Source organism: Pogona vitticeps, chromosome 4 (genome assembly GCF_051106095.1).
Source record: "Pogona vitticeps strain Pit_001003342236 chromosome 4, PviZW2.1, whole genome shotgun sequence".
In the NCBI taxonomy this organism is placed as follows: domain Eukaryota; kingdom Metazoa; phylum Chordata; class Lepidosauria; order Squamata; family Agamidae; genus Pogona; species Pogona vitticeps.
Window position 1 is genome coordinate 83,797,245 of NC_135786.1, and position 72,089 is coordinate 83,869,333.

A 72,089-nucleotide genomic window follows, 5' to 3' on the forward strand; every position below is an offset into this window, starting at 1 on the left:
CTCTAGAACTGTGCTCACTCAACCAACTATGCTGTGCCCCATGCTGTTGGTACAGTTCCCACCCACCACAAGCTATCTGCTGCTCCAATCTTCCAGTGCTGCCCAGGGTATTTGGGTCTTTTTGAGGAGAAAGGTGGGGTACAAACGAAAAGAACTAAACTAAACTAAACATTTGCTTACTTTCCAGTTTGACCTGTCCCCCGTTTCCTTAAAGCTGCTGGCATTTCCTGCTGGCATTCCCACTGTTCAGTGTTCAATTGGAATGCCCATTACAGTCATTTCTTATTAGCTAGGCACTGCTGATTGTTTGGCACAATCACTGAGAAGATGTCAGAGGACACAGGAAATCCTTTAAAAATATTTTGCCTGTGTGTGGTTTTTTGAAGAGGAAAATGATGATTATGTAGTATTCATAAAGCCTGTAATAGAGTTCAGGATAACAGAACATTCCAAATGTTTAAAGTTCTGAATTCTAAATCCAAAGGGCTATAATCCTGAATCCCTAAATTGGTGCTAGTTTGCATAGTTAGTGGAAACCTCAGATTGCATAAGACAGTATTCTCTACCCATGAACTATATCCATACAACCAGGAACTCTGATATTTTAAAAAGTTTTTCTGGTCATATGAAGAACCCACAGAGACTAAAGACACCTCTCTTCTTTAGATTTAGTTCTCAACACCACTTAAGATGTGGGGGACAGCGGTAACCTATTTCCTGTACTTAGGGGTTAACATCCCCTGCTCCGTATGTCCTAAAAACAAAATGTCAGTGACAAAAAGTCAGAAGAGAATGGACAGGGGGCAGGAACCTCAGGATTTGCACTTTCTCTTTGTAGGCAAGTACGGATGGACGTCTGAAGTCAAAATAAGTATAACTTTTGTATCGAAATAATACTGCAACCGTTTTCAACATAATTTCTGCTGAAAAATTAGAAATTACTATATCTTAATGGCACTGACTGTAAGCCCAACTTTCATTAAAATAAACTTTATACTACTTTCCATTTAATTTCAGGTCTATGTGACCATTCTTTCTGCTCTATTTCCTTTCCATCATTATTTTTCTGTCATAGTTTTAACAATGATTATTATTATTTTTGTAATTGTGAGGGACTCTGGATCACCTGTATCCCTTAGCAACCCTATTTTAACATGTCATTGAACTTCTAAAAAAAGGGTAAGCTTTTAAAATTCATTGCAGAAGCTCTTTTACCTAGATGTTTAATATTATAATAGTAATGCAGATTTAACTCCCTCCAACCCACCCTCAGTTTCATGGCACTTTCTCTTTTCTGAGAGAATATTAGTAGCATTAGTAATGTTTGTGGGTAGGCAACTTTCATGTTAAAACTGTTCCTATTTTGACAAATCTTGGCTCTAATCTCCCTCCAATACTGTTTCTGATAATGACATTACCTCATAAGGTTGTTAATCAGGTCCTGTTTAAAGGTACAAGGGTATGCTGGACAAAAGGTGTGTGGATATGTGGATTGGAGGGGCCTACACATCTGTGGCCTATGCAATGGATTGCCAACCTGTAGAATGACTTGCCTAATGAATGGCTTCAAGGAAATCTTTGGTTTGTTGCTTAAATAGTTCAACTGACTGTTTTCTGTGGGTAAAAAAGTTGAGGATAGAATGAGCAAAAAGACAGATACATGGCCGCTGTGGCAACAAGGCTCTGGCTGAGCTGGAAGACAATAGAACAATAAGGGGAAAAGCCTTTGACTGTGTGGACTGCCAAACTATGGCAAGTCCATAAATAAATGAGAGTGCCTGACCACCATATCTATCTCCTGAGAAACCTATATGTGGGATAGGAAGCAACAGTTAGAACTGGATATGGAACAACTGATTGGTTCAAAATTGGGAAGGGAGTACGACAAGGCTGTATATTGTCCCACAGCTTATTTAACTTATATGCAGAATACATCATGCAGAAGGCTGGACTGGAGGAATCCCAAACCGGAATTAAGATTGCCGAAAGAAATATCAACAACCTCTGATATGCAGATGATACCACTCTGATGGCAGAAAGTGAGGAGGAATTTAAGAACCTTGTAATGAGGATGAAAGAGGAGAGTGCAAAAAACGGCCTGAAACTCAATATCAAAAAAAAAAAAAAAAAAAAAAAAAAACTAAGATCATGGACACTGGTCCCATTACCTCCTGGGAAATAGAAGGGGAAGATATGGAGGCAGTGACAGATTTTACTTTCTTGGGCTCCATGATCACTGCAGATGGAGACAGCAGACATGAAATTAAAAGACGCCTGCTTCTTGGGAGGAAAGCGATGACAAACCCTGACAGCATCTTAAAAAGCAGAGACATCACCTTGCCAACAAAAGTCCGGATAGTCAAAGCTATGGTTTTCCCTGTCATGATGTATGGAAGTGAGAGCTGGACCATAAAGAAAGCAAACCTCCGAAGAATTGATGCCTTTGAATTGTGGTGCTGGAGGAGGCTCTTGAGAGTCCCCTGGACTGTAAGGAGAACAAACCTATCAATTCTAAAGGAAATCAACCCTGAGTGCTCACTGGAAGGACAGATCCTGAAGCTGAGGATCCAGTACTTTGGCCATCTCATGAGAAGAGAAAATTCCTTGGAAAAGACCTTGGTGTTAGGAAAGTGTGAAGGCAAGAGGAGAAGGGGACGACAGAGGATGAAATGGCTGGACAGTGTCACCGAAGCAACCAAGTTGAATTTGACACAACTACGGGAAGCAGTGGAAGATAGGAGGGCCTGGTGTGCTGTGGTCCGTGGAGTTGGACATGACTAAACGACGACAACGTCCAGAGTGTACCATGATAAGATGTTATGATTACATCATGGGTTGCTGGACAAAGGGGTGACTTAATCTCTGGAGGAAATAAAGTTGGGAGTGCAATACACCTTTTCTCCCAACTTTCCATCTACCAATATAGAACTGAATTTTAGGGGTGAAGGTAAAGAAGTCAATCCAAAGGTAGGAAAATTAGAGATGTCAGAAGAGGAGGAAGAAAAAGAAATTGTGGCATGGGAGAAAGAACCTCTGAGTGACATTCATTCATATCCACATTATTTTCTGTTCACTTTTTATCCTCATGTAATGTTTAATTTTGAAGATTGTGTCTGCTCCGGGGCCTTTGGGTCTTAGTTTAGTTGATTTTGAAAGAAGCTTCCATTTTCACAATGGGTAAGATTCTTCCTTCCGGGAGATTCTACATTTTCCTTATTGTCTTCTTTTGTATATTCCATACACATCCACACCCACCAGTGACTTCATTATTTTACATTTTTCCTTCTCATTTATCCACCTGGATTCTCCTGGACTGATTCCTCTGCACATTCCCCTGTGTCTTCAGAAGCCCGTTCCTTGGAATAGGTAGCAATATGTCTTTGTTTCTCAGTCTTTACATCAAAGACTGCTAGACAGCTGGGAACAGAGTGAGCGTCAGCTATAGGGCTGGCAGAAGAGCAGGACTAATAGGGTGTTTTATAAAAGGCTAATGCTGGCTGATTTTACATTTGTTGTTGTTTAGTCGTTAAGTCATGTCTGACTCTTTGTGACCCCATGGACCAGAGCATGCCAGGCCCTCCTGTCTTCCACTGCTTTAATCTAGTTCGTTTTAGACTTTTAACTTCATCATGCATTGTGTTAGAAATCCATTGATTTGCCTTTGATTTCTTTTATATTGTGTTCTGACTAGTAGGGTCAAAAGTTCAGATCTCCAGTTCACAAAGTGGCACCAGACAAGGGAAAATCCCAGAAGGTGGCTCTTTTTTTTAAATCAGTTAACCACTTCTCACCCAAACACAGAGCAACTAACAGGTCTGTTTTTCACCAAGTGTGAATAGTTGTGAGCAGAAAAGGGTGTCCTGTGTAGACCATCTTGACCATTGCCATTTGTGTTGTCAACATTGAGGCTGCCCTTTGTTATGTAATGCTTGCCAACCTTTTTCCTATTGGCAGTGTGGGCACAACATTGTGCAGCAATATTGGGTCATTTCACTGCATTTTGAATCATGGGTACAGAAGCACAAAATGTGTGGCTTTCCAACCTCTGGCTATCCAACTGGCTATTCAAACCTCCAGTGGAAAAGAGTGCACTATGTTCTAAGACAGTCCATTAAATTTTCAAATAGCTGTTACCATCAGAAATGTCGAATGTTTTGCTGAAATTATCTTTCTTCTAACTTGAATCCGTTAGCTTGTGGCTTCTGGAGTCACAGAAAAGAAGCTTGTTCCAACTTCCCACTTGACAGCCTTTAACATATTTGTCTCTCATATCACTTATCAGAGTTTTGCAGCTGAAACATACCCAACTCACTCAACTGTTCCTCACAGGATTAGGTAATAGCTCCTTTGCCACTTTTATTGCCCTTTTCTGGATATGTTCTAGCTTGCTGATACCTTTCTTAATGAAACTATGGGGCTCAGTACTGGACATAATATTCCAAGTGAGGCTTTATCAAAACTGAATGGAGTGGTACTCCTCTTGATATGAAACTATAGCTAGTACCCTGTTCACAATAATGCAGTGTGACTATATGCATGTGGAACACAAAGCATAGTTACGGGACAGCTGAGTGTTATACGGTACATTTATTCAGTGCAACTGAACTAGCCACAGTATCTGTAGTGCAGCACTGCTCATGAAACCTTTAGCTGTATATGGGTTTACATGGCTCCGCTAATATAGGGGCCCCTTGTGCAATGCTCATTTTAGCGTTGAATTCTGCCAACAAGACATGAGCCTATGCTTCTGTTGATGCAGCCTTGAACTTCGTTAACTGTTGAGTTATGTCTAACTTGTGACCTATTAAGCCATCTAGAACATTTTAACACATGCTACTGCCAATCCAAGGGTCATTTATCCTGTATTTATTCCTTCTTTTCCTGCTAAAATTTTACATCCCCCCCCCTTTGAAACTTATTTTATTTGTTTCAGCCCAGTTCTCAATTGGCTACAGTTGAATCTTAATCTCTATTCTGAAGTATTAGCTGTCTCTCCTCATTTGGTACCCTTTCCAGAGGTGATAAAGGTCTTTTGCACTCCCTCATCCAAGCCATGTATAAAAATGTTGAAATACACCAGACCTGCAGAATCCTGACACTTCCCGCTTGTCAGTTCTTTCCACGATTTTGAGGTACCATTATCGAACATTCTTTGCCTACAACCTATTGACTATCTAGAAATCCACCTAACAATAGCCTAAAGTGATAAAAACAAAAATCTGATTAGCATTCCTGCTTCACTAAAAGAGAAGACCCTAGTTTTGTCCAAAGACAGAAATTTTATCTTTCATACAAATGCTGAAAATTATGACCTAATGCCTCACATTTGGTATATTGGTCTTGTGCCAGAGCCAGCATTTCTTTAGGGAAATATAAAATCCCCAAGGTTTTGCCTCATCACACCAAAACGGTCAGTCTTGGCATACAGTCTCACCGGTGGTGATGCTTCTTCGCATCTCTAAAATTTAGTTCTTTTAAAAGTGAGCAAAGATTTTGAAAAATGCAGGCAGATGAACATGAGAATTTTGCCAGCTATGAAAAGAAATGTTCATCTTAAATAGACAGACTAGTAAATGGAATCAGAAGTTTTATGTGGTGGAGATGGAATGGAGAAACTGTCAGAATATATTAGATTTTTGTGTAGCTGTCATGTGTTTTCAGTGCAAAAACAGTCAATGCCTAGAGGCCTGTGCAGAGAAATGCAAGTTTAAAAAGACTCCCTGTGTTTAAATTTGAGATATAATCCTGACCCCATAATGTCCTTCCTGAACAAGTCAATGGAACAGACTTGAATTAATAGCAAAGTTTTTCTCCTGCCCCCACCCAGGATGAAGATTGCAGTTTAAAAGCCATTCTCCTAGCAAGAATATCTCCTGTCCATTGACATCAATGGACCTTGTACAATAGCAAATTAAATGATGCTATGTGCCAACAGCAGCAACAACAACACCTCCCTTCCCCAGAATTCTGCCTGAGGGATTCTGGGTGAGTTCTGGGAGGAAAGGTCTGTAAAATCTGAAGTCCCGCCCCTAGTTGCAGTTCCTGGTACAATAGCACAATCTCTTGAATAACAGCTGTATCGCTGTCATCCAGATAAGATGGTAGAAATGTTAAATGAGATCTGCTTGTGCAGAATTTGTTGAGAGCTGCTCACACAATCTCATGATCCATAGACTGCATTATTGTCATGTCACATCAAGGCCTGTCATTCCCTGAGTCTTGATAAAAACTCTCATTGTTTACATAAATTGCAGCTCTTGTTACATACTTTCAAGTTGCTTCTTATTTACAGCAACCCTAACAGGGTTTCTCAGGTATGTGAGATGTTCAACGAGTGATTTACCCAGTGAATGTCCATAGCCAAAGAAGGATTTGAATCCAGGTCTCCTGAGTCCTAGTTCATTGCACCATGCTGGCTCTCACAGATTACAGCACTTCATGGTACAGCATATGTACTATTATTATTAAATGACTATAAACCTAAATATCTGTTGTTAAAATCAGTGTGCTAGTGAATATAACACAGTGTGCTAATGACTATATTGCATATTTTTATGCAAAATTGGAATGGTAATGCTTCCTTCAACTATTGTGTCAACTTCTTTGGATTTATTGCTTGACATGAGGGCATAACAACCTGCTTTATGGAGAGGATCCACATCTACAATTCCACTTGAGGGCAAACTTGTTCCTTCTGCTACATCATGTCACAAGCACAGTACTGGGCTACACATAAGATTTATTTGTCTGGGAAATGGTACATTGCCTTTTGGGGGAGGGACAACAGTTAATCTCTTATCAAAGATGAGAGAGAGAGAGAGAGAGATTTGGTACATTCAAATATAGTGCATCTTTCTATTACACCAAGTATATGATTTATTTGGAGGTCAAATATTTGATATGCTACTTATAGCTCCATTCTTCTAACAAAATCTTGAGCCAAACCAATCAACTATTAATTCTTATCATGAATGAAACAAGCTGCATGCTAAATGAATGATGTGCTGAAGTATGTCACAGTATTTAAAAAACTGAAACTTTACAATGTTTTCTGTTCCACAGAAATAAGTGGTACTAGTCACAATTTCCAGCATATTAGAAAGCATCCTATTAAAAGGTATGCAAGGCAAAAAAAAAAAAAGGCAAAACTTACCAAACCATAGCTAGGGTCATTAATGGATTGTATTAATGGAGACATTCTTGTTTACTATTATTGGAAAAAGACATCACTAGAATGATGTAAAATAGCAAAGCACCAGCCCCTCTGATCAACTCCCTTTTTAAAGCTAAGGAGAGTGGATTTAGCCAGTCTTCTTTGGAGGCTGGATACAAATTCTAGGGGAAGGGAAGCTTGCCTCTGTTGTCTTCAGAAAACTCTTCCCCCACTTTTTTTGGCCTATCCCACATTGTTAGCTTCTATGAGGTGAACCTAATGTGATTTGTGTCACTTATTTATCATGTGGCAAGTTTAGAGTGGTTCTGGAGGAACTGAAAGCTGAACACACTGTCAAGCACTGAGGCATCTTAACAGAGATGAGTTGCTTCTTCGTTAACCCCTCATTTCTAAAGATCCTATGAAGAATATGGAGAAGTGAACACTTGGGTCCTTGAAACAGAATCCCATATACTATAAGATGATAGGAACCATAGTAAGTAGAAGTTACCGGGGCCTCCTGAGTAAATCTGAAAGCTTCCCTCCAGTGAGAAGCCCAGGAAAGTTAATGAATTGTTCTGCCATGTTGAATGAGAGTGCAGTTTGCCATGAGAATAAAAGGTGGAAGCATGGATTTGTAGCTTTTACCTTAAATTGTAAGGTCCTACCCTGTAGGGGTTCAGTTTATAGTTTAAAGTCTGCTTCTCAGTGTAAACTACCAGTAAGTGGTAAAGAAGTGTGAAGTTTTTATTCACCCCACACCTTTCTTCTGACTTCGCCCTCGGATATGTGGGAAATGCGACTTAGCAGAGTTAGAGTTAGTGCACAGAATGAAGAATGTAGATGCAAGAGTTTAAAATAGTGCCATTAAATGGGAAAAGTGGGAAAAGACAGTTGGCATTTGGTGGCATCTCTTTTCTGACTGCCAAAGAATATCTACTTTTTGATTAAATCAATCTTGTAACAACAGTTTTGTGAAACTTATCTACTAGAGACTACTTTAAGGTGACTAGAAATTCTAGAGGTGAGCCATGGTTCCTTCAAGCCCACCAATGGTCTCTTACTGTACCCATGCATGTCGGGATATGCCTGTCTTTGCAAATACTTGAACTTTCAAAGCCAGTTCAGTTCATCTTTAGACCAACACTCTTTATACTTAATTACAAAGAGAAACCTATCCTGCTTCTACAAATCATATCCCCATGTACCCTAATTTAAAATAATTGCCTACATCTCTTTTGTTCCAAAGGGAAAACACAGAGCAGGAGAACTGCTGACTTGCTTTAATTTCCTTTAATTATTTTATTATGTTATCTTTTGCTTCGAGGTTTTCCCCCCTTCTTTAAGCAACATTGCAAATGAGTGGAAACAATCCTGTACAATTCCTTTGCACCTAACTCTTTTGCCCTAAGAAGAGTGGCCCTTTATTTACCCCTCCCCCCCATAACCATTTCTCACTGGGTAGTAAATGGAAATAGAATTGTTATTGGGGCTTTTTATTTTTATTTATTTATAGCACAGAAAGGGTCTATTTGGTCGAGGACTGCTCACAAGTCAGGGTGAAAGGCTATCAAAGTCTTTGACAAGAAAGGATAGATGCATTTGACTAGATGCATTTGACTCAAAGGAGTTATTACTGTGATGTTGAGTCATACAACAAATAGATGGAGATAAAGTTATTGTATTATATGTGACAGCATTTATTGAAACAAGTGGGTAGCCATGGCTAACCTTATTTCAGTGCTGTTCTCCTCTGTCACAAATCATCTAATAAAGTCCATCTGTTTTTTCTATGTCCAACAGGCTCTTTGCTTAAATCCCTCTAGAAACACAGAGCATACTTTTTGGTATAGCATTACTCACAGCTAAACATTTTATGTAATAATGTTTGAAAGACATTATAGCTCTTGGCAGAAGAGTGGTTTGAGGAGACAAGGAATGGGGATTGGGATGATAATATTGCCCACTAAGACCCAATAAAGTTAAATGGACAACAGAAGAGGTACTTGAAGGATAGAAGAGGCCATGTAGGAGAACACTGCCTACCACATCCAGATCAACTGTACATTTTTTTGCAAACCGTACTTGACTGTAATAAGTATTATTGTACCTAACTCAGAAAGGATGAGTGAAGCTGAGGAGTACCTCTTGTCTCTTAGCAAACAAACTATCAGATTTAAAATGGAAAGAAACTCTATAGTTAAGAGTATGAACCATTAGAATATTTTGTGAATACAGTCACAGTCATAGAATATTTTGTGAAAGGCTGCGAAACTATTTGGAAAGGGTTGTTATGCTGGAGGAACAAGAATATGGCTTCATTGCTGAGAAGATAAGGCTGCTCCTTCCCAGGCACAGCTGAATAACTGGGAAGGCCATGGATGTGAATTTTGATTTGATGCACATCCAAACATAAGCCCCATGGGATCTAATCTATTACAGGTGGAGAAAATCTACCTCCAGCTAGGCATCTGAATGTAAATATAATCCATCTGTACTGCTTTGCTTTCAGTGGCGCATTAGCATTATCCAGATTTACATCCAAATGCATGCTTCCATTCACATTCTGTCTCAATACTTCTCCATAGCTATATGCTATCAAAGTTCTACCTCTGTCACAGAGTTTGAAAACAACGTGTTAGATTTAACACCCTCATGTTAACGTCATTACGTTTTTGGCAGGAAAGCCACCAAGAAATGTAATGCTCTAGAAACCACATTTTGAGAATAACATTTCACTCATTAAAAGGGTTAGTGATGCTATGCCTGTTGCAAGTGGGCCCATATTTGCCACAATGCCCCTTCTCAGAGGGAAAGGCAAATATACCACCTTTTGTGTCCAGTACTTCAGTATTTTGAAACAGAATTTCAACACCAGCAATCATTATGTTAGACTGCACAGGGAAGTCATTGAAATCCATAAACACCAGCAGAGCTTCAACAAAAAAGAGGAAAGTCTAAAACTTAATAAGGCCTGGCTCCCAGCACTGGAAAATACAGCCTGCAAAAGGTCAATGAACTCCACCTAGGCACACGGACCAGGGATCATTGCACACAAAAGACCAGCTAAAGACACCCATCAATCACAGTGACAGATAATCTCTTCCCCCTTATCACATCAATACATCAACAACAAAAACACGCTGATCACCATCATCACCCTATCTCCTGAAAAGGACAAAAGCTGTTCCTACATCTATAAATACTCAACCACCCAACAAACAGCAACAGAGCATGAACAGAGTTCCTACTCCTGTTCCTCTGAAGATGCCGGCCACAGAGACTGGCGAAACGTCAGGAAGAATAACCTTCAGAACATGGCCAAAGAGCCTGAAAAAACCCACAACAACCATCAGATCCCGGCCGTGAAAGCCTTTGAGAATACAATATTCAGAAGCTTTAATCAGAACAGTATTTCAGTGGGCTTCTAGAAATTGCAGTCTATGAAGATAATTAGCCCTAGCATTGAGCTAATTATCCAGGTCTTCATTAATGACTCCTAGTCCTCCTTCTTTAGCATAGCTGTACTACAAGAAGCTTTGATTGAAAAGATACTCTTGATCGGTGGGGCGGGGCCCTTCTAATCTCCCCCAAGCTCTATTTCTGCTGAATAGCTCCTCTGGTTCCAGTGACAAATTTCTGTTGCAAGCACTTTGATGGGACAGTTACTCAACTGAAATTTACAACTAGGTTCTTGTGTCCCAGGGATAATTTTTGAGAAATGACTAGATTGTAGGATTACATTGTTAGGGACTGAAATTTTGAAGTTTGCATTTGGAGCAAAACTACTATCTTTGGAAACTGAAAGTGGGATGGTTTGCTTCATTCTTCCCATTAATATCACTGTGGACATTTCCATAGAGATAGCTGTCTATCAGCTTTGTTCCAGGAATGACTATCTGGTATATCACTACTTAGATACATGAACAACTCTCCTATTTTTGCTGTTTGAGTTCAGGTTCCCTGCCCCACCAATAGCAGTGATGGCAGAGAAGGGAGTGCTGACCATGGTGGGGGTTCCATGAGCAACAATTTGCCCTCCAGATTGTGCCATTCAAAGGTAATAACTTCATTCAGACATTCAGTAAAAGAGCTCAGCTCAACCCCTGAGCAGAGATAGCAGGCCAGTCCTTCCGTCTCCATCCGAGCACTTCTGTGTAGATGTGGGAAGCCCCTGTACAAGGTTGTTAGCTACATTCCTGTTTCATTGAGTGCAAACACTCCTGGCAGGAGTGGCGGCTCCCAGCGGGTGGGGTGACTCCTCATTCTGCCTTTTTGCTTAGAGTTAGAGCATCAGATCAAAGGGTTCCTCTGGCCAATCCTAGTGGCGATTAGGTAACTAGTATTCTATCTGAATTCTCACAACATTCTATTTAATCGTGTTAAGTTAATAAAAAGAGTTCTCAAGGCATTGCCTCAGGCTCTGCTGGCTCGGATATCTGCTTGTCCACTTCTTTGCGCTTTCTCTAAAGGCTAGTTGCCTTCCCTTTGTTCCATGATCACCCACATGTAGAGAGCTAAATCTGGATATGAAAGCAGTCTCTACCTGCGGAGCATCTCCAGACAACCAGTGTGACCAAGCATGCAAAGAGGGGTGTATGTCAGTTGTGACACTCACAACTGGGAACCCTGATTTTTCAGGGTTTTTTAAAGTGCAGGAACAGTCCCTATGAATAGAGACTATTATCCTCTGCAGATTGAGCACTGCAGAAGCAAAAGCTAAAATAAAAAGATTAGGGCTGTCCTGTTCCCTCTGCTCATGAGTTAGAGATTGACTCTTTTATTGAATTTCTGAGTATTCCTATGGTAGGAATATATACATGAGACGGCTTTCTGTAGGAACTGTTATTTTGTAGTGCTGGCTGCCACCTTCTCCTGCCAGTGGCAGAAATAGATATTGATGCCAGGTCTGCTGAAGACTGACCACAAAATGTGGTTTTTCAAAAAATGAGATGGAGAAGAAAGGAATGCGGTTCATAAACATTGCATACCATAAAAATATGTATTCTACACCAGACGTCTTCAGCAGCATCATTAACTATGATTCCTGTAGTGGAAAACCTAAAGACAGATACAGATGCAAAGAAAAATCAAGCTGTATAGAAATATTGACGACTTGCCTTCTTATGTTCTTTATTTATTTATCTATTTAACCATTCTTAAGTCATCCTCCAGAATTAATGGATACTACAACACTGTACGAATATAATCAAAATAAAATATATTCTATGTTGTCATTAAAATGAAAGAAAAGAAAAGACAGCATATTACAATAGAATGGGGAAGTAGCAACCAGTTAAAATTCCAGCACAATCAAACATTTTGAAGTGACACCAAAACAAATGGGACAAGATCTTTATCACCACTGCCCTTGCTTATTTTACTTGCCCCCTCCCAGTTGCTCATCCTCTGGTTCTGCAGCTGTATCTACTATACTGGTAATAATAATCACTGAATTTAAGTACACTAATAACTGAAAATATGCCCAGAAGACAATCTAAAACTAATAATGATGGCTTTAACAAGCATATTGGGAATTATTTCAAAGTAAGAATACTGAAAAAAAGCTGATGGTACAGAAACTCACAGAGGAACATAATAGTGTTAAATGGTTAAAGAGACATCCGGAAGCCCTGAAAACAGTTTTTTGAACTTGAGGGAACTCAGTATGTGTCTTCTGTGTGGTGGTAAAAGTACTACTGGCTGTTGCTTCATGAATGACAACTGAGATCCCACTAATATGTAGTACAGGGCAAAGCTTTTAGGGACATGGTAGATCTCTGTTAAGGACCTCCATTATGTTCCCCTGTCAGTCACACTGTTTGCTGGGAGTTGCCTTACTGCGTCATGGAAAGCACAGTATTGCTACCCATTGGATTCTACAAGGGGAGCCTCTCTGTAAACTACTCTCTCATGGAGCTATGAGGTGAGTCCCAGGAAGCAGTATGACCGAAGGGGTGTTTCCTTATCCTTCCCAGACAAAGCATGGGTAGGAAAGTAGTAGGAAAATTTCCCATTTACCTTCTTCCTTCTCCTCTCCCAGTTCCAGAAGTCTGCCTGAGTGACTTTTGGGACAAGGAGTTCTGGAGTTATGAAAATATCATCCCTAGTAGGTATCTCTTCTTGCTGAATGATCATCCCTCTTGTTGCTGAACTGGAATGAATCACCTGGATATCACATAGATGCAACAAGAGGATCCATGTAATGTGTTACAGAAAGAAGAAACGAAGAGCAGACCTGCATAATTTAACTATGCCTCTTGTGAAGAAACATAATTGTGGGTTGCTAACAGTGACCAACATAAATTTCACACAACTCTGAGAGGCAGTGGAAGATAGGAGGGCCTGTCATGCTCTGGTCCATGGGGTCATGAAGAGTTGGACACAACTAAATGACTAAACGACGACAAACAGTCACCAAATTCAAACATAATGACCAATTACAGGGCAAACTGTAAACCAGCCAACTAGGAATTTCAAACAATTTCAAACTATAGTTTGATATGTTACCTTGGCAGATCCTTAGGGACCAGCTTATAGTTGACATGGATTCGAGAAATCAGCATTGTGTTCGCTTTGCAAACATTGGGAGAGGTCTCTGAATGAACAGTGAGTATATTCCAACTATTTATCAAGTTGACTAAAACACCCTCCAGTTAACCAGAAGCTAGTTTGAAGTGGACCTCAACAATCTATCTCATTATCGGACACTTGGATTTGGGGTGCGGTTTTAATTCAACCATGCTTTGTAGCATCCTTTTTAGAATTAACTTTTAAAACTATAGTTCATGCATGCTTTACTTGGTACTGTTTATGGGTGAGAAAAAACATGCATCCATCCTTATTCATTGTGCGTGTGTATTTATGTATGCACACATATTGCCGATAAGAACATTTAATATCCATTTCACTAATACTAGCCACAGAGACCTAGTTCCAACAGCACCATTTACAACAAAATTGAGATGACCAGACATGTCATTTCCCCTCCGGATATTAAAATGTCCCTTTCCTTAATACAGAGGAAGCCACTCCTCAACTTAACTCCAGCTTCAGATGGATGTTGAAATTGTGCCCTCCAACCATTACAGATAGTGCTCCAGTCGAAACTTCACTTTGCTTATCAGAAGGAAATCCAAAAGAACATTTTCAAAATGAAGCAACCTTTCCAAGTTCCTGAGCATATCTAATTTTAAATTTCTAGGCATGAGATATGAGTTATTGGATATCCCAGTGAGAGTCACAGTATGGCACTAAAAAAAAGTGACACAGGATAGCCCCATTCACAAAACAAGCTGTTTCTCCGTGATAAACTTTGAAAGGCAGTTAGTCTTCTCCAGTGTTAGTGCATGTTTAATTTTAAAGCCCCATTCCAATGATGTCACCCTAAGAAGGAAATGTAATCAGGACTGTATTTTGGCAAACTGTGGACATTACTTTGGTGCTTAATTTATCTGCAAACTTAAGTACTGGAGACTTCATTCACTTTTTCTGTGAAACTAATTCTTCCAAAATTATACTACAAAAACTCAGGTTTAGGATTCATTTTGTTTTAAGCAGTTAATTTATCAGTCTAAGCTGCTTGGCTGAAATCAATGAGGCTGTTGTATATTTTTCACAAACTACACAGGCAACATCACAAGCATCTTCTTTTCCTGATCAGAAAGTGTAATCAAACACAGGATTTTGTTAAGTGTAAAGCTTTGGGCATCTGTTTACTAACGGTGCCCAAACTGCCTCTTCTTTTCATTAAGATAATTTATTCTCTGACGAGAGTAGGTATGATTAACCCAACATTTAATAACATCAATTTTGTCTGTTAAAAATATGTATTGCTTCCCATGACCAAAGGAGGCCAAAAACAATTTACAAAGGAATGAAATAATTTCTCTTTGGAAATATACTTGGACAAAGGACAGTCATCTTCAAGTATCAAAAATCTTCCTTGATCCATATTTGAGGCTTCTCCATCCATGTGGCTCTGTGTGTTTTTTTTTTTTGTTTTGTTTTTTTTTTTTGTCAAATTAATATCAGAAGGCACATAAAATCATCCCAGTAATTTACTTGTTAGTTTAAAATTCCAGATTCCCACTGATGGTTGACCAACCACCACACAACTGCCTTCTGTATATTACAATTAACCATTAGAAAAGAGAGTTCCTTCAGCATTGATCATATGACAGCAGGAGCCTTTACTAGGAAATTAACTTGCTTTTAAAAATATATATATTATTACTCTTCAGGACATAAATACATTTTTCCTTTGCAAGACAGGTTTCTCATCCAACAAACAGTCATTGAATCTCTGGAACACGAACATATTTCCCCTTCAGTGATGGAATATCTACGTATAACACACTGGCTGAAGTCCTGCTTCACAGATATGCAAAAAACCATAACTTTTGTAGGTGAGGTGCCTCAACTTAAGAAATCTCATTAGCATAATATGTTGCCCTCTAAGCTCATTCCTGATGAGGGTTTCAGAAGGAGGTCTCTTTTTTTACCTCTTTTTGGAAATGCCAGGGATTGAACTTCCGATAATCTGCATATATACCATGACCTTTATCACAGAGCTGTAGTAATTCCCATTCAGTTGTTGGTTTAAAACAGTTTATCTCTGTTCAAAGATCTTGTTCAGAGCAGGACCTCTTTACCACTTGCAACTGAATTTTTCCCATCCTTTTCTGAGACTGGCTATCTCAACAGGTCAAAACAACTTGACTAGCCACCTCCAGCTTCCCCTTTCCCCTTGTTGCTCTGTAGCTTTGTTCACAAAATGTTTATGTGTGTCATTAATCTCATTCCATTGTGTAGTTAAGCACATGTGCACAGTAAGTGCAAAGGCCTGTCTGTTTTAAAAGACGAAAATGTAACCCCTATGAAATATTGGTTCAGCCCAAAGTCATGGAATTAAGAAAGAGTGAGGCTGTGAGTAAGGGATTTGAATAAGAAACAGAAGGAGAGCTGAAGAGAGCAGAGCTGCTGTTGTCACATAGACAGCTAACGCCATTGCCAACTTGGTTTAGGCATAACTCCTATATGTTTTTCTTGGACGGTGAATCCACATAGTGAATTCATGTTGCCGAGGACTTGGGTAGACAAATTGTAGCATTTTATTTTTGTTATAATTGTTCATGTTGTCTGTTACACAACTGGATAAGAGGAGACTCAAGTGTGAAATTGTGTTTGCAAGGTTCGTCAATAGATATGCAAGTAAATAAATAGCCCCATAAAACTCAACAGTGTTTCACAAACAACCCATCCAGTGCTTCTCCACACAATGTATGACAAAGAAACCGTTCTGTGCAAATGTCAGTCTTACCGTTTGCAGAAAAATCCATTTTACAAATGAGAACACTGTCATTGGGAATGGTAGGGGGAAAAATCTTGCTACCTACAAGTGAGATGAAATTTTTCTTTTTCTTTTTATGTTTCTCATTCTTGCAAAGATTTACAGTGGGGTCTTGACTTGAGAACTTAATCTGTATTGGAAGGCAGTTCTCAAGTCAAAACGTTCTCAGGTCAAATCTGCATTTCCCATAGGAATGCATTGAGAACCATTTGATCCGTATCTGCTCTTTTCCGTCCATAGAAACTAATGGGAAGCTGCTATTCCGCCTTCAACCACTAGAGGGGGATATTTTGTTTCTTTTTTTCTTAGGTCAAGAAAGGTTCAGTGAAGGCAGGGAAAATACAGTCCAGGCAGTACAGTACCAGGCAGTCCGAAGACTGTCTCCCAATCCACTCTCTAAACACTGGGAGGAGTGAGGAAGCAGGCAGGCACCCTTTTCACTGGCCAACAGTTAACTGAAAGTTCAAATTTTGCACTTTCCCTGCCTCCCACGTGGGTTTTTTTCAGTTCTTAACTCAAATCTAAGTATGTAAGTCAAGTCAATATTTTCCTATGAGAGTGGTTCTTAAGTCAAAATGTTCTTAACTCGAGCCGTTCTTAAGTCAAGACCCCACTGTACACCGATACTAAATATTGCATATAATTGTGCCATTATTGGTTTAGCTGGTTCGTCAGTGAACAAGGAGCACTGTTATAAGCAGAGATGGGGACTAATATAAAAAGGGATTAGTTTTTTAAATTAAAATAGCAAATTTGTTAAATATTCATCCCTTCATATTCGTGTGTTCCAGAGAACCCCATGAATATGAAGGGACAAATATTTACCCATTTTTATTTGTCCTTCTTATTAAAAAAAACACCCCAAAATCATTCTACCTACTGGCCACTGATCAACTGATTGGCAGCCAACAGGCAGCCAAACCCCCCCAGCCACCCTCCCCATCAGCATACCCCCACCCCCTTCCTCTCCCTACCTTAGCCCCACCCCCACTGACACCGAAGGCAGGCTAAGGGAATTCAGGCTGCCTTTTGCAAAGATGGCAGCTGCAGCTTTCCTACCCTAAATGAAGCCACAGCCGGCATCTTTGCAAAGGGCAGCCAGTCTCCCTTTTTACATGCCATGGCTGGGATGCCAGGTGGAGACCTTGGCAGAGGCTATTAAGGTAAGAGGATGTCGATGGGGGTGGGGTGGGGATAAGGTAGGGAGAGGAAGGGGTGGGGGTAGGCTGTGGAGGTTGCTGGCTATGGGGGGATGGTGGCTGCCTATCAGCAGTCAATTAGATGATTAGTGACCAGTAGGCAGAATGTTGTTCTTGGTTTTTAATAGGAAGGGGGTGTCGTCTGGGGTGAGGTGTTTTTTTAATAACCCTCCACAAATCAACAGATAACTTCGCTATTCATCATTTAATGGGGGCAACTTTGTGCTTCGTGAGTCATCAACTTTTGATGACTCATGAAGCGGGACGACTCGCCATAATGGTGAGTCATCCCCATCTCTAGTTATAAGCTTCATTAGGCAAGCAAAGCAGGTGGGGAAGCAGAACTCACCAGTATTGGCCATCTGTGACTGGAATTGTTGACTTGCTTCTTAATAATAGAAAACCTGATCACAATGTTATACTTGCCTAGCAAAGTAAGATGTGCTGTGGGATCCCACCCAAGCTTCTAGAAGGAAGTCTGCTTCCTTAGCCCCCACCGAAACCTCAAGAGGTGAGCAGAGCTGAATTGTGCCAAGGCTTACGTAATATGTAGTGAAGCACCTTATATAGTTCTTGCTGCACCAGCAACCAATCTCAGGTGTGCCAAGCACCTAAGCCCCCCATAATATGAGCACCACAATGCATGAGAAGCAGCTATCTTTAATTGAGAGGAACTTTGTATTTTCTAAATGTTCCCCATCGACAGAACTTAGATTTTGAAGGGGAAAAAAGGTGCTTTCCTTTGCTCAGTGGCTGAAAATGTAGGTTGTGAGTTGCTGAGTGCCTCGTTTGAAAGGCACACAAAGAGAAATGGATTCTAGGCAGCCTCCTCACCATCCCCTTCCCTGAGCACTATAGCACCATTCCACTCCATTAGAAGATACCATTTGGTGGCAGAGAAGAACAACAAGAGTGGAACAGCCTCCATTCAGATGCAAGGCATACAAACTCAACCTCCTCCATTTGCTCTGTCCTCAGGGGGTCCATCATCTGTCACCTCCCGTTTGGCAAGCTCTTTACTAAGTACCGTTGCACAGTTGGAAAGGAAAAGTGGAACTGCCAGTGAGGGAAACGGCAGCTGTACCTTAAAGAAAGGAGCGCTCTGTCCCCTCTATATTTAATGTTCACACCTTTCATTTTGGAAGAGAATTTCTCTCTTCCTCTCTCCCCTCCCTTTTGTCAGCTATGCAAGCAATGAAGCAGAGAAAAAGGTGTAGGAGGGGGGAAATCCTTTCCTTACAAGGCTGTGACTAAGAGTGGGGAAGGTTTAGGTAGTTTTCATTTCTTTTGACATTTATGCTTAAATAATATATAAGGTTAGTGTATGTTGCCCTGAAGGGGAGAAGAAGCGTGAGACCTATGCCACCATTGTGCAGGCTCAGATGCCATCAAATAGGTTTCTCCTTGTAAATGGCTGTTGTTCTCATTAAGTGGTTCTGTTTCTATGGAAATCTTCCTATTCTTTCCATGAAATAGTGGTAATATTGTCCACAACCCACAGGGGGAAAAAGCAAAAAAGGAACAGGAACCTTTTATTGCTATTTTGTGACTGATTGTTGGTTCAGCCTTTTAGATTTCAATTAGGGATATACATTGTGCTCCAGACTTGGTCTGTGCTGAGTAAGGTTGCACAGATTGGTTCCCAAGCCATGTTGTGCCTCTTCGCTGACACTCCAGCCTGATCTTTCTTCTGGTCTGTGATGGTATTTGTACATTTCTGGATCTTTGTCTAAAACCCACTCCCGCAAATGGAAAAGCTGAAAGGACTGTGGCTTGGGACTGAGAATGGAACCACATAACATCCTCAATTTCAAGGATGTGGTAAGACTAGCACACTAATTCTGATCTAGACACCCAAAGTCCATACAAGATGAATTCAGGTATTTGTCCACAGTGACAAACATTGGCCCTTATACTTATAACTAAAATATTATAAAATGTTAATTAGGTAGATATATCAAGAATATTACAGAAATTGTGATAAATGGCTGGCATAGTATAAGCTAGGAAGCACTCAGTGGCATCTAGGTGACAAGCTACACAAACACATTTGATCACCCATCCTAATCATGTTAAATAACTCTTTACCCACTTACCCATTCTTGTTGTGCTATAAATTGTTCAAGACCTTGATGTATTTCTTAAATTTTTATCTTGCCATTCCACAGGACATCATGAGGGTTGGCACCTCCCCACGTTGCCTTCACAACAGGATTGCGATTTGAGTGAGTAATTAATTCAACTTAGAGAAAGAGACTGAGTCAAGGTTGTTTACTGAATTTAATGATGGAGCAAAGATTAACAGTTTGCTTGAACCATATTCAGATGTACAAAAAGAGGTAAACTCAACAAACAAGAAAGGGGGCATGATAGCCCCTACATTTTCATCATTGCTCGCCTCACTTGAAAACAATAACGCCAAATAAAAGAGTCTCTTCTACATGTGGAAGCCTGAAAAATCCAAGTTTTGTCTCACATGGAGATCTTCCATGTTTAAAAGAGACTCTCCTGCTCAGAATCTGCACTTTTCATACAAGCAAAGAGTGTGTAGAGGAGGCCGAGCTAATGTGCTCCCTTCCTCACATATAAATTTAACCCCTTTTTGAACACCTTAACAGACCTTGTCCAGTTGAACGCTCTAGACACTGTACCACGTTGGCTCTCTTTCTCCTGTAGAGAGAGTAAAGAGGTGAAAACAAATACCATGAGAATATTAAAATGACCCCTGACATTGAATATTATGTAGCAAATTATCTTTATGTTGTATTATGATAATCTCCAAGGATTTTCTTTCCATATTAAATTTAGTAACCTCCAGGGCAAACCAATTTTATACATTTGAATGAGGAGGGTGCCAAAGAAACGGGGTCCTCATTGTGAAATCCGGTTATCCTTTCAACTTTACATACATAATAAATCCCGAAGGAGAGGTCTTTTTCATTCTGAAAGCTAGTGTAACACGACGTGCCGGCTGTCCCAGTAAATGGTGTAAAAGTATATCTTGCTCAGTTTATTTTAGAACTTTAATTCACACTGAGCTCAGCGCTTCATTTTGTCCCAGTGGGCAGGCTTTATTTTTAAACCTCTTTCTCACACTTATTAATATAATTCCCTCCACACCAGGAAGCCAGCCTTGGGGAAGCCCGGTTCTTTTGCAAATAATTTTGTCATTTACAGTTCTTAAAACAAGTTTTGAATTACAATCGGCAGCTAAGGAGCTTAGGGTTTGTACACTTTAAAAGAAATAAACACATGTAAAATATTGTATTAACAGAAGAGTGAAACTGTTAAATATTAGCAGATCTAGATTTTCTGGGGGATGTAACAGTGGTATTAAGGATTCCATTATGCAAAGATTTGTCTGCATTCTCACAGAAAAGATTATAATATAAAAGGCTGCACACAGGAAAATGTCACACATGGCAAGATCAACTTCTGTTTTTGTTTTGCTACCTTGGGCTTTATATTTTAACCTATGGTATTGTTCCCCAATATTCTGTGTATTTAAGACCAGCAGCCCACACTAGGCATGGGTACTGTCTTTGGACAAATGTGTAAAAATGGACCGAATTAGAGGTATTTGTGCAACAACTGCAAGGCAGAGCAAGGAACCATTTTTTCATCTCAAGGCAGAGGAAAACCACCATGGATCCTTTCACAGGGTTAAAAAGAGTGTTAGAAATTTGAATTAAGTACAGTGGGGTCTTGACTTGAGAACTTAATCCGTATTGGAAGGTGGTTCTCAAGTCAAAAAGTTCTCAGGTCAAATCTGCATTTCCCATTGGAATGCATTGAAAACCATTTGATCCGTATCTGCTCTTTTCCGTCCATAGAAACTAATGGGAAGCTGCTATTCTGCCTTCGACCACTAGAGGGGGATATTTTGTTTCTTTTTTTTCTTAGGTCAAGAAAGGTTCAGGGAAGGCAGGGAAAATACAGTCCAGGCAGTACCAGACAGTCCGAAGACTGTCTCCCAATCTGCTCTCTAAATGCTGGGAGGAGTGAGGAAGCAGACAGGCACCTTTTTCACTGGCAACAGTTAACTGAAAGTTCAGATTTTGCACTTTCCCTGCCTCCCACGTGGTTTTTTTTCAGTTCTTAACTCAAATCTAAGTATGTAAGTCAAGTCAATATTTTCCTATGAGAGCGGTTCTTAAGTCAAAATGTTCTTAACTTGAGCCGTTCTTAAGTCAAGACCCCACTGTAAAGGGGAAATGAAAAGTATTAGAGTAGACTGAGATGATGGCCACAAAGGAGAAGGTGAATGGCAGCTAAGCTCTTCACCCCAATGGAGCTCAGGATCTCCCTTGGGCACTCAGATTACAAAGGCGCTAGGAAGGCTTTGGCTGAGGCCACTGTGTTCCATATATGTCTTTGCAGCTGCTCACCACCAGCCATTTTGCAGGTGGCTGGTGGTCAGCTGCAAGCAAAGTGAAAGACTTGCGTCACTATTTGGACAGCTTTTTTGTTGTTATTTTCCTCTATCAGTTTTTGTTCTATCTTTGATCAGGCAGAGAGAGGGCAGACTGGTGGGGGGGGTGTTCAGGTGGGCAGGTGAAGTGGTAGGCTGTCAGTGGGCCATTGGGTTGGCACAGGGCATTGGACTGGCATGTGTGTGTAATTGGGCCAGCAAGTGAGGGAGCAGGTAAACAAGAATGAGTTTTTCTGCTCTTATCAGGGGCACTCACACATGTGGAACTGATCCCAATGGATTGATCCCACATCCATCTCCAAATAGACATACTTCTGACAGATGAGTGGAAATACTCACTTGCTTGGCACAGCAGTCTGTGTATGCATGTACCTCGTGTGTACACCTAAATTGGAGTTGGTTTTCTTTTAGCAGAACCCAATACATGTGTAGTTTTCATTGTCAGTAAGATCAGGCTCTTTGTGGAGAAGAAATCCTTAGATCACCCCGCAGGGTTGCTAGGATATTCGGGCTAAGGCTCCTCTTATTTCTTCAATAATAAGCTAAGTTCACAGATGGAAAACAAGTTTTAATATTCAGAATATAAAGCTAGGGACAGACAGATTTGTCAAGACTACTCTTTTTCCATGTCCAGGTTCATCCCACGCCAGCTCATCAGTTCTTTTTTGAAACAGTTACATGTTAGAAAGTGAAGCCTAACTGGAATCCTCTACCTTTCCTCCTCTTGCCCCAACTAATTGTCCCTCTCAAGTGACATGACCCAATTTTTCCTTGTGCAAAAAACTGGGAACCTGGAAAGTCCTTTGAATAATAAATATCCATTGTTTTAAGAAGGACCTGGATGTTGCACAGTCTTGTCTGAGGTGGTCATCCATAAAGAAGGAAGCTGTTGCATTGAATCTCACCTATTTCACTTCTAAGGGACGTGGTGGCGCTGCGGGCTAAACCGCAGAAGTCTGTGCTGCAGGGTCAGAAGACCAGGCAGTTGTAAGATCGAATCCACGCGACGGAGTGAGCGCCCGTCGCTTGTCCCAGCTCCCGCCAACCTAGCGGTTTGAAAGCATGCAAATGCAAGTAGATAAATAGGGACCACTTCGGTGGGAAGGTAACAGCATTCCTTGTCTAAGTCGCACTGGCCATGTGACCACGGAAGATTGTCTTCGGACAAAACGCTGGCTCTATGGCTTGGAAACGGGGATGAGCACCGCCCCCTAGGGTCGAACACAACTGGACAAAAATTGTCAAGGGAAACCTTTACCTTTTTTATTTCACGTCTACATTCCTGTTATAACAACATAGTGGGTCTTATCTGCAAATGGTGCCCGAAGTCCTGTGGTATATTCTGTGGCTCCCCCAGATCTGAATATGTGAAACTTTTAAAGACTTCAGCTCAGCACCATAGCTGCCTAATTTTGTACATGCAAAAGTTAATGGGTTAATGAATTTGTGCTACAAGCAAAGCTTATAGTGTTGCTATAAAGCTGACTTTACATGAACAGTGCGTACACTCTTCATACATCTGGAGAATACAGTGGGCTAAGACTAGACCACAGAAGATTATTTCAGAGTTGTTCTGTGACTGGCCAGTCAATATATCTTCCCTGACAATGCACATCTCAGGAGTTCAGTCTATTTGGAACTGCTGAGCAAACTTCTCTCCTTACTTCCCTCAGTCAATAACAGAGTCCTTCTATTTAAACACACCTCTATTTCCCTTGTGTATCATCTATCACAGTGAGGCAAGCTGGCTTGAAAAGTGTTGTGCCCCATTTTTTTTAATGTATGACCTTCAGTACTTGTTTACTACCGCATGGCAGCGTGTTGGATCCCACCTCCTTTATTTCCTGCCTTCTGCTGTAATTGCTTTCCCTTGTTCACAAGCTAGTAAATAATATATGTTCACATTAGAGTGTTTGTCCCTTTGGGAGGAACTTCCATTCACCTCATTTTTTTTTTACCGCTTTCAAAAATGCTACTGTGTGTGACACTATGTGATAAAGAGAGTAAACAAGCAGATTTCAGCTTGAGCAATCATCACTTCTCAAAGCTGTAGTTGCTGTGTACTCTTGCTTTACAGAAAACAAGATGATCTCCATGTGTACCACTTGATAATTACAGTGTATAATTACATTCTCTCATTCAGGATATTATCAAGCACATTGCAGTTAAAGCTTACATGCATTCTACATGTTGGAAAGTTGAAGTCCATGGGGGCTAAGGGCATGTTTACATTGTTAGTTATCCAGACATAACAACCTGCTGTCCAAAGATAACTTTTTTCAGCCCGTTGTTACTTGCACATTCAAAAACCGAAGGTGAGTTGAACAAGTAATCCCAGGCAAGATCAGTATAGACTCATTTTTGGGGGAGGTCTGTGGTTTGCATACAATGGCCAGCAGGATTGCTACTTCCAGAGGTTGAAAGGCACAGCACATGGCAGAGCACTCCGACTTGTAAATCATGAAAGAAAGTAAGAAACAGGATGTAGCTGAAGCATCTGCCATTGTCTATTCAAACATCTTAGGATAAAGGCAACTGTGAAACCGATTGAGTGTACAAGGCTTAAATGTGATAGAAAATAACACAAAGTAGTGTTCATTTAGTCTCTTGAGCTTGGAGACTTTTGATGAAACATTACCGGGGGTTTTAATATAACTTTGAAGTCAAATGTACTAGGATAAATGACTCTTCAATCCTAGCCATTTTATTTGATCTCTTCCTGGGACAGAATGTTATATTTACAGCATGTGGGTCTCATTGTCTTCATGGTCACCATCATCATCATTACCAGTTATCACACCGCCATTACTATGTCTCATTGTTAGGCCAAATTTTTCCCCCAGCTTTATTTACAACTGCTTTCCTAACAGTTTGCAAAGCTTTGAATCCCCACTTGACCCTGGAAACTCATTGAGGGAGTGGAATTGACAAAGCCGCTCCTTAAACATCTCACTTACCTTGAAGGCCCTATTAGTGATCTCTATAAATCAGTTCTGACTTGATGGCACAGAACACACAAAAGATGCATAACTGAATGGATTTTGGTTGTGTTACCAACCAAAGGACGTGGTTTCAGTTATTCCCAGATTTCTGCTTGTGAACTCCTATTAGTGATGTTCACTCCAACCAACAATTGAACTTGCACTACAGGTTTCTTTAAAACTTTTTGTGGAGCAGGTTAACTGTTTAGCTAATTTTTCGGGAGGAGCTTCATCTTGGTGAAGCTAGCAGCTCTCGGGAATAGCTCCCGGGAAAAGCTAGAACCACTTCGGTCTGGGACCCTCCCAGAAACGGGGGAACCAAGGAAGAGTCAGGAGAGACCCTTCTGCAGCAGTTGGTGAGCCACAGAAGTTAGAAGATTGGGCAGCAACTCAATTTTTCTTTCTTCTGGAAATTCACATCAGCACAGACGAAGACGGGCACCATTTTTGGCAACTAACCAAAGACAGCTCCGTTTGCCGAGAATAAGAAAACAGAAGCACAGCAAAAGTATACATCAAAGTAAGTGGAAGCCCTTGTTCTATGAAAAACCTCATTAAATAAAGAACAAGTGATTGTGTGCAAATTTATGACCAAATGAGATAAGGAGCGGCATTTCTAGCATACCAGCTTTTACTCAAGCTGAAGGTCGAGTCATTTCTAAAGGAACAGCCAGGCAGAAATAGCTCGTGTCTCCATTAAAGGAGGAAAAATAACTCTTGAAGAATCAACTGACAGGCTTTGAAAAAATAAATTCTGTTGCAAGCTGTTCACTTTGGACCCTTTTCCTCTTTGGATATATATTTTTAGACTGTGTGGGACTCTGCTTTCCGTGGATAATATATCTGCCGGAACCTTGATTGCTGGACCTCCCTTTTCGGGGGAGGAGAAGGAAGCCTCTGGAAGTAAAAGGGAGAAGAACAGACTGTGAGCTGTGAACTGGGGGCTATGTGGTTTGAACTGAACTGGGATCTTGACAAATGACATTCTAATAATAGAGTCTTGCCGGGTGAAGGTTAAAACAAACTTGGAGAAGAGAAAAGAAAGGAAAAGAAGAAGCAACCGGCCTGAAAGTTATCAGAGACGTGGAAAAGGACTGGACTACAAAGACACTTGAGAGATTCATGTTTTAGATTCCATCTCTTACTTGAATGTACCTGCTATCTTATTGCTAATATTGTATAGTTGCAAGGTGAAATATTAGAAATATTGGATGTGTATTGGGGTAAAGGGGAGAGGGAATTTTAAGTGAAAATAGTGGAAACAGAAAATGGAACCTCCCCCTGAGAAAATTACAGATCGGTGGCTAGACTGGAAAACCTCTTTTCAGATGTCACTGTTGCAAAAATTCATGCAGGTAAATTATTATATTGACCAGATGGAAGACGTGATTGGAGGCTCTAGGGGAGGGAAGGTAGTGGAGGATAAATTACACCAAAAAGAGATCTCAGAACCGGCTGTATTGATGAAGATATCAGATAATATACAAGGGATGGAGGGCCACCCAGTAAGCGATGTAGCGATAGCAGATAAGAAAATTGAGGTTGAAAAGCAAACTTTGAATGATATTGTTCCCCCTTTTAAAATATGGAAGAAAAAAGAGTCGCAGAAACAAAACAAGCACAGGGAGGAAAGGGGAGAGGAGAGCAGAATTTATATTATTTTGGGTCTGTTGAGTGTACTCTCAAGAAAAAAGGAGGGTGAAAGAGGGGATATATTTCACAATTGGCCTTGGTGTTCTGATGCTGTGGGAATAACATAGATTTAAGCTGTATTGCACATGTAAGTTGAAAGCTAAAGAGGTTAATACATAGACAAAATAGTCAAAAGAAGAAGAAAAAGAAGAAGATGAACTTTTATTGGAGCATGAATAGATTAGATGTTTATATACTTGATATGAAAGATTGAATGATTATGCATTTGATGTTTTCTTATTCTCAAAACCCTTTTTCCATCCCCCCCACTGCCCTTTGCCTTTTGTATTCCTTCCCCATTACCCAATAGTTTTGAAAATAAAATTAAAAAAAACTGTTTAGCTAATTTTTCCTTGTTTATTCAGTGTCCTGCCATCTCAGTGGTGAGAAAAATATTTGAACTCCTTTTTATTATTATTATTCTGGGCTTGCCTATATTGATACTGGATTGAATCCAGGCTTGATCATACTTAAGTTTGATTAAAATAAATCCCACTGATTTCAGCATTTCTACTCTCTATATAAATAAGTCTGGATAAAATTCTCTATACTTCTATCTATCTTATTCTATAGTACACTGTTTGCTTGAACAGTCAGTATGCCAGAGGTGGGCAAGGACTGGAGTCATGAACGTCTTGCGTCCATGGATTGTACTTTGCTCGTCCCTGAAATACATGAGGTGTATCTTTGTATACCTTGCTGGATCTCAGGGCATGATTATTAAAGAATCATTAGGCAAGATAAGCCCAAGACTCCCCCCTATCCATGGCGCTGCAGTGGAAGAAGACAGTGATAAGATGGGGGAATACTATGCTCAATAATACAATGAGGGAGAAGGATATTGCAATTGTTATAGATCAAAACCTGAATAGGAGCCAACAGTGCAATGTGGCTGGAAAAAAGGCAAATGCAATTTTAGGATGCATTGACAGAAGTATAGTCTCCAAATCCCACCCGGAACCAGTTCCTCTCTATTCGGCACTGGTCAGGCCTCATCTTGAGTACTGTGTCCAGTTCTCAACACTGCACTTTAAGAAGGAAGCCAACAAACTGGAGCAAGTTCAGAGGAAAGCAACAAGGATGATCAGAGGACTGGAAACCAAGCCCTATGGGGAAAGACTGGAAGAAATGGGCATGTTTAGCCTTGAGAAAGGAAGACTAGGGGAAGAATTGATGGCACTTTTCAAGTACCTGAAAGATTATTATACAGAGGTGGGGCAGGATTGTTGAAATTTTGATCTCAAAATGTATCAAATATAAATGTTGCATAGTGAAAGTAAAATGGCTGATTTTACCTGAGTCATGTACTGAGTGTATTCAGATGTAGGTACTATGGTTTAAGACTTGATGTTGTACAGCTGTTGTACATGATGCAACTTTATGTAAGTAGAAAATGAGGTAATATATTTTCTGATTGGTCCCAAGAATGTATAAAAGTCATGGGTAAAGAGGAAATTTTATCTGCTGTAAGTCAGATCACATTTTTATGCTATGTATTGTACCATGTCATGTTATGCTGCCAGATGAATGTCTATTCTCTCTGTATATATGTTAATAGACTAAGTTGGTATTTTACTCTCTCAGTGTTATAGTGTCTATTCAACCTGATATCTCCTAAATCTGCTTATGTCCTGAGAATGCATATTTAACCAAAACAAGGATCTGTTCTCAATCATCTCAGAGAGCAGGAATGTAACAATGGGCTCGAGCTACAGAAAGCCCAATTTTGGCTGAATATCAGGAAAAACATCTTTACTTTTAGAACAGTACAACAATGGAACTGATTACCTGGATGCATGCTGGTGGCATGCAAGAGAAAATTAGACAATAGAGATGGGGTATTCGTATTTGTATGTGAATAACCCTGAACAGCTGGAGTTAACCCTGCATGCGTTCACCACTGCCGCCAGACCCACTCTTTCTTCCAATTGCTCCAGAGCATTCAGTTGGCTAGCCACTCCTGGCAGAAGGATGAAAGATGAGTCTCCCTGCAAGGCTGACTAGTAGCTAGCCGACCAAGTGCTCCAGAGTGATTGGAAGGAAGACCTGAGCCAGCGGCAGTGGCAGACACATAAGTGGACGGTCCAGCCCCAGGGGCTGGACCCTCATTAACTCCAGCTGTGTGGGGTATTCATATTAATATACGAATACGGATAACCCCATCTCTGTTGGACAACCATCTGTTAGATCTGCTTTCATTTGGATTCCTGCATTGAACACGAGTTGTACGATGGCTTTATAGGCCCCTTACAACTCAATTATTCTATGATTCTATTATTCTATATTATTTCAGTTCACACATAGTCTGCACTTCATTTTGTGTCTGCTGAGTGTCTGGAGTTGCAGCTGCTTTACAGACTCAGATGCATATAAAGCCGACAGCTGCTATGTTGTTCTTCTGTGTCCGAGATGCATCAGGATAGCTGAGGCCAAATAATTTGGGTTATGACTTTACAGAAGTGGCTTTGGATAGAAATGCATAAACAAGCAGTAATATTTATGGCAAATTGTCACCAGAACATATACTGTAGCCTTTCCTTTCTGAAATGCTGACATTCCAGCCCTATGATCAGAGGCAATAAGTCCAAGGATAAAGAAAGTCACTTGGTAGTGTGCACAAAATATTTTCTGCAGTGTAAGATTCTTCACAACTATACATGCTACCTGCTGCTTGGTGAGTAAGAAAACTAGCTATTGCTCAGTGAGGTAGAATGAAAAAGAGAAAGGAGTGCATCGACATGTTAACAGATTATGGTCTCTTCACACTCCAAGTCCACATTTGAGTGATCTGCTGTATCTTGTCCAAAACTGCTATTCTTTAAACAGGTCTGTGCTGGCTGTACAATTTTTTTAATGGTTGATCTTAAGGCAGCTTAACTATATTGCAAAACCTCAGAGTTGTTCAAACACCAGGCTTGTTCCCTAGCATCCATCCCACGTCTGGTTCCATGTCTGGCAAGCCGCCTGCAGGTAAATAGATGTTCAGTATAGAGCTTGCATAATCTGTCACCACTAATTATGACTAATTGACAAGGTGCTTGGGCTCATCTCAATTGTACAAACAGACATGTGACCAGAAATGCAACAGAGATATAGTCCAGAACTTTGTCAATTAGCTTCAAGTAGCCACAGCAAATTACACAGATCTTACATGAATACCAATAGGATTCTGGCTAATGAAGTATGCACATCAAAGCCTCACTTGGCAGCTAAGGTGGGCACATGGTGATCTACTAGGAAACATCCAGATTTAGAAAAGTGAAAAGACAGTCATTGCAGATACATATTTTCAACTATAAAAAATGCCAATTTTTTGTGAAAAGATGATTTTTTTCTATTCATGCATGGCTAAATGTAATGTCCTGAGTTTGATGATATCAACACATCATGAACACATTGAGTTAGTGGTTCACAATAATAGTCAATGCCATGAACTATGAGTTAGCGGTTCGTAATACAGTGGCGTCTCGACTTACGGTTGGCTCCACTTATGAACTTTTCGAGATCCGTACTTCTCCGGCCGCAAATTTTCACTTCGACTTGTGGCCGGAGAATCGACCTATGGACCAGAAGAGGGAGGCAGGGAAAGCACCAAATTAAATTTGGCCCTTTCCCCGCCTCCCCCTTCCAGCCCATAGGCTGCGGATCTGCCTCCGGATGCCTTCCAGGACTTCTCCGCCACCATGGGAGGCATCTCGGAGGTCCCCCCCCCGCTGATAGTGCTTCTATCACACAACACACTGCCTATAGCGAATCATTTTAGTGGCAGAACATTTTCCCCTCACTTGGAGACATCTACCATTTTTGTTCTGGTAGCATTTCCTTAGTGGTATGGTGTATGCATACAATCCTATCAATACTTTTTCAAAGCAAATTCAATGGGGAAGTGGCTGCCATTACTACCTCACAGCAGCCCTTTACTTTGTTATTTTATGTTTTGTTGTTGTTGTTGTAAACTGCCCAGAGCGGTCATGGCTGCCAGATGGGCGGTATATAAATCAAATCAAATAAATAAATAAATAAACTTCCATCAACAGGTTTAAAGTACAAGCTTTCTACCTACTGTCTGGCAAGCAGCACAGCACTTCAAATGAGAGGAATTGAACCAGCGATGTTAAAACACATTGGGACATTCATCCAGGTACTATATATCCCATGACCACAAACACAACAAGAAAGGGATGAAAAGTCTTGTTACCAGAGGGGGGACTCGTGTGACAAGGAGCCTAACAGTTCCTCAGTGATCTTGCCCAGAAATAGAACAAGAACTCTTTAATCAAGAAATGAAACAAAACGAATGGCAGCATTTCCCCACCTTTCATGGTGCTTATTAAATAAAACAGGAGTCTTTGTAAACACTTGTGAGGGGTTTCTTGTGGGTGGTTTGCATAGTTGGGATTATTTCATTTCCAGTTAAAGGAATGCCTTTGTTCTAACAAGGCTTCTGAAGGTAGTTTTGACATTTTAAAAAGTGATGAGAAGAGACCCCCATTGATTAAAGCTGTCAGATGGCACCCTAATGGTATATATGCAGTCTTTCCAGCCTCTTACCCATGAGTATATATACTTTGTATAACTTTGAGGAACACTTCTACTTAGACTCGGGTTTTTCCCCTCTTATTAACACTAGACTGACTGCCATGGAAACATCGTGCCTAAGAAGTCGAGGTACTTTTAATTATTTGCAGTTTTCAAAGACTACATGTCTCCATGTATCTCTTCTACCTGAAGATTAAAGGTACACTGGAGTGCTCCTTCAGTTCAAGCGACTCACACAGAAAAATGTTCTACCATTACAAGCCTCAGAATTCTAGGGCTTTTTTTTAGAAAATGCACCTCTTGAACTAATCACTTGAAATGTTGTTAGGGATCTACCCAACAAAGTCAAGAATTGTGCTCCATTTCAAAGTGGTCTGAGAAAAACTGCTATTTGAAAGCATGCTGAAAAACTGACCTATTAACCCTTTTTGCTACAGTTTTCAGAAAGGCAGGCCATATGTTTCTGTCAAATCTGGGTGGAAACTTGTGGCGTATTTCATCTGGGCGTTTGAAGAAAGCCAATTGTTAATTGGCTTTGGTGACATTCTGAGCATTAGTTTACCATTCCCCCACCCCAGTAAAGCCTAGAGCAGCAACTGCTGGCCAAGTTATGTCGTCAATGCTCTGAGACAAGAATGCTGCTCGGACTCTAGTGTTTTCAGAGGATTTCTATGGGTGTGTCCACATTACACAGTTATATGAAGCTTGGTCAGCAACTTCATTTGGGCTGGTGCATGACGGGGTCTCTGGCAGTGAATTCTACTTCCCTCAGCAAATTAGAAGGAAAAGGAATATATCAGATGGACAAAAGGACTACAGCCTGAGAAAAATTATATAAGGGCTAAGAAAACACCAGTGGAGACTCAAAGGTGGAACAGAATGCCCTTATTAGCATGTTTGAAGCAAAGGTAACTTTGTGATTGTTGCTACTGGAACTATCCCTAGAAAATGAAGCTGTGCTGATGAAGCTATAGATGCCTACTATTCTATTGTCCAAAGTGGAAACAGGAATTGTTACCTTTTGAATCCAGTTCTCTTGTGGCCATTCATAGGAAATGAGGGTATAACAAATACTACAAATATCCCTTAAATTTTTTATTTTTTTAATATTTTATTTTTAAACTACTAGGAATTGGGTAGGGAATACAAAAGGCAAAAGGAAGCGGAAGGGAGGGGGAAAAGATTTTAAGGATAGGAGAACACAGAGTATACAATCATCCAATGTATTCATATTAAGTATACAAGCATCCAATTTATTCATATTTCAATAAAAAAAAAACAACTTTCTACTTTTTTAAAAAACTATTTGATTACCCTCTAGCTATCAACTTACATTTATGTTTTAGTTTAGTTACTCCAACACTATCAGGAAACTGAGACCATTTGTAAAATACGTCCCCTCTTTCAATTTCCTTTTGTCTTGGACATACATTCAGCACGCCTGAAAAAGTATCAGTTTCTGTCACTTCCCATATTTTCTCAGTATGCTTCTCTTGTTTCTGTGGCTCTGTTTTCTTCCAGTTTTTGGAAGAGAAGGATGAATCCAGGACAGTAATCCAATTTTTAACATCACATTTTCTGACTGTTGTAGCTAAATAGCTCACTGGGTAACTCTTTATCCCATCTATGTTACCTGGTATCGCACTCAATAAAAGCAGTTCTGGAGTTAATACAGTTTCATTTAACTGTTGTTTAACATTTGATAACTTCTCTTTCATCAAATCTTCCATCTGGCCGAGACGCTCATTTACCTGCTGAAATCCTGTTATTATTATCAATTGCGTGGTAACCTGCCATTCTTTATCTGACAAAGTCCCCAACATTTGATATTTTAATTTTTTGAGGCCACTTCCATCTTTCCAATGAGTATGGCCTGTATAAATAATACTCTTTAGTTTCCACTATTTTATTAGCAAACTAAACCCACCATCATAAACCTCCCCTAGGTACTTTCTCCCATCCTTACCCAGATATTATAGTTATAGATCAACTTTTAGCCCAACAATTTAAATTACAACCATGGCAGTATTATCAGAGTCCCACACAGTCCAGCCAAAAAAAGAAATCCAGACTAAACAGCAGACACAGGAAGTTAGTCTCTCCAGTAGATATCCTTATAATCTGTCAAAATCCAGTCCTGGTTTTCCTAGCTCCTCAGTCTATTCAGTTGTGTCATCTCGCTGATTATTCACAGTCTGTTTGTTTTGCTTCCAAAACTTCATTCATCCTTGTAAAACCCAGCAAGGTGCTGTTATCAGAGTCCCACATAGTCTAGGGAGAAATGTCCAGGCTAAACAGCATTCACAAAAGTTCAGTCTCTTAAAGCCTGTCCAGTGGTATTTTCCTCTGGGATTTTTCCAGAAACACAAGTTTTGTTTTTGAAGAAGCAGGCTGGTAAGCAAAACTCGCCACTCCTTATCTTCTTTCAGCCAAGTATTTTCACTCTAATTTCTTTTTCAGCTTAATGGGATTGTTCATAAATCAAAGGCTTCGACTTACTTTGTTATTGTATATTTTCAACCGTATTTCTTGTTCTCCTCTCCTCAGGGGGTGGGGTAGAGTTACTCACAGCTCTGTGCCAAAATGGCTCCTGCATCTGATCTGTGCTCAGGTGAATTTTCAGAGGAAAGAAATATCAGGTTGCTGCCCAATCTTCTTCCTTCTGTTGCTCACCAACTGCTACGGAGAGACCTCTCCTGGTCTCCCCTTCGATCCCCCATTTCTAGAGGGACCCCAGACCGGGCAGTTCCAGCTTTTCCCGGGAGCTATTCCCAGGAGCTGCTGACAGCACCATGATGAAGCTCCACCCAAATGTCCCTTGAATTTGAGGATAAATGGCATCTTAACATATTGAACTATCCTCTCAAAAAAGTGGGGGGGAGGGAACAACCTCTGAAAGGTTTTCACCATTGGAACACAGCAAAAAGGACAACAAAATTGTCTATCAGCACCATTATGCACAAATAATTGTGGTAGTGATCTTACATTTGTAACCATGTATTTTGTGCAAGTTACAATGTTCTCTGCAGAAAACACTGGCTTTTATGCAAAAAAAGTCTGCAAATATTTTTGCAAAAAGCGTGGAAGCACCATTTTTGCAAAAAGAGCTGAAGGTGAAATCTTACCCACTGAGAGAAAACTTTGGAAATTTGTCATTCCTGCCTGTGAGACTGAAGCCAGCAAGGCTATATTGCTATGGGTGGCTGCAAGTTCTCCAATACGCTCTTCACATTAAATGTTTTCCTTTAGCTACCTGTCAGTGTGATTGTTGGAAATCATTAGGGTTAGTACAAAGATTTCTGCCTTTGGATGCCTTCAGAACTTGCCTCCAGCTTTGGTTAGACAGGCATGCTACTGTTCATACCTGTAAAGACATTGAGGAACAATGAGTGCAGATAGTATAATCATGGATAGGTAGTTTGACCTAGAAATCCTGGGGCCACTGGTTAAAGTGAACCTCCCTGTAGGGGTATTAAAAAATACCAACTTTGTGGCAAAAGAATGCTCTCATATGGCTGGAAGTAAGTATGGTTACACACAAAGACAATGTGCTCTTGGAGTTATGTGTTCTGTCCTGCTTCTCTCAATCAAAATATAACAGTACTTGAAGCAACTGAATTTATCTGCTACCTTTTTTTACAGGTGCTGCAATGCAGAACACATTGCCTTCAGAGCATTCCGACCTGGGGATTGCCAAAAGTGTCAATGACTTGGCAAGGCTGGCCTTCTCCAGACTCTGCTGTGTGGAGAGATGTGATGGCATTGTGACTTAGAAAGTAATCCTTGAATTGCAAATACTGCATGTTGTGTGTGTGTAATTGGTGCATGGGCATGTGAATGAGGGATTCGGAGAGGCACTCAATGATTAATACACATTGAGAACATATGACCAAGAAAAATCTGCCTGCCAACATTTGCAGGTCATTCACTCCAGATGTTTGTATCGCTCTTCCCATTTCTGTAGGACTGACATCTTTGACAATTTGAGCTGTGTGGAACACCCTGGAGCAGCCATATGGCTCCCTGGGGGACCCTCATTTGAAGGGGGGCACAAGCAGGAAACAAGTCTTCACACACCACCTTATAAGGTTCATTGTGTGACTTATACAGTCCCAGCTTGGCCTATATTTCTTTCATATTGTCTTTATGCTGTGGCCAAAAAGATAACAAAAACAAAAAAAGGCTGAGAATGGCTGCATTAGAGGCCCAAATGCTCTCTAGCATGTTTGTCCTCCACCCCACCATTGCATTCCCTAGACATTCCTTTTAATGGCTTCTTTTTAAAAAAATGTACTCAAAAAGTCCCCTACAGGGTGTGTGGGATAGATTTTGCCATGTCTTATACTCAGCTTTTTTTTTTTTAAAGACACTAGAGGGCACATAGGATCTTTTTAAGTTTGAAGAAATAAGCACTTTTTTCCAAAAATTATTTTGTTGGATGGAAGGAAGGAAGCAGAGATGGATGGGCAGACCGCTGGATCTTGGCCACCCCTAATCTAGTACAACGTGCTGTTATGAGCACCTTTGAAATTCTGGGTACCTGAATTTCTCCAAGGCTCAGAAGAGAGTGATGAATTGCTGTGTAAGCCTTCTTATGGAAGTATGGTTCCAGTCAGCACCTCCATAAAGGCAGTATGAGGAACTTTGTGAAGTGCTCGCTGCCTTTCTTTTAGCACAAGCCATGTCCTGTTTTGGGGTTAAATTGTATGTTTCTGTCAGATTATTCCTCTGGGGTCCCTAGAATAACAGCTCATGAGCCTCTGTGGCTTTCTGGCATTGAAACATTGTGTGGAAACCTTAGAAACAAGGCAACAACACCAGACCACGTATGGTGGCTAGGGAATAATTTCATTAACACTATTCAACACAAATCATTTCTCAGTTAACCCTTGTTCATTCTAGGCTTCTCTCTTACTCCAGCCCTGCAAACATGCCTAGAAGCAAAGGAAACAATGGCTGACAAATGATATATGATAGTTATTACAAAAGGATGGGTCAAGTGAGACCAGATTTTGACTGTCTTTGTTTTATACCATCCAGCTTGTGTCATTTATTTCCACCTCAGATTTGGAGAAACATTGTTACAAGAGCTGCTGAGAATAATATAGTTAACATTCAGGATGTTAATTGTTTAGTTGCAATTTATTATACAGTTCCTTGTTGTCAATGATTATTGTTAGTCTCTTTCTTCTGTCTGAGCGATAAATACCTTTTGTAGTAAAAAGTTCCTAGAGTTTCTGGATGAGAGAGATTATCTAGATCCATTTCAGTCTTGCCCCAGACCCATGCATGGGACAGAAACTGTTTTGGTTGTCTTGATGGATGACCTACGCAATTAACTATACAAGGGTATGTCTCACTGTTGGTTCTGCTGGACCTCTCAGTGGCTTTCAGTACCATCAAGCATGGTATCCTTTTAGCCCATCTCTCTGGGACGGGGCTTAGAGGCAATGTTTTATAGTGGCTCCAGCCTTTCCAGGAGGAGAGAACTCAGAAGGTGGTTCTGGGCAATTTCTGTTCAACACTCTAGCCACTGGCCTTTGGGGTTTCTCAGGGTTTGGGGTTTCTCAGGGTTTTGTTCCCCGTGTTGTTTAATATAAATAGGAAACTGCTAAGAGAGCTTGTCTGGAGATTTTGGGCTTGGTGTCCCCAGTATGCAGATAATGCTCAACTCTATTTCTCTTTTCCACAGGATGATGGTGAATAAATTGAAACTTAATCCAGACAAGACTGGTCAGTGCTCTTGGCCAGCAGATGAGGGAACAGCAATTCAGCCTCTCCTGGATGGGGCAAGACTTGCTATAAAAACACAGCAACTTGAGTGTGCTCCTGGATTCCTCTTGAAGCCTGGATGAGCAGATACCAACAGTGGCCGGGAGTATATTAGCACAGTTCAAATTAGTGCACGAGTTACACCTTTTCCTTGAGATATATGATCTGGCCATGCCTTAGTTACTTCTATTGTGGATTCTTATAATATACTCTACAGCACTGGTTCTTAACCTTGGGTTACTCAGGAGTTTTGGACTGCAACTCCCAGAAGCCTTCACCACCAACTGTGCTGGCTGTTGTTTCTGGGGGCTGCAGTTCAAAAACATCTGAGTAACAAAGGTTAAGAACCACTGCTCTACAGCAGTGGTCCCCAACCTTGGGCCTCCAGATGTTCTTGGACTACAACTCCCAGAAGCCTTCAGCACCACCTCTGCTGGCCAGGATTTCTGGGAGTTGAAGTCCAAGAACATCTGGAGGCCCAAGGTTGGAGATCACTGCTCTACAGGATGCTGAATTTGGAAAGTGTTCAGAAACTTGAGTGGTCCACAATGCTGTGGCCAGATTGTGGTTATAGGGAACATATGGTTCCCTTGTTACATCAGCTCCACTTGCTACCCGTCTGTTTCTAGGCCAAATTAAAAGTGTTGGCTTTGAACTATAGAGCCCTAAATGATTTGGGTCCAAGCTATCTGGAAGAATTCATCTCCCTGCCTAAGTCTACTTGAGTTTTAAGAACACCAGTCCTGCCACCCTCAGAGATACATTTGTAAAACATGTTCAACTTTCAGGAATGTTAACTGCTGGATAGCTCAGTAGCTTAGGTCTTTGGTTGAAGACCCAGAGGTCGGGAGTTCAATTCTCCACTGTGCCTCCTTGACAGGGGCTGGACGCGATGACCCATTGGGGCCCTTCCAGCTCTACAGTTCCAAGATTATTATAGCACAGTAATTTTGCTTGGAGAACTGCTAATTGTTTGCAATGACTTTAGATAAACTATTGTTGAGGCCTCAATTTTAAAAGCCTTATCATTTTCAGGGCTACTTTTTCTATACCCCTCTTAGTTCTTTTAACACACTCTATTCACAAAACTACACTATCTGTAAAGATTATTTTTCATAAGTGGAAATATTTGGGCATCTGGGTCTCTCACACTGCCTTAAAAAGAATGGGCCATCCCTTATTCTTTCAGTCTATCTAAGCAGTGTCTCTGGAGTTCCTATGACTACCCCATGTCTGGCCTCCTTCTCAGGCTCTCTGTGAGCTACCTTCAAGACTGTACAGAGCAGTGGTTCCCAAGCTTGGGTCCCCATATGGTCGTAGACCACAGCTCACAGAAATCCTGGCCAGCACAGTTAATGGTGAAGGCTTCTAGGAGTTTTAGTCCAAGAACATCTGGGGACCCAAGGTTTAGAATCACTAGTGTAAAGGGTGGTGAAGATGCACTAAGAAGGGATGGAGAATGTTCCTCTTCTTTTTCCCACCTGTTCCATCCATCATGAATTATTTCACTCCCCAACACCCCTAATAGGGAAATTCTTGCTCTGTAATACCAGTGCCAAAAACAAAAGTTGAGATGTTTATAATAAAGCACACATTCTACCTGCTCAAGCCTCAGTGTAATAACTGATAGTAGCTGTAGCAAATTATTGACTGGATGATATGTTTCTTTAGAGTGACTTACTGGATGCTGATTGACTTAATCACATTGAACAGTTAGAACAGTGTTTCCAAAAGGAAAAAAAAAAGGTGGGTTAAATGGCAGTCATTTTAAAATGCAAAATAGAAGGATTTAATTATCATAAGAGTTTCAGAGTCTAAGCTGACTTTTAGGCAGGTAAAGCTCTCAGCAATGAGGCTCTGTCCATTCTTCATTTCAGGATAATTTATATTTATGATTTCAGTTGAAGAGGGCAGCTAAGAATGAATTGAGATGTTTTATCTTAATTGTCCTGCAATCAGTGTTTGGACATGTGTACATGCACAGCTTTTTGGTGACCTGTAAAGGAAAGTTAATTGTATAAGATCAGTGATATTTGTTTTAGAAATAGTTGATGATGATCAAGATGGCACTCATTCGAAACCCCATTCAGTGCCTTTGGCTCATGTCACGTTGATCTGTTAATTATTTTAAATAAAGAGGTCTTTTCACTACAAGTTGCATTATCATTCTTGTCTTCTTCAAGAGTGAACAAAGTTTTGTTAGCAAATTCAAGATCTAAAGGCTCGTTAACTGGATTAAGGCCTATTTTATAGACCAGGGATTTCACATTGTTGTCTCCAAACTGAAATGTGCACTAGAATGGGCAAGTATGTCAACCTTGAGTCCTTTACGATATCATACCAGGTGCTTTGAAACATTTTTGATTGCTGCTTTTAAACTACTGTTGGGGGAAAAAAGCAAAGATGCTACTATTAACTAGCAGCACAATTCTGTTACTATTTATCAAAGATTTATTTTTCCATGTAGTCTCAGGATGACTCAAAAGCTTGCAAATTTTGTGAATTTATAGTTGATTGTCATAAAGGCATTGCTGAGCTATGGGTTATTAGGTTTGACATTGTTCATAATTCTTAGTTAGCAAACAAAGAGATCTGTACATATTATTTAAATCAAGTAGGATATTGTCTGTCTTGCTCCAGGATAGAATGACGGTAAGTCTGACCTCAGGGGAAAAAAGTGAGAGTGTGGGAATATTCTTTCTGATAAGGCGTTGGCATGCATCCTTTACTTTGTTCAATTCCTTCAGACTGGCCTTTTGTTTAAATTTCCTTCCATGGAATGTGTCAAAACCATGCCAGATGCACAAACATTTAAAATATGATCTGGGTGATCCAATGTCCGTGGCCATCGGAAAAATGGACTACACTGGTTGTGGCTTTGAGTCACATGTTAGGATGTTCATATACATTTTGGGGAGATGAGAAATGCATTTTGTTAACTTATTGAAATGAACTTTTAATTTCTCCAGAAAGGAAATGGGGGAAAAAGAGAGACTTGGAAACAAATTGAGTATGCATGTGTAAATTCTATTGCATAACTCACTGCAGCAAATTGCTGCTAATTAATGAGATACCAACTGCATTAGAAGGCACATCCAACTGCACAACAGCATACACCTATGAATGTGACCAGCAGTTTGTTTATTCATTCATGCACTCATCTTTAATTGCCACATGTTGAGTGAGTGCAACGTGGTTGTCCTCATGCTAGGAATAGCAACACTTACTGAGTGAGGCCTGAGCAGATGGCAAGGAATTTCATTCAGTACATTTTTACCATGCCATGTCCACTCAAATGTCACACCTGACTTCTATTCTCACCAAACAGTATGGTCAGAAGCCACACTGGGGCATCCTTGGGACTACTAAAGGTAGCACCAAACTCTGGATGAATATAATAATAATAATAATAATAATAATAATAATAATAATAATAATAATAATAATAATAATAATAATAATAATAATAATAATAATAATAATAATAATAATAATAATAATAATAATAATAATAATAATAATGATGATGATGATGATGATGATGATGATGATGATGATGATGATGATGATGATGATGATGATGATGATGACGACGACGACGACGACAATGATAATAATGATAATAATGATAATGATAATGATAATGATAATGATAATAATGATGATAATAATGATAATGATAATGATAATGATAATAATAATAATAATAATAATAATAATAATAATAATAATAATAATAATAATAATAATAATAATAATAATAATAATAATAATAATAATAATAATAATAATAATAATAATAATAATAATAAACCTAGAACTACAGAGCTGGAAGGGACCCTATGGATCATCAAGTCCAGACCCTGTTAAGGAGGCCTAGTGGGGATTCAAACTCCCAACCTCTGGCTCTGCAGACAGATGCCTAAGCCGCTGAGCTATTCAGCAGTTCAGATAACTTAAATGGTCCTTAGACACAAAACATTTATGAATTGTTCCAAAGGACCTCACTTTCTCACTGTACATTCAAAAGAATACAGCACATTCAAAGGAAGGAATTATTAATACAATGAAACAATCCATGCATTATTTTATTTCCAGGGAGAATTTCCATTTGATTTATACAATATTATTATTTTTGAATGCACTTGGAAGGGCTATTGTTAAAGCAACGAGTATTTGTTAATAAAAGCAAATGTCAATGTATTCTCCTCATACCTCTTCCACTTCCCACTAGAAACTCCTAGACTTCAGAAATTAGTTATACACTCTGAGCCTAGGCAGAAAAGGAAGGGGGGGGAACACTATTAAAAGGGTCATATTTCAAATTCCTTTTCTCATGGTTCTCATTAAAAGGTCAGCAGTATTTATTAGTTAGTTTTCAATCATCTGTGATAATACGTTTTTTTCCAGAAGTAGAGAAGATTAGGAACCAATAGTTTCACTCCCATCCAAAATGAGAATTTGTTTTGTTTTGTGCTAAGGTCCTATTCCTACCACTCCAACACATAGCATTGGTGCCATGACTTTGAATGGCTGCTTGAGGTCTGGGGAGCTTGGCCCCCTGCAATTTGGGATGAAGTGTTCCCCACTTGTACTGCTAGCTGCAAAATATCTGTATCCATGTCTGCATGGCCTTGGTCTTTGCCTATCAGAAATGCAGTGGGTATCTTCCAATTGAAGATGACTAGCCATTTTTTGAAATGGGACCAGAACTGGTTTTCTCTGACGTGGTCCACCAAACCAGTCCTTATACATGTAATAGTTCCTGTATTTCAGGTGCAGTGGCTGTCATGAATTTCATGATTCCAACGTATGTGTTGTATGTCAAGGATGTTAGCTGTGGAGAAACCGTCCATGAACAAATGAATGGGAAGAGGTGGAAATCATGCTACCAGTCCATTTCCAGGCCCAGTTCAAAGTGTTGGTCATTACCTATAATAAGGTAGCTTGGGTCCAGGCTACCTGAAGGACAGTAGCTCTGTTACTGGTCAAACCTGGGTTCTAAGATTCTCTGGCAAGGAATCAGGCACAGATGCAACAGCTGAACCAAAGGCCTGATTTTACTTGAATAGCAGCAAAGAAAAGATCAGCTGGGTCAGCAGAGAAGACCCCGAAAATATAGTGTGCATAAGTTTTATATGATACAAAGAGTCATGAAATGCTACAATTCTATTGGTCATTTGTACCCTAAGTTCAGATCCAGTCCCTCCTTGGGTAGTGATGCCAACTGTGCTTATCTATTGCTTCCCTATAGATATGCATATTATGTGCCCATGTGTCCTTGGCCTATGCCCAAGATGCACCTGAATGTCTGGAGGAAAGAGTACAGTGGTGCCCCGTTTGACGATTACCCTGCTCCATGACAAAATCGCTTCACGATGAGGTTTTTGTGATCGCTATTGCGATGATTGAATCGGGAAAATCCATTTTACAACGATCAGTTCCCTGCTTCGGGAACCGATTTTTCACATTATGACGATCAAAAACAGCTGATTGTTGGGTTTCAAAATGGCCACCCACTGTTTTCCGGACCTATTTCCGGAAGACAGTGACCGAAAATGGCTTCCCCTATGGAGGATCTTCGCTGGACGATGAGGTATTTTGCCCATTGGAATGCATTGAACCGGTTTTCAATGCATTTCAATGGTTTTTTCCTTTCGCTTGAAGATGATATCGCTTAACAGCGATTGTAACGGAACGGATTATTGTCATCAAGCGGGGCACCACTGTATCCATTTTCCTAATCTGTTGGTATGTTTATGTGTAGCCTTCCTGAGCCTTGATATATGGCCTTCACTCTCCAGCTCCCTGGTGTGAATGTTTTGGCCAGTGATCGCTGGTTTCCTCTTGCCTGAATTCCAGGACCAGGCCATCTGGCAGATCAAAAGGAGGATGGGGAAAATGAAAGTGTTACAATGACATTCTATACTACGTGTGAATGTCCTGGGCCTAATGGTTGTTGTGGGTTTTTGGGCTCTTTGGCCATGCTACTCCTGTCCTCTGAAGATGCTGGCCACAGAGACTGGTGAAACATTAGGAAGAACAAACTTCAGAACACTGCCAAAGAGCCCGAAAAACCCACAACAACCATTCAATCCCGGCCATGAAAGCCCTCGCGAATATATTTTCCTGGGCCTAGTTTCTCTGAGGCCTGTGTTTTCTTTGCTAAGGATTATACTATAATCTAGTTTGATTCAGCTCTGGTATCATCTCCCTATATGTGCCTTCTCAGCAATTAAGATCAGCAGAGGAGACCCTCCTCTCAGTCCCATTGCCAGCACAAGCAGAGCTGATGGGGATATGGGAGAGGGCCTTCTCTGTGGCAGCTCCCAGGCTATGGAACGCTCTCCCTTGGGAGATCAGGATGGTTCCTTCCCTCTTATCCTCTTGAAAAAAGCTAAAGACCCATTTCTTTAGGCAGGCTTTTAATGGCTTTTAACAATTACAACTGAATCCCTGAACTCCATTTCAGTAAATAATTTTATTTTTTTCCATGTTTTAATATTGTAATATTTTAATTTGATTTTTCAATCATATATTGTTTAATTTATCTTTTAATATTTAACTCATTGTGTTTTTAAATTGTGTGAATTGTAATGTTGTGAGCTACTTTTGGTCCCTTGTTGGGAGAAATGTAGCATAATAATAATAATAATAATAATAATAATAATAATAATAATAATAATAATAATAATAATAATAATAATAATAATAATAATAATAATAATAATAATAATAATAATAATAATAATAATAATAATAATAATAATAATAATAATAATAATAAAAAAGCAGGATGGATAATAATCTTAATTTCAATATAAATTACATTATTTTAGGCTGCTTTTTAGCACTAAGTATTTCATTTAGTCATTTTTAATATCACGATGATAACCTCATTATTATATTTCTAATGTGTTATTTATTTAATTATATTTATATTCTATTCTACTTTTTTTCAAGTCAGCTGAAGAAGGTGGAAACTAAAATATTTGGTTTAATACATCAGTCAGTATTCTCTCTCTCTCTCTCTCTCTCTCTCTCTCTCTCTCTCTCTCTCTCTCTCATTATAGCCTCTTCAAAGCATAAGTAGTCACTGAATATAGATATATTAATATGACACTCACTTGGAACTCTCTTCTAAAACAAAAACTGTAAGTTGATTCCTTCATATTGAATCAGGCTCAAAAGAACTCTAGAAATTTATCAGTTGCTTTTATTGATTACCAAAAGACGTTCAATTCTGTGCTCTACTCACAGCTTCTTGACATTTTGAGGAGCTAAAAAACTAATAATAGAATTATTACTTTTCGATCAAACATTATGTTGAAGCAGAGGACAAAAGAAAGTTGCAAAGACCTCCTCTCTAATAATATTCTTATAAGAAGAGGTATTTTTCAGGGTGATTCTTTAAATCCTTTGTGGCTTTATCTGGTTTTAAATTTTATGTCTAGACAGCTTATTTATAGTGCTAAAGGTTACAGGCCTAATTCTGAGAGAAATTACCTCTGTGTTTTACACTTAATGTACATGGACAATAATGAGTTGTTTGCAAGCTCTCGTGATAAATAGAATAGTCTCTTAAACATCCTTGAGTCTTATAGTACAGATATCAAAATGAACTTTGATGTTGATAAACATGTTGTTTTACACTTAAAAAGAGACAAATTCTTTTTAAGTGTAAAAGGAGCAGTAACTTTGAGCTCCTTAATAAACAATGTATTCAATGTTTAGAAGATGAGAAATCTACAAAAATCTCTCTCTGTGTGTTCTGTGTCATGAAGTTGGAATTGACTTATAACGACCTTCATAGAGTGTTCAAAGTAACTGAGATATTTAGATATTTGGCCAATTCTACTCCCCAAGTGAATTTTCATGGCCAAATGGAGATTCAACCCCTGTTCTTCAGAGTCCTACTCCATCATTCTATCCATTACACCACACTAGGAAACAAAAATCTAGGGATCCACAAAAATGTCAATGTAAACCACAAGAAAATTACATTGTTATTCAGAAAGAAATACTTTAATCAATCAAAGGCAGTACTCAGAACAGAAATTAATGAAAAGGGAAAAAAATACTGCTATCAATAAGTGGGGAACTCCAATAACAATACATTCTTTTGCAATTGTGGACTGAAAATACAGTAATCTCAATAATTTAAATAGGTAAACCCAGGTCATCCTGTCAAAATATTGGTGCCATCATCCAAAGGTGTGTATGGAACACCCTTATTTGCAACACAGCATGGAAATGCATAGGCTTGTCAACCGCAAGAATCTCTCTATATGTCAAATGGCCAAACTTCAAAACTACTTCTGGGGAAGCACAGTTCCACTTCATCAGATGACAGCGGATAACAATAAAGTGCTAACAGTATTCTATCTTGTAACTGAGAAGTTCCATCATCAAACAACCTCAGAAGTATAGAAGGTACAAAAATTACCAAGCACCAAACATTAAGGCAAGAAATTAAAAGAATATGGAAACAAGATCAGCTCCTCCACCTCCTCACCAAATGAATGTTAGCAGCTGGAGATGTTCCAAAATCTTTGGTTGCCATTTTAAAACAATTCTGAAAAAAATGTTATGTCACCCACAGATTTTTAGGACTTCTAATATTTAGGCTTACTCTAGCCCCATATACCAGCAAATGCTAAGAAAGAAGAAGTGCAACAACAACAACAACAACAACAACAGAAGTCATTTCTGACCTGTGATAATTTCCCCCTTTTTTTCAGTTATAAAATGCTCAGAAGTGCTTTATAGTCCCTCCTTCTGATGGCTTTCGGTGACCATGCAGCTTGCCCAAGGCTACATAGGTGACACAGTGAATTAAATCCATTGCCCCACACACTTTTCGTGATCTCCATTGATTTGTCTCCTAGGAGTGGTCCTTGTGGTCCTTGGTTCCTTAGCCAGGCACTCCAGCCCATTTAACCACTTTGTCTATATATATGGATCTCAGAGAAAGTGAGCCAGGCCTAGATCTTTGAGCACTTACTGTTTAAACACCCACATTTGTAGTGCTGGGTTGGGGTTGCTGCATCCATTCTTTTTTTAAAAATAATCATTGATGCCCATATAGTGACAAATACATCCTTACTTTCTTTAGCCTTCCCTCAGTACATCTGAAAGCATTCTTTTCCCCTCATTCAGCTTTCAGTCTTTCTTCCTGCAAGCCATCTGGTCAATTCATCCACCAGCTGTATCTGCTGTGCCCATCACCAGAGCTTCCTGTGTTCTCTGTCTCTATTATAAGCCGATTGTGCAGATCACGACAAAACTCTTTGGCAGTGATGCTGATTTCTGGAAAGCAATCAAATGCCACAGATGTATTTTCATTCTTTAACATTCACATAATCTGTGACTAAAACAACTCAGTTCAAAGTACAGGGTTCAGGTGGTGAGTTCAAAACTCCCAGCCCAGGGGATGATAATTTTTGAAACCACTGTTCAGTTGTCAATTATATGAGAAATACTGTGTGAGGGAAAACCCCCAGTAATAATTTTCAATTATTTTTGTAAAAGATTTCTACAATTACTTTTTTTTTGCCTTTAAGTTTCTGTTACATCGAATTCTGCAAGGAGTTATTGTTCATAAAATGTATTTCTAGGGGAGTGAGGAATCAATGCATTTGTCCTAGCTAATAAAAATCACTTTTTCCACAGGCATTTTGAATTAAGCCAGAACAGCACACAGAAAATGAACTCATAACTGTCTGCCTTTTGTTGAAAACCGATATATCACTTCTTGAAAATATACCTTCATAACTATATGTATTTCCAGAAGAACTGGAAAAAAATAACTTCTCTCTAGAAGTCAAAGAGAATAATGTCCTCACATCTGAAAGACCAGCCTTAAAATAAGGCAAGGTTCTTCCTTACTTTATTGGTTCATGTCTTATGCCTGTGATTTTCAAAATTCTAGCTTTGGAAAACTTTGCTAGGAATCCTCGCACGTTTACTTTTGGTTTTCTCTTTGTCTCGAAGAATTATGGGCACTGTCCTGTTAAGTACATGTCAGTACTGGGTTTGGCTGTTACATGGCATACAGGAACACATGGTAGAATGCATCCAACAGTTTATTGGACTGACAAATTCTACTGTCTGGCATTAGATGTCTGCCAGGGGACAAGAGGAGTCACTCACCCTAAATAGTAAAAAGACACAGGCAGACAAATCGCACTGTAGTGGTGCATGCTAGGCATGCTAAGATGCCACTATGTAGCTTTGCTCCCATCCCCCCACCAATGCAGCAGAATTCCTCCAGTGACTTTTTCTGTCAGGGAAGCTTGTCAGCCATTCGTGGCATTTTAACTGAGATGTCTCTGGAAATGTCCCCTTCTGCAGAATCACTGAAGTCCCTGGAAGCCTGTGGTAGGCTTCTCGATTGAGTCAGGTGGCTTTCATTATTGTACTGAGTTCATATTCTGCATTTCTTCCATCTTGGAACTTGAAATGGTGTATGTGGGGTAGTTTCTCATCCAGCCCTAACCAGACCCATGATGCACAGCTTCAGCATCGTGTGTCTTAAGAGAGCATTTTCCTGCTTGAATCCAATTATGACTGGACCATTGTGTAATTTGCATAAAAGACTTCCACCCAGTGCGGGTCTGTACAAATGAGTGGCTGATGCAATCCAGTAGGCAAACTCGGTTTCATGTGAATCTTGTATTTTGTGCTGAGGGAGACATAAGTTAGATACCTGGTAACTTGAGTAGGAGCTGGGCATTCATTGCACCTCTTGTTTGATTTTCATTGTTAAATGTAAAATGTGTTTTTACATTGTGGGGATGTTCAGAATTCAAAGTGTCAGAAGCTATACTGAAAATAAAACTAAGTGTGTGAGTTCTTTAAAAAAAATAGGAAGGAATTACAGAATTTAGCAAGAGGATGCATCTCACTGTGTGATATGTGTAAGAGCCCAGGCATGGCTCAAAACAGTCAGAAGAAATTCAAAAATAAGCAGTCATCCAGTTAGCTGTTGTCTGAGACATTGCTTAGAGGCATTTGCAGGCAGAGGACTTGAGACAGGCATATCTCATTAGGGGGTTCCCTGTAAGAAAATGTGGGAAAGATCTGTCAGCCTAGTATTTGCCAGATTTAATTCTCTCCCCCTCCCTCCTTTCCTCCCTCCCTCCTTCCTTCCCTCCCTCTCTCCTTCCTTCCCTCCCTCTCTTCCTTTGAAAAATGCCAACTTATCTGGCCTTAAAGTTTTAACAATTATGCATGTGTTATGTAATTTTGTAAAAATACAAAAGACTCTATAATCATGATTTCACCAGAGACAGATGATGGTAGCTTCATATTTACCTTATTTTTGCTTCCACAGTTGCTAATGCCTAGCTTTTTTATTCTAGAATTTAAAACACATGACCAGATCCAAACATTTAATATTGCTCAAACTCAATGTGGTGACCATCTATCAAATGTCTCAGACTGAAGCTCCCAGAGGCTCTAGCCGGCATGGCCAGTGACAATGGTCTTTTTAGTTTCAAACATCTAAAGAGTAGAAATTCTTACACTTTTGTGTACATAAATGAAATTATCAGGATGTGTTTCCAGAATTTGTCATGGCTGTCGCACCTTGGTGTAGTGTCTCTTTATCTTGTAGGTAACTCTACAGTCTGATCTGTGCCAAGATGGAGTGCTCCATTTAGATCTTTTCATAATTTTGCTGGATGCAAATTCAGAAGTTGCAAGGCTAGGACTTCACCATGTACTATCACAGTATGGGGAAACTATAGATCTGTCCACCCACATTGAAAAACTGGCATTTGGGCTTACAGTGGATCAAGTTAGTGTCAACTATACAACATCTTTGTTTTCATTTGGAAGACCACAAACAAAACACAATACAAATGAAAAAAGACAATATCTTTATAGACCACTTAAAATCATAATACAATACATGAGCTTTTGTGACTCAAAGCATCACCTCATCAGGTTTGTAGCAGTGTGAAGACTATTGGCCTTTCTTTGAAATTGGCATGATTCTGCCTGAAGAAGTGTGTGTGTCATGCATGGCCTGTGTTTCTTTGTTTGGAGAACTGGGTTGTTATGCTCAATCCACACCTGCCTCTGCTCTAACCATAAAACAGGAACCCAATTGTTTCCAGATGTGCCTGGCGAATTCCATCTTGACAAGAACCATTAAAATTTAAGTTTTTCACAATGGTACAAACCTGATGAAGTCGTATTTTGCTCTACGAGGGCTTGTGTATTGTATGATTTTTTTTAGTGGTCTATGAAGTTAGTGCCTATTTTTCCTCGGAAATGTATTTTGTTTGGATCACATGACTGTGGCGTTCAGTTCTGCTCTCACCTGTCCGTCACAGCTGGGCAGGGGAACCTCAGCCAATGAGAGGACGGAGGGTGGTACAGAGGTGGGAGGAGCTGGATTATATAAGGTGTGTGTGATGTGTGAGATCAGATCAGATCAGTTTGAGAGATGAGTGATTAGAGAGATTGATAGAGAGAGTGAGAAAGCCTGTCAGTGAGGGAAAAAGTCTGTGTGAGCTAGTGTCTTATAAACAGTGATTGACAACTTGATTTTATACATGTGATTTACTCCTTTTATTTTTGTGTAATCAATAAACATTTTTATTTGTTTGAAAGAAACACTTGTCCTTTTGAGTTTAAGGATAGGTTGGTGGCAGCGGTTTTGGTGAAAGGTAGTGAGCACTCTTAGAGGCCTGGATGAGTAAAGGCTTGAGAGTGGCCCGCTACAATGACTATCCTTTATTTCAATGGAGAAACAAAACACAGTAAGCAAATGTTCAAACAGTAGTTCTATGAAGATCAGAAGTCTTTCACACTTGGGGAATTCCTTCTTCCATTTTCTGCAATGTTTACTTTGTCATATAGTTTCATAAATGAAGCCACTGTAGGACCCATAACATTTTACCATGAATCATAATCCCCTTTTTGTTCCACTGTCTTCCTGCCTTCTGAAACACAAGTCAAAATTACCCTTTTGACTTCTGTCTTCTTCCTGCTCTGACTGATAGCTAAGTTTTACTAGCCGTGTAAGACATGAATACATAACTCTGTATGTATGCCTCACTCTCTTGTTGTTTTTGCTGTTATGTCTCATAAAGTCAGAACCAACTTATAGAGCGCCAGTTCCACTCCCCCAGTGAGCTTCCATGGTTGAGCAGGGATTCACACCCAGGCCTCCTGAGTCTTGTCTATCTGTCTATCCACTATATCTCACTGGGTATTCACTCAACAAAAATCAAAACTCTATATTGTTCAAGTGTTCTCTATACATAACATGAACAAGAGGAGGAGGAGGGAGGAGAGAAAGGGAAAGCATCTAATTAATTGTGTCATAATAATAAATAGCAGTTTCCACAGAGCATTGAAATTCAGTGCAGTTATAGTACAATAATCAAAACTTTTGAGTTCAAGCTTTATGTACTATATTCAACAGAACTGCAATGCCTGACCAATAAATGTAGCTATGATTTTACAAGGAAATAGGTGTGTATTGTGATTCAGCGCATGCTTTAGATGGGATAGCTTGAGAGGATAGAAAGGTGGGTGTATGTTTTGCACTTCAAAAGCCCTTATTGATTAAGAGTTGTCACACTAGCCCTTTGAGGTGGGCTGCAAATGTTTTTCATCCCCGCTTTTCAGAGACAGTAAAAATTGGCAAGAGCGAAGAGAGCCATTAAGAGATGTCTGAACTCTCAATAGCATCCTAGGAAAGAGTTCATAATTATTCCCCCCCCCCAAACCTTTGAAGTCAGAAGGAAGTTTAGAATCCCGCCATGTGTCTCATTTGCAACATTTTGCTGTCATTGTTTCATGCATTCCTTCACCCACTTTTTTTCCAGTGGGAAGATTAACTGTGAATTCATCTGTACAAGTTACAAGAATGCCAGTCATTCACATTTGCAGTAGACCGATTGTTGTTTCAGGGGATGGAGATATGAACCACAGAGAGGGACTATGCATGGCACTAGAGTGTGATATGCTTCCAGCAGCTGTCATCGTTGCCAATTACTGCTTTTCATTTATGAAAGGCAATACAGAATTCTTAGCTGTATATCTAACCAAGCAAAGCTGGCTTGTGAATATTGGTTTTGTTTAATCCAGAAAAAACAGCCTGAAAGCAAACTGCATACTTCCTGCCACTGTTTTTCATGCCACTTACTGCCTCCCCCTCATCATTATTTATAACATCTTGGTCACATCATCACATAGCTGTTCAGGAGAATCACCAGAACAGTGTCTTATTACTTTAGCCTGCCTGCTGGTCCTTTTTATAAATAAAAAACATTGCAGAAGAAAAATAGACCTAAACAATGCTGAGATACAAGCAATGGCTAGAAGGTTTCAAGGTTATATAATGCATACCCATCTGAAACTGAACTACATCATTTACCACAAAACAATGCTGCTTTCTTTTCAGACAGTATATGTTGCTGTGTCACTTTGGGTTGGATATTTTCTGTGCCTGTGCAAGGAGTTGGGCTTTGTAGGCAATGCACTTTGGCAGTAACAGAATGTAAAACAGAAATGCAGGTTTGTGTACTCACGGTAAGTTGCATGTGTTAAGGACTTGCGATCAATCACAGTTTCTTGACAAGTCTTTAGTGTGTGCCTTAGCACATCTAGGGCCCAAATCATATTGGATAGTTATGCAAGCAGAAGTGAAATGAGGCAACTCCCTGTGGCAGATTAATTGCGAACCTGCTAATTAATGAGCCCCTGCTTGGATTCCTGGTCACGTACCAAGCCATCTGACTTGCGCACAATGAGGAGTCTAGGGATGTGTTTATGTGCTTGCCACTCCATGTTGTGCCCATGGCAGAAGTCCTCTCAGATAAAATGTGAACCAAGGCTTTATCAAAAGTCAAAACTTGGGCAATACCTTTATTAGAACTGTTACATAACAGCACTGATGTTACCTGTCTGTCATGGGTTTGGAGGGAAAGTTCCATCCTATGGGGAGTGGAAGGCGGGACATCAGGAGGAGGGGCTGTACTGTATAAATATGTGATGCCTGTGTGGTGAAGGAAAATGCTGAGACAGACTGTGAGACACTGGGTTGGGACGAAGCAGCAGCTGGGGAAGAAGAAGCTGTTGTGGGAGTCTGGGTGTCTGACAGGGTACTACTGTGTGTCAGAGTACCAGCCTGAAAGGTTCAGGTGTCTGTGGGTTAGCCAGAACTGATGGGTTCAGGGTCTGTGCTTTAAGTTAAAGGTTCTAGGTGAACCAAACTGTATGCTTGTGTGTGTGGGAATAAGCCACGTTACTTTATTTTATTCACCTGATTGTTTTATTTACCCTGTTTGTATTTAAAATAAACCTTATTCTTTTATTGTTTAAAAATCCATCCCTGGTCTGTGTGACTTATTATAGGGAATGGTTGGTGGCAGCTTAGTAACTGTGTGATAGATCCCAGTAGGTCTGGGTTTGTCACATTGATTGGTGTCCAGCGTGTGGGATACGACTGGTCCAGTTGTCCAGCGGTCCAGCAAAGCCTTGGCAAGTGTGCCCAGAGCAAGGGGGGTCTAGTCAGGGACAGTCTGAGGCGCGTAGGTAATCTTCTAGGTGTACCTCATGGGGAGGTGCACTAGTAGAAGAACGTGCCAACTGGGGAGACTTAGATTTAGGTGCTCTGAGGCAGCCTAGTTTTGGCGGGAAAAGCTGAGGCAGATCTGCGTAGCAACAGTGAGCTAGCTTGCCAGCTGAGAGGCCCAGCAGAGGGGGGTAGGCTCTGACTCGATACTGTTGCAAATTTAAGTGCTGAAGAACAGCAGCAATCTCTAGGGAGAGCTGGTTCTGAGGCAAGAAGAAAAAAAAAAAAAAGTGGTCGTTTTATTTTGAGGCTTGACTTTTAAAGCAGCCTGTTCTGAGGGGGGGGGTTATGCCCTTGACTCGAAGCCAAGTAGCAGACATGAGTGAAGTGAAAGACCCCCAGATTGACCAAGGTTCTGAGGATGAATTTGGCTCAGTGCAAGGTGACAGCACAGGAGAGCAGAACCCAGAACTTAGAAAATTGATCCTAGCCCAACAGCATGAACTGAGGGTGAGGGAAATGGAGGAAAGATTAGAGAGAGAGAAAATGGCATTTGAATTAGAGCGAGAGAGAGAGAGAATGGAGAGAGAAGAAAGAATGGAGAGAGAGAAGATGGCGTTTGAATTAAGAAAACTGGAACTGATGAACCAGAACAATAATAATAATAGGGATTCTGAGGGAGGCCAACTGTCTAAGGCTGACCTGAAGAAATTCCCTGTGTACCACAAGGGAGATTGTCCTGAGGTGTTCTTTTCCTTAGTGGAAAGAGCGTTTGTGGACTTCTCAGTGAGGGAAACTGAGAAGATGACCATCATGCGGTCTTTAATCAGTGGTAGCCTGGCTGAGGTTTATGCCGAGATGCCTGAGGAATTGATGAAAGATTTTGCAGAGTTTAAAAAACTGGTGTTTGCAAGACATGGGATAAATGCAGAGCAGCTGAGACAAAGATTCAGGTCCCTCACTAAAAAACCAGAACAGACTTTTACCCAAGTGGGGGCCCAATTGGTGAGGCTGCTTGAGAAATGGCTATCGCAGGAGGGAATAGAGACCTATGAGCAGCTTAAAGATTTGATAGCGCTGGAACAGTTCTATTCAGTCCTGCAGGGGGAATTGAAATTCCAGGTGAGGGAAAGGAAACCGAAATCTGTGGCAGCAGCCGCAGAGATCGCAGATTTTATCTCCCAAATAAGAAAGCCCTTGGGTGAGGGGAAATCTGTAGGTAAACCCAAAGAAACCTACAGCAAGTACTCTCAGGGACCAGGGAAAAGCCAGCAAGGGGGAGGGGCCCATGGTGAAGGGAAGCCCTCAGACATGAAACCAAGCCCTCAGAATTTGGAGGGAAAACCCAAACAAGAGGAGAGAGAATCAAAATACACCAGAAAATGCTATTTCTGTCAGGGAAAGGGTCATCTGATCTCAGAGTGTGAGAAATTGAAGCAGCTAAAAGGAATGGTGCCTCAGAATTCTAGTGGGACCAAGCCAAAAGCTGTGTTCTGTGTCCAGAAAAAGCAAGGCTCAGTGTCACAGAGGGAGCCTGTTGCCATAGCTACTCAGTCTGGAACAGCTACCTCTGCTGATCAGGCTGAGGAAAATGGTCCTCTGGTGGAGGTAAAGCGCTGCTTGCTGATAAAAACAGATTCTCAGTTGTTTGAGACAGCCGGGGTGGACGTAGGAATACTTGACCGTCAGTATAGGGGGCTGCGGGACACTTGTTCCCAGGTAACCCTGTGCCATCCCGATATCATTCCCCGGGAGTTTATAATCCCAAATGAGAGCATAAAGGTAGCAGGTATTGAGGGGCAGGTAATCTCTCTGCCAGTAGCAGAGGTACCTGTCAACTTTCAAGGCTGGAGGGGAGATTGGCGGATAGCGATTTCATCTACTCTGCCAGCAGCCGTGCTCGTGGGAAATGACCTGGCTGAACATGTGAAAAGGGTGCTAGTGATTACACGCTCACAAGCCACCACGGGGACAGTTCAGGGGGGTAATGATGAGCCAGAGGCGGAAGCAGAGGGGAGTTCAGAAGCTGTGGTGGAAACCTTAACCACAGACAGCAGATTTGGACAGGAGCAAAAGGCAGACGCCACTCTCCAAAAGTGTTTTGAACAGGTGACTGACGCCCAGCTAACACCTGAAACCCCAGTGAGATTTCTGGAGAAAAAGGGGATTTTATATAGAGAAACCCTGAGGAACATCTCAAAAGGGGGAGATGGGATCAGAAGTCAACTGGTGGTACCTGAAAAGTATCGCCCCATGATCTTACAAAGGGGGCACTCTGACATGTTTGCTGCACACTTAGGGGTCAACAAAACACAGCAGAGAATCACACAGAATTTCTACTGGCCTGACATAGGGAAGCAGATCAGGGAGTTCTGTAAACAATGCGATGTGTGTCAAAGGCAGGGGAATAACCGCGACAGGACCAAAGCAAAGCTGTGCCCTTTGCCTGTGATTGACACTCCGTTCAAATGCATAGGGGTGGATATTGTGGGACCTTTGCCCAAGGCCACAAAGAGGGGGAACAGGTTCATCCTAACAATTGTGGACCATGCCACAAGGTATCCTGAAGCCATACCCTTGACAAACATCGAAACTAACACAGTGGCCGATGCTTTGGTGGGGTACATGTCCAGGATGGGATTTGCCTCAGAGATAATCACAGATTTGGGCACATCGTTCACGTCAAAGCTCATGAAACGCTTATGGCAAATCTGTGGAATTAAGCTCAGGGAAGCCACTGCCTATCATCCTGAAAGTGATGGGGTAACTGAGAAGTTCAATGGGACTCTAATGCGCATGATTAGGGCTTTCTTGGCAGAGAATCCAAACAATTGGGACCAGAAGCTGCAATCCCTTTTGGTTGCTTATCGATCAGTGCCACAAGCCAGTAGCGGGTTCAGTCCATTTGAACTTTTATTTGGGAAAGGGGTGAAGGGGCCCCTTGATTTGATCGAGCAGGGTTGGGGGCAGATCGCCCAGGGTGACCCACAAGACGTTGTGACTTACATAGACACCTTGATGAATGACCTAAGGAGAAACCTAGAGCTAGCAGCAGAGACCCTGCCAGCTCAAAAGGTCAGAAAGAAAGCTTGGGATGACCAGGAAGGCAGGTAGAGGCACTTTGACCCAGGGGAGGAAGTGCTTTGGCTTAGGCCCTGCAGAGAGAATAAACTGCAGCTCAAATGGGCAGGACCATATAGGGTCATTTCCAAGATGTCAGACCTGAACTACCTAATAGAGCAGGAGGAGAACCAAGCAAGGAGGGTGGTTCATGTGAATGCCCTAAAACCCTACTACAGAGGGGAACAGAGGGTTTTATTCGCGATAAAAGCAGCTGAGAGTGAGGAAGCGGAATTACCCTTCTGGGAGGGTAGAGGGGAAGTAAAATTTGTGTTGATTACAGGAAATTAAACCGTGTAACCACTCCTGATGCCTACCCAATGCCCAGGCTAGACAACCTGATTGAAACCATAGGGGGTTGTCGGTTCATCTCATCATTGGACCTGGTAAAGGGATATTGGCAATTAAGAATTGATCCCAGGGATCAAGAAAAGACTGCCTTTTGCAGCCCTTTTGGTCTCTATGAGTTTCGAGTCCTGAGCTTTGGTCTCAGAAATGCACCAGCCACATTCCAAAGGCTGATGGACCAGACCTTGGTAGGGCTCAGTGACTTTACAGTGGCCTACATTGACGACATAGGGATCTTCAGTAATACCTGGGAAGATCACCTGATACACCTGGAGTTAGTGCTGCAGAGGTTAAGTGCAGCAGGGCTAACAGTAAAGGCCAGCAAGTGTCAGCTGGGTAGCCCAGAAATAAAATACTTGGGTCACATGGTAGGGGGAGGAATGATAAAACCCCTGGAGGCCAAAATAGAAGCTGTTCGTGATTGGCCTAGACCCAACACCAAGAAAAAGGTCAAATCATTTCTTGGGTTGGTGGGCTACTACAGAAAGTTCATCCCAAGGTTTAGCGAGATTGCGGCTCCGCTGACCGATCTGACGAGGAAGACGGCTGATGACCGCATCCCGTGGACCAGCGACTGTGAGGCGGCGTTCCAGAGGTTGAAGGAGGCGTTAATCAACTATCCTGTCCTGCGCGCTCCAGACTTTGACCGGGAGTTCATCATCTACACCGATGCGTCTAACAGCGGGGTAGGAGCAGTTCTGTGCCAGGAGGATGAGAATGGTGACCAGCATCCAGTGTCCTACCTGAGTAGGAAACTTCAAAAAGGTGAGAGACATTTGGCAACCGTGGAGAAGGAGTGTTTGGCCATAGTCTACGCGATCCAGAAGGCCAAGCCTTACATCTGGGGAAGACATTTTATTCTGTGTACTGACCATTCACCATTGCAATGGTTAAAGACGATGAAAACCCACAATAGCAAACTTATGAGGTGGGCTTTGAACTTACAGGACTATGACTTTGAAGTGAAGGTGGTCAGAGGGTCAGTGAACTGTGTTGCTGACGCCTTATCAAGAAGACCTGAAGACTGAAGACGGCGAAAGAACATGGACTATATGTATATAATGAAGACAAAAAGTTAAAATGTACCTGGTTTTAAATTGGTTTGTATTAATAAAGGTAAAATTGATGTAATGCATATGGTAAATGTTTGAAATGCATATTTGCTATGGTTAACTTGGAGTGTAAGTATATGTAAGTATTATATGGTATGTATAAATGTTGTTGTGTATTTTATGCAGGTTGTTTTTTTGGTGAAAAGCACTTTTAGCTTTCCCCCTACAAAACAACTTTTAAAGAGGGGAGGTGTTACATAACAGCACTGATGTTACCTGTCTGTCATGGGTTTGGAGGGAAAGTTCCATCCTATGGGGAGTGGAAGGCGGGACATCAGGAGGAGGGGCTGTACTGTATAAATATGTGATGCCTGTGTGGTGAAGGAAAATGCTGAGACAGACTGTGAGACACTGGGTTGGGACGAAGCAGCAGCTGGGGAAGAAGAAGCTGTTGTGGGAGTCTGGGTGTCTGACAGGGTACTACTGTGTGTCAGAGTACCAGCCTGAAAGGTTCAGGTGTCTGTGGGTTAGCCAGAACTGATGGGTTCAGGGTCTGTGCTTTAAGTTAAAGGTTCTAGGTGAACCAAACTGTATGCTTGTGTGTGTGGGAATAAGCCACGTTACTTTATTTTATTCACCTGATTGTTTTATTTACCCTGTTTGTATTTAAAATAAACCTTATTCTTTTATTGTTTAAAAATCCATCCCTGGTCTGTGTGACTTATTATAGGGAATGGTTGGTGGCAGCTTAGTAACTGTGTGATAGATCCCAGTAGGTCTGGGTTTGTCACAAGAACCAACACAAATACACAAAAGTGTGCAGACTTCTGAGTTCCCCCAAACTATTCAGTGGTTACTTGATATAAAAAGCAGGAGGTGGGGGCAAAAATAGAAAACTCTGAACATTTGCCAGATTTGTGATCATCAATTCTGCCATGTAGACCCTGCCTCCAAAGGAATTTTTGAAACGGAATGAAGGCGTCATTGGTAGATGTCACAAGCACAGAAGCAATGGCATTCTGGACAAAGAAATAATAATTTTGGAAAATTTAGCTGCAACCAAAGAGTCTTGCCTTGGGCAAAACACATAGGTTCCTGTTCAACAGGCAGCAATAGCAAAGGAGAGCTCACAACCTTCTTATTAAAAAGAATCTGGAAACAAAATTTAGACGGTGCACTAAATTAAAAAAAAAAATCAGTTGAAACCAAGTTTATTCTTTATTTATTTCATTTATGTAATTGATATGCCACCTCCCCCCCCCCAGGGGACTTGGTTGTGAGTACTATCTTATGGCTGGAAGAAACGGAACCACCGGCGTAAAAATCTTTGCCCAGGAACATGTTCCTCTGGAATTTGAAAATGTCCCTGGACAGAGACTTCAGGAATTTTTTCTTTACAATTTGAAAGCTTGCACGCTTTTGTGACATTTTAGTTTGGCCTCAGAAAGATTTTGCCCAACTTTGGTTTATAGGTTATCCACCCCCACCCTTACAAATGAGCATAAGTGGCCAAAATCCTGTTTGCGTAAGGTTACAGCTGATTATGCCATTAGCTACCAATAGTAACAGTTAACTAATCTTCCTATATTCCCCTTTCAGGTCCCAAGGTTCTATGGAATTCCCTTTTGCCTTGGGGAATGCTTTTGGAGTCTTGAGGTGGAGGGAGGGAAGGAAGCTTTGAAAAGCAGACCAGCCTGATGCCTCCAGCAGTGATCCAGCAGTGATTTTTTAAAAAATATAAAGGATCCTTCCCTGGCCCAAGGTTCTGAAAGGCTTCCCATGGGCAAAAGGGAGACCTAGATAGCCATAGAATCTGAACGAGGGGCATAGGCAACTTTTAATTAGCTTTAATGAATTGTTCTTAGTGTGACCTGATGAAACCATCAACTTCAGCCATGTAACTCTATGTGATCAGAATTTTAGCCACCATCTTTTTAAAACAACTTTTTAAAGTCCTTTATTTCATACATATTCCCACAGAGGGAAAGTCCACTACATGAGAAGAATATGAAGGAGCAAAATGCTGGATATTGCAACTCCATTTTGCCTCTCTCCTCTCAGAAGCACTTCCTTGAAAATCTCAGTGTTAATAAAAGTGTTCTCAAGAGTAATGAAAAGCTGGTAATGTCAAATACAGTCATGGCTTCCCCTCATCAATACCATAGAATCACAGAATAATTGAGTTAGAAGGGGCCTATAAGGCCATCAAGTCCAATCCCCTCCTCAATGCAAGAATCCAGATCAAAGCAGATCTGACAGATGCTTGTCCAATTTTTTCTTGAATGCCTCCAGTGTTGGAACACTCTCCACCTCCCTAGGTAAATAGTTCCACTGTCATACTGCTCTAACAGTTAAGATGTTTTTCTTGATATTCAGCCTAAATCTGGCTTCCTGTAACTGGAGCCCAATATTACTTGTCCTGCATTCTGAAATGCTTCCTGAATGCAGAAAGTGATGGTTCCTACAAAGACGTTGGGCCCTGAATGAAAACATTCACTTCCTCATCGGATTCATACCAAGATTATTTGTGCTGTCAGCACCCGAGTGAAGAGAGGAAATTAGACTTATTAGATGGGGTAGAGGTAGCAGGAACTCTGATAAGCAGCAAAGGGAACAAACTAAAGGAAGAAACCAATATAGTCAGACAAATTCATAAGAAGTGTAAATGCATTAGCACAGCAAAATAATATCCTTTGTTATTAAAAAAATAAAATAAAATAAGATGCAGGTCTGTATTTGCCTGAATGCTTGGGATTCAGCCTCTGGAGAATGTTATCCTTAATTCTCCCAATGGAGCATGGAATTATAATAGAGTTAATGTAAAATCAGCCTGTAAAATCTAATAGTGGCATCTATTAGAGACACAAATGCTGAAAGGTGTGAACAGCAGACTATTATAAGCACTGCTTTGAAGGAGACGGAATTTTGCTCCGATCCAAATTGCATTAAAATATGCTGTTATAATATGCATTATGTGAGTAATGGGAAGCCAATTTCAATTTCACCTTCTCTTAGAAGATAGCTTTAACTCCACATATTATGTCTTTATCTCCCTAAAGATTATATTGAGGTCCTCATAAAAGCCAACTCACAGAAGCTAATTCATCTCTCTTTGGTATTCCTATAGGTTAAAGCACTGCCAAATGCTGGTATGAGTTTCAAAAAGAGTTGGAAGAAGAAGGGAAAAATCATAATGCATATTTTAGCTGGAAATGTATATTTCTTTTTCTGTTGTCTCTTTCACTTTTGATTTGAAAATCTTCATGCAATAATTACCTGTTGGAGAAATTCTATGGTCTTAGATTGTTCATGAAAAAATTATTGTAAATAAATGTGATCTTAGGAAAATCTGTTTTTTGTTACTACACATGTGAGTCACATGAATTCCACTGAGACCACTCTCTCTTGTCATTTAAAGCACTCCTCATGTGTTGGCAAAATTAGAAGTACAACCTCTACATAAGAACACACAAAGATGATAATGGAATAGGTGCTTTTGTAATATCCCGATGACCCACCTACATAATCTCAACCAGTGTCAAATTACATTCTGTACCTTTTATACATGGGTTTGTAGTCTTCCTATTTGCAAATACCTCTTCTTAGAAGCTTGCCATGCAAGACAGAATTTTATGTTGGAATCATGTGAATTATTTCTTGACGAGGAACTTATATATATCTTGTTGAGTATGACACAGGACCCTTGAGGACCAATAAATAAATGAATAGTTCAAAGCAGGATCACCAAGCACAGCAATATTTAAGGCTGCATACACAGTTTACTAAGAGTAAGTCTTCAGTTCATTTAAGCTTGTTCCAAGTTCACATATCCACAGTTGCACTGTACCTTCCTTCAGCACTGATTTAAAATACTTGGAAGCAAGCATAATCAAAATTAATAAAGTGCTCTCCTATATAAGGACCAAACTTCACATTACATTTAATATGTAGTACATCACTAGGAGAAAGCAGCTCATCGTTGGGTCAAGAAGTTGACCCAGACAATTTTCATGCCACCCTAATATTTCTAGGAACCTATGAGGGAAAAGTGTTATCAGCACTAAATGGAAAAGTCAAAAATGGGAAGATTATTAGTCATGCAGAGCTGTCTCTACATGTTGTGTTCATGAGGGGGAAACAAGCTTCCCTATTTTATGCAATCCACAATATTTTTTTCAGAGTCAGCAGTTCGGAAAGCAGCTCAGAAACAGAAATGTGGGTGAATCTCACAGGCATCCAATTAAATTCCAGTTGGAATCTTGATTCAGATATCCAAACCAATGTACTTTCTGCTGATTATTTTTGTAAATTAACCAATGGCTGTAACTTACTCCCCCACTCTTCATTTTCAGAACTGAAGGACATGTAGCAGCATAGCTCTATTAAGGATGGGGTTACAACCTTCGAACAGCAGAAAAAGGATGTGCCCCAAAAATATAATGTTGGCCGACTGATGAGCAGACCCTAAGCCACCTAAGCCTACATACAAAGTATACAGCACACAACTCTTTGGAGAGAAAAAAATGTTGAAACCTTTTTGGTTATTGCAGAAGTCCCTGGCCAAACATTGGGGGATTTGATCTAGTGCATCAAGGGACCTGAATACCCCCTGATGCCCACCACCAACCCCTTTGGCAGCTGCTGAAGACTCCACCAGGAGGGGCAGTCCTCTGGAGACCATGCTATCAGGTCAGGGAGTCAGCTGCATGATCATCTCCCCAAGAGACCTACAGAACTTTTAGACCTCTAGGGAACAATCAGAAGCCTGTGTTCATCACAGTTGGCAATTATGCCAATTAAGGGTTAATTCCAGAATGAAATCAGACAATATTTTCCCATCACATCAAAATTCATATCAGTATAAGTCTTTTCACTGTTGTAATAAATTCAGACAACATTAACTTGTCTAATTCTGCAAGCTTTATTATATACACAGTATAATACTTCAAAGTAACAAGTCAAAATGTATTGAAAACATTCTTACAGTTATGAGAAAAACTGTAGGCATAAATGTTTTGAAAAAAATATGCTTCCAACTTGTGAAAAGCTGCAGGTGTCATTGCCATCCAAAATTCTTACAGTTATAAGAGGTTGCAAAGAAAAGTACATTCAAAAACAAAACCTAAGTTGTAGGCAGAAATTAAATCATGTTTTAATTTATGTTTCAAATTTGCAGTAGCTTGCATTCTAACAATGCAGGTGCTTACAGCCTTAAAAGGCATTAAAAAAACAAAAAGCAAAGAATACATTTCTAAAACACTTGATTTGAAAACAAAAAGCATTAAAACCTTAAGTAATCTTCAGCCTTCAAACATGTTACTGGACACACATGAAAATTTATTGAATAATTTTCTCATGTAGCCAAGCCAGCCTTGTGCCAGTTTGCATCTATGGAGGGAAATCTCCTTTGGAGTCTTCAGCAGCTGCCAAAGGGGTTGGTGGTGGGCATCAAGGGGTATTCGGGTCCCTTGATGCACCAGATCAAATTCTCCAGTGCTTGGCCAGGGACTTCTGCTATAACCAAAAAGGTTGCAACTTTTTTTCTCCAAAGAATTGGATGCAGGCTTAGGTCGCTTAGGGTCTGTTCATCAGGGGCTCCATGAGCAATCTTCTTCTTAGGGGCATGAGAGATGCTGTATGTTAACCCCCCATACACTATTAATTCAGTTCAGCCCTAGGCATCAGCCTTGTATATAGGTAAATAGTCCCCTTGTTGTTGTTTAGTCATTAAGTCATGTCCAACTCTTCATGACCCCATGGACCAAAGCACGCCAGGCCCTCCTGCATTCCATTGCCTCCTGGAGTTGGGTCAGATTCATATTGGTAGCTTCAATGACACTGTCCAACCATCTCATCCTCTGTCCTCTTGCCTTCACACTTTCCCAACATCAGGGTCTTTTCCAGGGAGTCTTCTCTTCTCATCAGATGGCTAGAGTATTGGAGCCTCAGCTTCAGGATCTGTCCTTCCAGTGAGCACTCGGGGTTGATTTCTTTCAAAATGGATAGGTTTGTTCTCTTTGCAGTCCAGGCGACTCTCAAGAGTCTCCTCCAGCACCACAATTCAAAAGCATCAATTCTTTGGTGGTCAGCCTTCTTTATGGTCCAGCTCTCACTTCCATACATCACTACTGGAAAAACCATAGCTTTCACTATGCAGACCTTTGTTGGCAAGGTGATGTCTCTGCTTTTTAAGATGCTGTCCAGGTTTGTCATTGCTTTCCTCCCAAGAAGCAGATGTCTTTTAATTTTTTATTTTATTATTATTTTTATTTATTGAATTTAAACCCCACCCATTTAGTCAACTGACTACTCTGGGCAGCTAACAACATATAAAATAAACTATTTTAAAATGTAGGAACATGGTAATGCATCAATAGACAAGAACTCAAGATGGTAAAACAAAATAAATCAAGAAGTGGCTGGAGGGAAGGTTTGCCTAAATAGCCAGGTTTTCAGTTGGCCTTTGAAAATGCCCAGCGAAGGGGCCATATGGATCTCAGAAGGGAGTTTATTCCAAAGGCGAGGAGCCACTACCGAGAAGGCCCAGTTTCTTATTTTTTCCTTCTGGGCCTCCCTCGGCGTTAGGCTCCTCAACCTCACCTCCTGGCTAGATCAAGTGATATGAGTAGATTTAGGTGGGAGGAGGCGTTCCGTCAGATATTGAGGCGCTAAACTGTTTAGGGCTTTATACGTATAAGAAATTGAGGGAATTTCTTAATGTCCACTTTTGAGATCCCCTCAGCTGTATTATTATAGTTGTTACAGTTTAGCAATACCAATTCTAATTTTTTCATTTCTAATTGGTATTCCATTTCTTTTTCTCTCATTTCCAGTTGTCTCTTTTCTGCTTCTGCTTCAGACCTAATCCTTATTTCTAACTGTCTGGCTTCAGTCTCCGCCCTAGTCCTTATTTCTAATTCTTTTAATTTAAATTCCTGCTGCAACCTCCATCTTTCAAATTCTTGGGAGGTTAACTCAGTTTCTCCCTTTGAGGTTTCATCCTCCTGAGCCTCCTCTTGTTCTATCATTTCAAGAGAGGTCTCCTCTTCGTGAGGTAAACTTTGCACATCAGATACCTCTATAGCTAACTTTTTTCCTCGTTTAGAAAGCATGTTTCTGTGTGTTTCTTTGGACAAGTTGGCTGGTTTTACAGAGGCAGATAGGCAAGCCTTGGTTTAAAATATTTTTCCCTTTTCTGCGTTAGACAGATTGAGACACTGTAACTCTCCGTTGGCAGCTATGGGTGACTACATTATTTCTTTAGGCACCTAGTCTCGCTGTTCCTGTGTCTGAGACCCTTGGTCCTTCCTTTCTAAGCATGAGGTAAACTTTTTAAACCCAGACTTTTCTTCAGAGTCTTTTCCCTGCCTTAGCCTTTCCTAAAGGTCTGTGATCTGGAGTCCCTTCCAAGCTGTTCACTAAGAGTTCTAGGGTTCCTTACTCCTTCTCCACGGCCCTCAACTAACAGGTCCCTCAGAATGAATATGATTTCTCTTTACTTAGGCTCACCGGAATTCATTCATTTTGAATCCCACTGTTCTGCCACCACTTTTGTTGAGCACTCCCAGTGTCCCCTGTTTCTTTTCCCACTCACACAGGTTCACCTTCAGACATGACTTATTCTTTTCACCCTTTTTCGCTGCCACCAGAGGATATTACCCTCACGGTACCAAATATGAATCTCAGACGATTGCTGCCAAATATAACAAGTTTATTTATGGTTTGGTAGGTAAATCACAGAAGTAAAATCATTGATGTTCTTTTATTATTCATTGAATAAACGTGGATTTAATTACATATACACTTGCTTGTATTCATTCACTTTAATCAAGGTCTCAATATATTCTGACTGTCTATATATTTCTTATTACTTTTCTCTTTTATATTCTCTAACACACCAACTTTCCAATCTCTTGTCTAAACACTTCACAATCTTCTCCCTAACTGACAGGAGTGATGTGTGGGCTGTCTGCCACAGCCCTCTGTTTCTTTTTCCATTGTGAATTTATTTATTTGGGTGGGTGCTGATGGTTTAGAAATTCTTCCAATTTTTCTTCACAGTGGTTCCAAATTGCAAAGGTGTCATTCACATATCAGAACCAGACTGTGGGTGTGAAGGGTGCTGAAGCCAGGGCCCGTTTTTCAAAATGCTCCATGTAGAAGTTTTTTATAACCAGGCTGAGGGGGCACCCCATGGCCACTCCATCTGTCTGTTCATAGAATTCATTATCCCACTGAAAATAGCTGGCCATTAGGCAGTGTTGGAAAAGGGCCTTGATGTCTTCTGGAAAAATCTGCTGGATGAATGTCAGAGTGTCCTTTATCAGTACCTTGGTGAACAGGGATACTACATCAAAGCTGATAAGTCTGTCCCCAGGGTTGAGTTTTAGGGTGCTGATCTTGCTTATGAAATGTCTTGAGTTTTTGATGTAGGATGCTGTTTGTCCAATGTGGGTCTGTAGGAGGGTCGCTAGGTATTTGGCTAATTCATATGTTGGGCAGCCGATGGCACTTACAATGAACCTGATTGGGATTGAGTACTTGTGGATTTTGGGGAGTCCGTATAGTCTTGGTGGGAGATCTTCTGTCTTGCAGATTCATTGAAGGACTTTGAGGTGCAGGGAGGAACTCCTGATCAGCATGTTTGCTCTGGCTTTCTCCATAATCCAACACATGTTAGCAATTTGATCTCTAGTTCCTCTGCCCCTTTGAAATCCAGCGTGTACTTCTGGGAGTTCTCAGTCCACATACTGCTGAAGCCTACCTTGGAGAATTTTGAGCATAACCTTGCTAGCGTGTGAAATGAGTGCAATTGTATGGTAGCTGGAGCATTCTTTGGCACTGCCCTTCTTTGGGATTGGGATGTAGACTGATCTTTTCCAATCCTCTGGCCACTGCTGAGTTTTCCAAACTTGTTGGCATATTGAATGTAGCATCTTAACAGTCATCTTTTAAGATTTTAAATAGTTCAACTGGAATGCCATCACCTTCACTGGCCTTGTTGTTAACCATGCTTTCTAAGGCCTACTTGACTTCACTCTCCAGAATGTCTAGCTCAAAGTCAGCAGCCGCACTATCTGGGTTGTCTGGGACATCCAGATCTTTCTGGTATAATTTTTCTGTGTATTCTTGCCACCTCTTCTTGATGTCTTCTGCTTCTGTGAGGTCCCTACCATTTTTGTCCTTTATCATGTCTATCTTTGCACAAAATGTTCCTTTAATATCTTCAAATTTTTTGTATAGATTTCTGGTTTTTCCCTTTCTATTATTTTCCTCTGTTCTCTTGTCTCCAATTGCTATTCTTTGGAAATTTGCATTCAGTTTTCTGTAACTTTCCCTATCTCCCTTGCATTTTGTTTCCCTTCTCTTCTCTACTATTTGTAAGTCCTCGTTGGACAGCCACTTTGTTTTTTGGCATTTCCTTTTCTTTGGGATAGTTTTTGTTGCTGCCTCCTGTACAATGTTACGAGCCTCCATCCATAGTTCTTCTGGCACTTTGTCCACCAAATTGAGTTCCTTAAATCTGTTCTTCCCCTGCTTGGGGTATATTCCTATATACACAGTAGTACACCCCAGCACTCCACAAGCATGGGCAACCGAGCCCCTATACCAAAGTATAGATTGTCAGAATGGCTGAGCCTTTCTAGATTTAAGATCTTTTCTGAAAGAGTATATAGGTATATACACCCATGGACATATATGCTTTCAGGATGACTGAGCCCCATCAATTCCAGCTTTTTTAAATGGCAAGTTTACTCATGGTGGTATATGTGTCTATATATCCAGTGATTCAGTTCACGAGAGGTGGGGTGTAAGGTGGCCCACATGGGATTAAGGTACTGCTTGGGGCATTCCAAGGCTGTGGCTGAACAGGTCCTACAGTCAGTGATTCAGCTATTGGGGAGCTGGCCCATGTGGATCTATTCTACCCCCAGAGGACTCAAGGCAGTGCCTCTCTGGGTCATTTGAGTAGCTCTTCTGCTGGGCTTGACTCCTCTTGTCATGTTGCCAATGTCCCCCCGCTGCTTCTGTGCACTCCCCAGTGTCTTGATTCAGCCACTGCTGCACCACCAACTTCCTATGTGCTCTTGCCCCCCTCTTGATGCACCCACCGCTACCACGGCTTCTGTGAACTTGCTGCACCTCCGACATCCTCCACGGCTGCTGCTGTCTCCTTACTCTCATTTACATTGCTCACCAAAAACCAGTGAGCCACAGGCTAGCAATAATATATATATATTCTGGACAGATTGAAGCCTTAAGACCTCCAGTCTGCTTGTCCATTGTCTTTATTTCTGAATTTCTCACTGGCCAATACAAAGCTGACAGGTAGAAACCTTTTCCGGCCAACCAATGGTAAGCCAGTGGGGGAGAGAATCTTTCTGTATTCAAGGCTCTTTCTGTGAGGGAGCCTTGAAAGAGGCACAATACCAGCTCCAGCCCTGTCTGCGACCTGCCACTAGCTTGGGAACTGCCACTCCGGCCACAACTAGGGTGCCCCAGATAAGTCTGGGCCCCAGTATTTCATACTATGCATCCTTAAGTTTTCAAATTTTTTTAAAGGGGGGGGAACTTGATGTCTACTCTTATATTTCTTTTTCTAAGTTTCCAAAAAAAAAAAAAAAGGATTGGGAGTTTTGTACAAGAGCAACCTTTATGGTTTGCATTTTGTAAGCTCCAAAACACACCCTGAAAGGACATGCTTATCCCCCATTTTTTTTTGTGGTGATTGTTTTTAAAATTGCATACAATTTTGATGTGGCTCTAGTTAAGAAACCAGCAAAATTTCAGCAAGACAGATGCTGTGTAATGGTAGAAAGAGTGCTCATATTTGGGTGTATGCAATTTGCTTCCTTTATGTGTGCTCTTCTTTTTCTTTTCTTTTCGTTTTTGAAGTTTGCGATTTGCATGAAAATGACCTGAAGTGCAGATGTGAAAACCAGCATTTGCCATGGAAACACCTGGTGTTATGCCCTCCCACTTCTAGAAACTCCACCAAGTTTTAATTTCTCTCTCTCTCTCTCTCTCTCTCTCTCTCTCTCTCTTTCTCTCTCTCTCTCACACACACACACAAAGCACCAAGCAGCGACTCACTCCAGAGATATATTACTTCAATTATTTTTCAATTGACTGAGATTGAAGACTCCTGGTAAAATAACAAATTCTCTTTCTCTCTCCGAGGTGTTATCCTTATATGAAGATGCTGGATAAAAATGTATCCGAATTTGGTGACACTGTCTCTGTAGCCTTCAAAATCCAGGATGCTCTTGAGACTTCAGGGGTATTCAGATCTCGCTTTGGTTTGTCTGTCTTCCAGATCTGTCCAAATCAGCCTAATTCAGTTTGTCAGAATCCACAGCACTCTTGGTAGAATTTGCAGCCAAAGGTTCTTAGAGATGTTGCCTTCCTAGACATGGGAGAGAGGGAAGGGGAAATGGCTCAGGATCTGTTCCACACGGCCAATTAAATTTGATGTATTTTATGAGACTTGGCAGAGGGTGGGAATACTCTAGGTGTAAAATATCTTGACTTTAGCAAAGCCTTCGCAAAACAACCCTTGATATTCTGATTAGCAAGTTAATTACTGTGGGCTGGATAGAACAATTGTTATATGGATAAACAGTTTATTACAGCATCGTATTTAGAGAGTGCTTATCAATGGCTCCTTCTCAAACTGGGAGAAGGTAACAAGTGCGGTATCCCAATGATCAGTCCTTGGCCCTGTGCTCTTCAACATTTTTATTAAACAACTTTAATCGGAGTGTAGAGAATACTCATCAAATTTGCAGATGACACAAAATTGAGTGGAATAGCTAATACTTTAGAAAACAGGAACAAAATTCAAAATTATATAGATAGGTTTGTGCACTGAGAAAAAAAGAGAGAGTGAAATTTAACAGAGATAAGTGCAAACTTCTTCACCTGGGAGGAAAACCAAACGCACAGTTGCTAGATGGAGGATACTTGGCTCAGTAATACTATGAGTGAGAAGGATCTTGGAATTGTTGTAGATTAAAAGCTGAATATGAGCCAACAATGTGATATGGCTACAAAAAAGGCAAATGTTGTTTTAGGATGCATTAATAAAAAATATTTCCCAAATCCCATGAGAAACTTTTGTTTGTTTGTTTGTTTGTTTGTTCAGTCGTTTAGTCGTGTCCGACTCTTCATGACCCCATGGACCAGAGCACACCAGGCCCTCCTATCTTCCACCGCCTCCCGGAGTTGTGTCAAATTCATGTTGGTTGCTTCGATGACACTGTTCAAACAATCTCATCCTCGGTCTAGTTCCCCTCTATTCAGCAGTGGTTAGGCCTCATCTAGAATTATTGTGCCCAGTTCTGGACACCACACTTTAAGAAGGATACCAACAAACTGGAGCAAGTTCAGAAGAGAGCAACAAGGATGACAAGGGACTGGAAATCAAGCCTTATGAGGAAAAACTGAAAGAACTGGGCATGTTTAGGTAAAGGTAAAGGTTCCCCTTGACAATTTTTGTCCAGTCGTGTTCGACTCTAGGGGGCGGTGCTCATCCCCGTTTCCAAGCCATAGAGCCAGCGTTTTGTCCGAAGACAATCTTCCGTGGTCACGCGGCCAGTGCGACTTAGACACGGAACGCTGTTACCTTCCCACCGAGGTGGTCCCTATTTATCTACTTGCATTTGCATGCTTTCGAACCGCTAGGTTGGCGTGAGCTAGGACAAAGCAACGGGAGCTCACTCCGTCGCGTGGATTCGATCTTGCGACTGCTTGGTCTTCTGACCCGCAGCACAGGCTTCTGCGGTTTAGCCCGCAGCGCCACCACGTCCTGCTTGTTTAGCCTTGAGAAAAGACGACTGAGGGGGCATATGATAGCACTTTTCAAATACTTGAAAGGCTATCATACAGAGGAGAGGCTGGATTTGTTCTCAATCATTCCAGAGTGCAGGATATGTAACAATGGGTTCAAACTACAGGAATATTTGGATATCTAGCTAAATATCAGGGAAAACCTCTTTACTGTTAGAGCAGTACAACAATGGAATTGATTACCTAGGGAGTTGATAAACTTTCATATTTTTCATTAAAGCTGTACTCTAATTCAAGATACTTGAATTCCTATTTGAAGAGGATTTTTTAAAGCATTCTGGATTAATGTGAAGCCCATTCCTTAATTAGCAAAGGCTAAGCTGGTGCTATTAAAAGTACATTGATATTCACCTAAAGAGAAAGAGGAGTTTAATATTAAACAGCTACCTCCTTGAAGCAGGAAACCTTTCTCACACTACATGTAAAGGAGTTTTTTGTTTTTTTTTTATAAATTTGAGTGCCCTGTTGAACCATTTCTATCAATGGAACTTCAGATTAGGGAATCACTTTGCTCCTGGAATGATTGCAAAAGCCTCCATTAAGTCCCAAGATTGCACTGGAGCAACTGACAGAGCATTTTATTGCTGTGAAACAGATATCACAGGGGCTTGCCCCCTTTTACTGCTGTTTATTTCCCACTGGAAGCAAAAGCTAATCAGTGATGTGTGTTAATAATGAATACATAGAAATGCAGATAATAGAACTGTGACATGGGCTTATGCGATGTAGACCTATTCATTTCAAACCTTAGTAAGTGTTGGGGAAAGGCTAACCTTTCAAAAGAGAGCAACCCCAAGCTAGTTATCTAATTTATATGGGGAAAAAATAATATAAGAAGCTGTAATATGCAACCGATAGCCTGATCTGATTAACTGGAGCATGGCTGTAGTGTCCCTGGATGCAGGACAACTGTGAAATCAAAGCAGGAGAATTAAATTGGTCCAGTACCTGAAAACTTAGTAATACTTGCATAGGGCTGGAAAAGAAGGAGAGGGGGTGACATTAGCAACGCCTAGGCTAAAATTTCTAGATTTGTATAATCTAGAAGTTAGATTGTCACTGCCAGGGAGGGCGAAACTACACATTGTAGATAGCCCATCTTTAGAAGCTAAAATTACATAGATTTACATAAGTGTTTCAGATACACGATTCCAGAAAACCTCTAAGCCAGTGGTTCTTAACCTTTGTTACTCAGGTGTTTTTGAACTGCAACTCCCAGAAACCCCAGCCAGCAGAGCTGATGGTGAAGGCTTCTGGGAGTTGCAGTCCAAAAACATCTGAGTAACAAAGATTAAGAACCAGTGCTCTAAGCCACTGGTTCTTAACCTTGGGCTACTCAGGAGTTTTGGACTGCAACTCCCAGAAGCCTTCACCACCAGCTGTCCTGACAGGGGTTTCTGGGAGTTGCAGTTCAAAAGCATTCGAGTAACAAAGGTTAAGAACCACTGCTCTAAGCAATCCAACTTGGAAACAAAGCCTATGTTCACCTTTCAATGACTGGTCACTAACCTGAACAGCTACTTGGGGGGGGGGGATCTGAAAAGTGAAGGAGCAGTTGAAAGCTAGGAGGATGGATTCAGTTCCTGCTCTGAAAGACACCAAGTTTCTGGGCTGGTAGGGAGCAATGCTTAGCAGAGGTGGACAGGCAGAGACAGGCAGATACGTTAGAGATAGCCTATCCAGCTGTACCGAGCACCGTTGCTAGCAGGCACAATGCTGGATCCCTAAAGAACATTTCTGTGGTTCTGACTCTAGAGCAGTGGTTCTTAACCTTGAGTTACTCAGGTGTTTTTAGACTGCAATTCCCAGAAGCCTTCACCACCAGCTGTGCTGGCTGGGATTTCTGGGAGTTGCAGTTCAAAAACACCTGAGTAACCCAAGATTAAGAACCACTGCTCTAGAGTACACACACTCATTCTGAATTGGGGCAGCTTTGAATGCAACCAAATTGGGGTGGACCAAATACGATACAGAAGGTGTCTTGATGGACATCAGGACTTAAGTTCATCTGTTCCCTCCATGAGAAGCACACTTGCTGGTGGTTGTTCTTTTTCTTGTTTATGTC

At 40.7% G+C, this 72,089-nt stretch overlaps 2 long non-coding RNA genes across 2 annotated transcripts in view; one reads left to right on the forward strand and one right to left on the reverse strand.

Moving 5' to 3' along the window:
* The first annotated feature begins 19,870 nt into the window (after positions 1 to 19,870).
* On the forward strand, positions 19,871 to 37,361 carry LOC140706324 (uncharacterized). The gene is made up of 4 exons (XR_012085963.2): positions 19,871 to 19,929; positions 30,847 to 30,950; positions 34,991 to 35,124; positions 37,041 to 37,361. It is a non-coding gene; the product is annotated as an uncharacterized LOC140706324 (long non-coding RNA).
* Positions 37,362 to 67,766: 30,405 nt separating this feature from the next.
* Positions 67,767 to 72,089, reverse strand: part of LOC144589096 (uncharacterized) — an 11,884-nt gene continuing 7,561 nt past the window's right edge. Inside the window, exon 2 of the long non-coding RNA XR_013545002.1 lies at positions 67,767 to 68,582. This is a non-coding gene — a long non-coding RNA (uncharacterized LOC144589096). The remainder of the gene's footprint in view (positions 68,583 to 72,089) is intronic.